Source organism: Nelumbo nucifera, chromosome 7 (genome assembly GCF_055504915.1).
Source record: "Nelumbo nucifera cultivar China Antique chromosome 7, China Antique-T2T, whole genome shotgun sequence".
NCBI classification, from domain to species: Eukaryota; Viridiplantae; Streptophyta; class Magnoliopsida; order Proteales; family Nelumbonaceae; genus Nelumbo; species Nelumbo nucifera.
Window position 1 is genome coordinate 58,144,556 of NC_142655.1, and position 66,911 is coordinate 58,211,466.

Below are 66,911 nucleotides of genomic sequence, written 5' to 3' on the forward strand. Positions count from 1 at the left end.
ACATATTTTTAATATAATAATAAATAATTAATTATTTAAAAATATATAATATTTGTTTATTAATAGAATACTATTTTTGTTTAATGTTCGTTTTTATTATTTATAATATTATCAAATAGTCTATTTCTAAGGGTCAAATAGTAAGCTTCACAATTTCAGATGTTGGAGAATTGCTTCAACTCAAATGATCTTATTTTTTCAGAAGCTCTAAAACACAGAAAATCATTTCTACTTCTTTTCAGACTTCAAATCCAATTAATATCTTTTTAACTTCTCAAATTTCAGATTTATCAAATGTCACCTTAGTCTTCTTTGCTAAACAATCTAATTAGTAATTCTCTTTACTTCCATTTTGCATTTGGTGCATATTCATTGAGATGGGTGGTTTTAATTTTATCACTCATCATTTTTTTTTTCTTCTAATACCCCTAAGTTTACTCCAGGTGGAGTGGAGGGGCAGCCACTTAAAAATTTTATTAATCATTATTAAAAGGGAGGTAAATCAAAATGGGAGAGAGCGTACAACCGCCCTCAAAACCCAACAACAGAATACACAACCTCACCCATTTCACCCCAACCCAATACATGGCTCAAAAATTAACAAGATAGTCATCGAAGATCTATGTTTTTTATTCTTCAATGTTTCTAGTATGCAGTTACATACTTACATGACCACCTTGTACCTTGTAACAAGACCACTATTCTCATGTATTTTGTTTGGGACCCATCTTCCGTATGATAAATTTAGGTTAGGTTTTTATTTGTTCTAAGAGATTATATCACTTCATCTAAAACGAATGGGACTCACACTAGGTATTGAAAGCCTTTGTATATATTTTTTTTCTATTAAAATTGAAAGGTTCCATATTGTGTATATGTGTGTTTAAGTTAAGAAACTATGTTAAGAAAGTAATGTTTAAAAGTATTTTCAACTTATTAGGTAAAATTTCAATTAGTTGAATCCCACACCATTTGAATTTGTGTTTTCAGCTCAGTTTGGAAGGAGTGCAAATACAAATATGTAGACTGCAAAACATTGTATTCTATATTATTTTGTATGTATTTGCACTGTACATATTTGTATTTGTACTTTTTCCAAACTGAGCCTTAATAAAATTTAGGGAAAATTCCACTCTAGTACCCTGAACTTTGGGGGTAGTGTCAAGTTAGTACCCACTGGGAATAAATTTTGGGGTTAATAAAAAAAAATACGTGCAAGATCATGCTACTTGAGAGTTGAGACTATATAGGATTTCCATGCATCTTTTGGTTTCTTATGGAGTTATTATCCAATAGGACCAATACAATATCTGAAAATATATCTTCAAATAAGACAATTACATGGAAGATAAAAGGCCAGTGCATTCTTCTGCAGCTACTTCAGAAATTTTCATCTTTTCTAATCTAAGGGGATCAAAGGGTTCATAAATAACTTCATTCACATAACGCATCATATCATGTGGAGATGTGAACCCATCATTCTTGGAGTAAAATAGGTGCAATACTTTGCTCATCTTCCAAAACAAATCCTTGCAAGCTCTTGGAACCAAACTTCCATTTGTTTGTAATACTAATCCAAGAAGTTCCTTCCTAGTATTTTCAATCAAGCTTCTCATTTCTCTGATAACCTGCTCCTCTTTGACAACACCACTCCCATGAATCATTTGCAATGATACACCGTTCAATTTTCCCTGCTTTCCTTCCCTCTGCAAGATACACAAATTTTAGCAAAATGAGCAAACCACAAACCAACCAGAAAGGCCAATACCCAGTGATGGCCCTGGATATCCCGACTCTTGGAAGAGGTGGACTGGAGATGGACCTAGCCTCCTGCATTTTGAGAATGGAGTGACCATTCTCAGACTTGAACCAACGTTTATGCATTGGTCAACCCAAGATTTTACCACCGTACTAAGTGGCATCCCCTAAAATGAGAAAATTAAATAACTACTGGACTAGTGATATAAGGAACTTCTTTACCTCAAATCCCTGGATATCATTCAGGAGACGGCCACATGTGCTCATGAGCTTGTACAAATTATGGTACTCTGGACTTCTAACAGCCTCCTCTGAAAGCGTGTCTCCGACAAGATAGAGAGCTGGGAGAACGATTGGTCCTAATGCAAATGATACATATCCATTTTCCATATATTCGTCCATAGTTGGCACTGATTTGTTCCTCAACCAGTCTGCCTCTCTCATCATTGAATTAAGCAAATTAAGCCACTGCACATTAAAAAACGAAAAAAGAAGTTATCTTACTGTTTCTCAAACAAAGAGACTAGGAAGGATGATTACTGCTTAACCTTACAATTTCAACTAGGTGGTTTGTGACACAGCGTCTTTGGCATTTGAATGCTTTGTCTCCAATCTCATTAACTGTGCTGTGAATTGCTGAAAATACGATCTCAACTTGTTCAGAGCAGCGACCAATGGCAAAATTTTCATCCCACCTGGAAGGCATGAAACAATCATCTTGTAAAAAGAATAAAAATTTTGAATCCACAAATAAATAAATAAATAAAAGCAAAAACTTACTTCTCAACTAATTTAATAAGGTTTTCTAGTTCTTCTTTAGAACCTCCAATGTCAAAGAAGTCGTCAACTACAGTGGTGAGTAGACTATTTTTGGCCCATGAAATGCGAGCATCAGATAGCTCAGGAGAAAAAAGGGTTGCCGCAGCAGAGAAGTAGCAGTAGGTCAGCTTCTGCCTTGCAAACTTTAACTGATCTAATTTGTTGTCATTGACCCATCTGGTTATTTGGAAATGGTTATCAGGAGTCAGGAGTTAGCTATAAAATTACAGCCAGAATTATCTTTCTATAAACAACAGTCTAAATAAATTGGTACCTAAATGGATTAGTACCTCTCAAGCTCTTTGAGTTCTTTATGATATATCTCTTGACAGTTATTGAAGTCTTCAATTGCCAGTTCCAGGAATTCAATGTTATGAATATTTAAGCACCTGATAAACGGAAAAGAATGAATTGCATAATCAGGTTATGCTTTTCTTTTTACTTGCTTGCCCCTTTTGGATACTAGTAGCAGGCATACCTATATGATGTTTTTAGAATCCTTGGGTGATTTAAATTGTAGTGCTCCATATTTCTCCTGTTCTCTAGGCGTTCCAAATTAGCATAGTGGGGAAACTTAAGGGCATAATCAACCTGAATTGGATCAAAGGGGAACTCCAAGTCGTTAAGTATCAATAGAACAACTTGAGAGAAATCGATCAACATTAAGATAATTCCAATAAGGTAGAGAAGTTTCAGTTATGTCAACATGTCTCAAGAAATTACCTCTTGGGTAATATACCTACTGACTCCATCTCTGTTTTCCAGACATTTAGATATTTCCTGTTTCAGATACCAACTTAACCAGAATTGGTGTTTCTCTAGAACTGGTTCATTAGGGAATATCATGAACTGTGAAGCTTTGTACAACTCCAGAACAACATGGATATCGTTCAAATGTCCTCCAAGTGAATCCAAGAAATGTTTTTCTTCGACAAATTGAGGTAATGCATCTGCATAATAATTTAAATTTATTTAACCTCCAGCATAAGTAGAACTGAACTCATTAACATTTTGATACAATTTCTGAATAGTCCAAACTAAATACCAGCAGCAATGTTGTATCCATTTGTGCGTAAGATCCGAAATGCCATGGCACAAACATCTAGGTCTAAGAATATCCTTTCATCTTTCTGCAACCAGCATCTGTTTATAGGCTAATGAGGCATTCTCCAATGGCTGCGAATTAACTAAAATAGAAAAACAATCCTTGAAATTTTACCTGTATGTTTCATCTAAAACATTTTTAATTTCATTCCTGAAATGCCGATCAATTCCCAACCCAATCAGACTGTCAATCATACAGAGTTGAGCGTGTATATCTAGAGGGTAAGTTGTGGGAACTGAAAATACCAATAGAAGAGAATCACTTTAATATTGTAATACTGTTATGGAAAGACATAACAAACTGTAGGTAAATGTTGGGTCATGGATGAGGTTTACCTGCACCACCAAATTCTTTTAAAACAGTTCTCAAATAACCAAGGCAGTTAGCATCCTGAAGGTGAGTAAAAGCAGCTGCTGTGGTAGATGGAGAATTAAATAAAGATCCATTCTTCCTTTGATATTTCATGACCTCTTTCCAATCCTGTAAATTTTGCAGTCCTTCTGCAATATAAGCTAGATAGGCCTTCTTTCCTTCAGAATTGCTTTCGGAGGTTCTAAATGGACATATGAAGATGATAACACAAAAATTTAGTAATAGTGGTTAATGAATAAGATGGAAATGGATCAAATTTGAATAGATAATTGTCTGGTTGGAACTGTGCAGCTAGACCCAATATAAGGGTGCAAATCAAGTAACCGACTTGAAGAATTTACACTGCATTTGGTTTGGTCTCTTGGGTTCTCATGCCAAGACCATTTAAATTTTAACAAATGGTCAACCAAGGCCAAACCAGGTGGCACCACTAACCCAATGCAAGTAATTATACTAAGGTATTCCAAAGGTTTTCTTATACCTGCATGTCTGGTAGTATACTTTTTTTGGTAAGAGTATAAATTTTAAGTTAACAAAATTGACACCAAAAGGATAAAACACCATTAAAAGTTTTATGCCTCTTAAAACTTTAAGATGTCATTGCAACATTTGTATACCAACTCAAGGTAATAGTGAGTAAATCATCATGTGAATTTTCCTGTTTTCTGTATATGATAAAATAAATATTTGATGCATTTAATCCATTCAACAAAATTAAGAATCAAAAGGAAGATGTAACCCAGAAGCATCAAAGAGATCATGTCAGTCAGTTCCAATCCACTATGTGAGAAAACCTTAACAGTTAATGAAACAAAAAAATATGATTTTCTCCCCACAAAATATGAGCATGAGCCAAACTATAAAACTTTGGGAGAGGATAATTGAGTAATGATTAAGATATGGAACTAGCAGAAAACTAATTTGGATTCAAGAAGGGAGATTATCTATGAAAGCAATGTTCCCACATAGGAGATTAATAGAGAAACTAAGGTTACCACCCATTATATTCCAATTCAAAGCAGTTTTTTTAAGCATGTGCTCTCTTAATCTGTTTCTTTAAGGGGTAAGGTTTATGTCCCACCCCCAGCTTTCATTAATAAAATTATCCTTTTTTCCTCTAAAAAAACAAAAAAAAGGAGTGAGTTCTACTTGGTATTTATTGATTTAGAAAAAGTAGATCTATAGAGAAGTCATCTTATGGGCTTTGGGAAACAAAAGGGCTTCATATAAGTATACAAATATCAACAGGGATATGTATGAAGGAGCAATAATGTGAAGATTTAGTAAGGGTTCCTCGAATCATGCCATTATTCCATCCTGGTGAATGGTACCACAAAAGATTTCTTCACAATAAAAAAGATTTAAGACAAAGCAACCCCTTCCCCCTATTCTTGTTCACTTTGGTGTCTAATCTCCTTAGTTACCTTATTTCAAATTTCAAGAGCCAAAGATAGGGGGTTAATTAGAGGTTTGAGGGTAGGAAGAGAGAAAGGGTTATTATCTCTTACTTGCAATTTGCAGATGATATTATTATCCTTTGAGTGTACTTCCAACCTGAAAGTGGATCTTTGTAGAAGCTATTTCATAGGTATATATTTGGAAGGGTTGGTGATAGGGAACTATGCTTCCATTCCAGGATGCCCAAAGTCTCAATGGCCTTTGAGCTATCATTGACAACTTAGGTGGAAACCCTAGATTAAACAGTTTTGGAACCCTGTAACTTTTTCAAGAAAATATCCACGTAGAAGAGGGACTATATCTCTTTGGGGTTTGAATAATTCTTAGCAAACACATCCTTGCCAACTTACTGGTTTATTACCTCTCAATTTTCATAATGCTTGTGTTGGTAGCAAAAAGATTGTAGAAAATAATGTACGACTTTCTTTTAGGAACCTAGTGGTTCTACAAAGGATCATCTAATAAAATGGAGTAAATGTGAGCAGAAGGAATTATATTTGCTTGACAAATAGTTGTGACATTTCCAATTTGATGCTAACAAACTTTGGCATGCCATGATTACAAGTATCCATGGCCTTTTGAACAGGATGTAATGCAAGTTTAATAGCTAGGTCATCTTTCTTGTCTCCTTATACCTGCCCTTTTGGTACACCACATAAGTTTGATGCTTCTGCTGGGAACAAAATAAAATATACACCTTTGATGAATACATTTCCTGCCTTAAAGAATTAGATTAAGTTTAATATTGACGGTAGTAGCATAGGCAATCCAGGAAGATGGTGTATAGATGGGATCTTTAAAGACCACAATGTCAAGGATTAAAGTTGGGAAAATTGTTAGATTACAGGGACTTACTAATGGAAGGAGACTCTTGGATGGTCCTGAAATGCTTATTGCATAAAAAATCATGGACTCATAAAAAAAATAGGGATTGTTGGGTTTCTGCCCAACACGGACACTGATTCGAGAGTGTAGTGAGAGAGAGAGAGGTTTCTGGGTTGAATCAAGGTATGTTTCTTATTGCTTTGCCCTTTATTTATAGATGTACAAATTGACAGTTGTAACAACTCAAGAATTCAAGAATCAAGATTTCCACTTGTATCTTGCATAACTGGAGATAGCTGGTTTTATTCCATGTGCTCTTTTCCTTGAGTAACTTGTTTGGTAACTGGTTTACTGACTCCCTTTTGTTCTTGGTTTCTAACAGTTCCTTCCCCATCTCTGAAGCAGCCTGGTCCACGAGGATGAGGTGAGGAAACTGTTGTCTTAGTACCGAGCAGGCCTCCCATGTTGCATCCTCTAGAGGAAGTCCTTGCCATTCGACTAAAGCTCACTCCAGTTGCTAATGTTGTTTGATCCAGCGATAACCCCAGATATATCTTGGTTGTAGAATGGCTTTGTCCATCCTCATCAAATTTTGGTAGAGCTGGGGCAATGAGAGTTGAAGTTCCCACATGTTTTTTCAATTTTGATACATGGAAAACAGACTGGAGACGGCAGGATTGGGGAAGAGTTAATTTGTATGCAATTGCTCCAACCCATTCAGTGATGGGAAATGGTCCATGGTACCTTGTAGATAACTTGTGTTAGATTTTTCGTCCCAATGAAACTTGCCAATAGGGAAGAAGCTTCAGATAAACCAAATCAGTCCATTGACAGCCCAACCACCACTTCCCTATTGGCACAAGTTTCTCCCCAATCCGAACTCAGTCCATTGACAGCCCTAGATAACATCTGAAGAAGCTGACTAAAAAGCTTATTGCTTTGTCTTTTACTCAATAAGGTTTTAAGGAAGTTGTGAGCTCATGAATGGTTGAAGCTGAAGTTAGATAGATTACTATACCATTGAATGTTTTATCATTTAATTATTTTATCCACTAAAAGACAAAGCAATAAGTTGTTCAGTTCAGCAACTTCAGCTGTTATCAAACGACCCCTAAGACAAAAAGAGAAGTTTTATAAGATAGTCATAAGACCAACATTATTATATGGAACATGGTACTGGGCAATCAAGAAAGAAAATGGTTAAAAATATGGCTTTAGTTGAGATGATTGAGTTGCAAGACTACAAAGGAAAGAATCAAAAGTGAGCATATAAAAAAAACATTGGAGTAGCTCCAATTGATGACAAGATGAGGGAAAGTTGGTCATCCAGACTGCATCAATGAGTGACCTGGCGCAAGTATAAGGCTCTAAAAAAGCAAGAGGAAGACCAAAGAACGTATCCTTTGAAGTGATAAGATCAAAGGACTGTATTTAGAATCAGTTGAGTTGAGTAGAGAAGAAGATGAACATGGCCTCTTTGCTCGAATTGTACTAAACAGAAGATGAATCTACTTCTAGACTTCAGCCTCAAAATATTTCTCCTTAACACCCTATGAACAAAAAGCAGGTAGAAAGACCAACTTTGCTGCAATGACCATGAACCTAAACTTATGAGCAGAGATGCAAATGAAAACTGCGGCCTGTTGGATAGATGAAAATATGGGCATACGGAACTTTATGAACCTCCAATTATTATATTAAATGAATTAAAAGTTTTGAACATGATAACCAAATATCAATTACAAAAGATGTTTGAGATCACGAAATTGCTTTAAGAGAAAGATGACAAAATGAATAGCAAGGAAACAAAAAAAAATGACCTTCTGAATTCCAAATTTCTCTTGCGAAATAGAGCATCTGCAATTGTAGAGCTTAAAGGAAGAACCAAACCCATCTCTCTAGCATATTCAATCATTCCAGGAAATGTTATATCAAACCCAATTGGAGCATGTTGCTTCTCATCAGTGGATGAGGGAAAATTGGAAACAATAAAATGGATACCTGTCAATTAGAAACCAAATTCAATTTGAATGAACACAAACAAAACATGAATGCAAATCAGTGATGGATAGAACAACTAAGCAGAACAGCAAATACTACCTTTTTCTATGTGGTTGGTGCCAATGTTCCATCGTTTTAGTGCAAGAACACAAGCCAAAGTGGATGACAAAGCATCCTTAATTAGTAAGGGATGGGAATGAGGGAGACACCATGAACCATCAGGCAACTGATTCTCCAACAACCAGTTTACACACTCAGGGAAATAAGGAGATTGAGGGGAATTTGGAGAAGGAACCATTGCTACCCAAGCTGTGTCATATGCAGAAACCGAAAGCTCAATCTTGGTAAACAGTTCCCTGATTCTTTCCTTAGGCTGGTGGGAGCACTGCAGAATGATTCAACTTCTGCTTGATTGATACATTTGATGCACTTGAACATAAAAGAAAAAAAAGGAATGGAACAGAAAAGATGGGTATTCATACCATAGTGGCATTGCTTGCTCTACCACCTGTTTTTGTTCCATATATATCTGGAACTGCAAAAAAAAAAAAGGTCCACCAGAGAATTAAGAGATAGAACATGTCAATCAACATCAGGGCAATATTGCAGAAAAGTAATGAAGTCCAACCTTAAAAAGAAAAAAAAAATGCATAGGACATGTAAATTGCTCTTTTGTTTTGTAGAAAGTAAACTGCTCATTGAAGTGCACCAATCAATGCTTCAATGGCTTAAACACAGTAAAGATTGCGAGGAGGTAGTGCAACAAATGAATACTAAAAGTTGTTTGTAAAGTATCCTAAATTTATACATGAAAAGGAAGAGGAAACAGATATCAAGAATTGCAAATGCTGAAATACAGTAGGACAAGGTTCAAAAACACGAAAGCTAAATTAAAATCAGGATTCATCTAAGCCATATCGCTGAGTTTTAATTGGAACTTGTAAGCCATTTGGGAAATTTTCAACAAAAGCACAGATATGTAGTAATTAATTAAAGGAGTCAGTATAAGTGGGGGAAATTGGGGATAAATGTCTGAATACTCTAGAAAACCGATAATTCCTATACATGAAAACAAACAGGAAAACAGATTCCAACAATTTCAAAGGCTGAAATGCAATAAGAGCAACCTGACTCTAGATAATTCAAACTGAATCATAACCACAAATAGAGAAATTCAATGACGAAGAAACCTTGAATGGATTTTAAATACCTCTAACCTGTTCTGAACTAAGAGTAAAACTAAAATAAAGAAAATAAGACGGTAAGTACTAATTCAAACTAAAAAAACAACCATATCGTGCCTGAACATTTTAACTTAGCTCTGTTAAGAAGAAAACAATGTAAAAGCTGCAGAACGATTAATACATGGTGGTAAAAATTAGGAAATACATACATGCATACATACATTCCAGAGAAAGAGAGGTGATTCCGATGATAAAATCCCAACTGTAAAATGACTACATTTACACAGATGCAACATACAGCTTTATGGCATATTCTATTCTTTGGCACCATATAAACACATTGTAATCCTAACCTAACCGAAGAAGCAAGGGAAACAAGAAAGAGAAAATATACTACTCTAAACCGTCACTAGCATCAAAAAACCGGAGACCAACCTGAAAGGGTCGAATTCTGCCACCTTTGGGGTTTTTTGAGGAGGAGATTGTTGGGGTAAATGAGAGACATGGTAGTAGAGAGAGAGTTGAAATTGCAGAAGACAAGCTTTTACGTGAGGGAGGGAGGGAGACGAGAAGAACAGAGAATCCAGAGTTTCAACTTTCAATTCTGTATTTTTCGTTGAATCAAGCCAGAAACCAAGCCACTAATTTATAGTGGCATTGCTATCATCCTGTCAGTCGCGAAAAAACTTGGGATTTTCGCCCCTGTTAAATACTTAAGATCACCGTGAATCTGACCGTTTCCTCTGTAAATTAGCATTTTTCTTAAACTCGTCATAATAATATCAGATTAGCAGGACGACTGAACGACTGAAATCATCATTAGTAAAGTATCTTCTTCGCCTAAGATTAAGAAGCTAATCATCATTGAAGAAGGTGATTTAGTGGTTCGCCCACCTCTAATAAAATGCAAACTTTTTCATCAGTAACACGAGCCTTTGGGCGGAAGCCGAGTTAGTTTGTTCTTGAAACACGACGGAGATGTGACGAAAGACATCTATCAGATTTATCGCTTTTCCAAGAAAGTATAGGATATGGGTTTTGAGCAAAAACTTGCCACGTGTAATTCATTTTATGGGATGATCAAGCACCTCCCAAGTAACTTTGGTGTAGGACCCACCATTAGTTTGATTGGCTAAGCCCAAGTCTTTATGGTTGTTGGAGGGAAGAAAAAATTAGGTAGTAACTAATATACTTATATTGTGCAGTCGTTCCCGAGGTTCAAAAGTATCGATACGTACGTGTCCATGGCTTTCTGATATGTTCTTTCAAGAATTGTATTGGGTCAGACATTGGTTCTTTCTGATATGTTCTTTCAAGAATTGTATTAGGTCAAACACTGGTTCAGAGTTACTCAGCTTTTAAATTGATACTCTTAATCAGTTTTGAAAAAAATAAATAAAACTTGGTACACTTTTAACTTTGATCGGTCCCACTATATCTCTCAAAAATGGCTCCACCACATTACAGAGGAGCTTTTAATTTTAAGTTTAACAATGGCTTCCAATTCAATGTAGGCATCGGAGCCTAATCAACAAATCTCATAAACTTTTGTAGTTGGCGTCTCTCTCTTGATCAGGCTGCAGTCCCAACTTCCATCCTAATCAAGCTGGTGACATCTCTCATGTCCGCTTTGATGAATGGAGTTGTGGGTACTGGCTCGACCTTCATATCTGATGTTGCGCGATTCGGACACTCTTATCTGGCAGAAACTTGGCTTATATCTGGTGACGGACGGTGCCTGAGATGAAGAGGAAGGTGAAGAATTTCCAGGGAGCTCGTCTGGCGGGAACACTCCGATGCTTAAGTTAGAACTTTGAGAGAACCGAAGAATACAAAGAGAGAGCTAAGAGTGAGATGGCACAAGTTTAGTACTTTGGCTCCTCGAGGGTCGGGGTCATTTTATATTGGGGATCTCTCAAATCAAGAGTAACTGCCTCTACCATAGCCGTTACTGTTAGAGTCGAGGTGGTGGATGCGGGTAGCTATTGCAGGGTGCGGACCTGTCAGGCGTGCCACATCTGGTAGAAGTGGCAGGCACGACGCCGCCTGACAAGAGACGTGGGCGCAACCTCCATATTCGGCAGGTACTATTGTCAAGCAGATCTTTCCTACAGGTTGCGGAGCTACTTTGCACCGAGCTGCCTTGGTCCGATCTACCTTATGCCAGGGTGCTGGGGGTACGCTGAGGTGCTTATGCTTGAGGCGAGCCTTAGGTAAGTATGGGCAGGAGTGTTAATGGGGTTGTCCTGAAGTGCTTCCACTTCGGGATACTTACCCATAGATCGGGGTGTTCCCTTCTCAAGAAGGAAGAGTTCGGGGCCCGCTGGGAGGAGCTCGGAGATCCTCGCTTGGAGGGAGCTCGGGGCGCTCCTCCCTTAGGGAGAATTTGGGGTAAGCTGGATCCTTCTTCTTGGCGAGTTGCCATGCCCACCGAGTTGTATCGCCGGGCTCTGACGAGTTCATTACGCCAAGTTATGGCGAGGCTACCACACTGAGTTGTCACTTATGCCAGGTTGTACCCACGTGTCCCCGTGCTACGAGGTTGGGCTAAAACACCCTCCATCAATTGCCCCCCACTCCCCGTGCTGGGGGTTCTAACCCAACGCGGGGAGTCTGCGGTGTGCTGGGTGGATTTGGCTCGGAGCTCCGTCCTTCTGGTCAGACAGCTTATTGGTCAGCCAATTCACTGTTCGGCTCAATCAAGGGCAACCCGGGTCGCATACAGTCTATGCGCGAACGTCATGCGATTTATGGACTCAACGGACGTCAAAAAACGCGCTAAAACGATTTCGCCTCAGGGGTCGCGTAGCCGATTTTCTTGAGAGCCGTCAAATCGCCTTGATCTTGACCATTGATGCCCAAGTACAGTGGCTATAAATAGTAGGGGTCCTGGTCATTTTTCCCTCGCCACAAGTTCTCAACATTCGTCTTGAGCTCGCATCTAAGGTCTCCAGCTCGGGTCAATTCTCCCCAGTTCGGTTGTTTTTCCTTAGTGAGTCTCCTTAGCTTTTCTTTCAGTTTCCTTTCCTTCCAGTTCGTTTTCATTTTCTCCATTATGTCTAGTTTCGATAGCCAACTAGATGAGCCTGAGGTGGGTACCTCGGCTCAGGGTGACCCCACCGAAGTCCAGTCTCACGAGGAGCGGGAGGCCTCAGGTAATCTGGCGTCCACCTCTCACCGAGGTCGGATGCCGGATAGGTTCGGTCCCTCCACTATGACCCTGGAGAGGCTCCGATACCTCATCCGACAAAACAATCTACTTAGGGAGTATACCTACAGTCTTCCTGCGGGTAACTTCCCATGGGAGCAAGGTCCTGACGAGATCGTGATCTTCTGGAAGCAGCTTATAGCCGGGCTCCGTCTTCCTTTCCACCCTCTTATCATAGAGGTCCTGAACCACTTCAACGTCACAATAGACCAACTTCACCCGAACTCCATTCGTAACGTGGTCGGGACCATATCCCTTTGCTTCAAGTACGTCCTTCCTTTGAACTTAGATATTTTTTGCTCGATCCTCTCAATAAAGAAGAGCACTTCAAGCATTCTCCCTGAGCACAAGCGAGCCTACTACCTGTCCCCTCACCTGGGTTTCAAGTTATTGCACAAGCTTCCTAGCAAAGTCCCGGCCTGGAAGCAGGACTACTTTGTTGTCCGGAACACCGCAGGTGGCCCTTCCCCACTCATTGGTGGGTGGCTATTCAAGACCCCGGTGTTATCTTGGACAAGAAGACAAGGGAGACGCTCCAATCATGGGCTGAGCTCGGGTTTAATTACAAGGATTATATCGCCGAGAGCAAGCTCATACAAGTCGGCTTGAGCCCGGGTAGGTCATCTTACCTAGAGTTAAAACATTTTCCCTTTGTGGTTTGTACCTTTGAGTTACTAACGTCGAGCTTTATTGCAGGACCCATGGAAGAAGAGAAGCTCAAGGGGGAAAGGCTCTTCAGCCATATGAAGGGGAGGAAGAAGCGAGCTGCCAAGAGAGCTCGCGTCGAGTCCCCGTAGGCTCCTACCTCTGAGCTGGAGCTCCCTGATGTTCCTCCGATCATTGACTTGGAGGAGATCTTACGACCTCAGGATCTTGAGACATCAGTAGAGCTTGCTCCAAAGGCAGCTACGAAGCCCGAGGTCGCCACCAAGGCCACTGATGCAGCCTTCGAAAGAGCATCCTGGTCCCTCAGTGCAGCCTTCGAAAGAGCAAGGGGGTTGTCTATGCCGAAGAGGTCTCCGTTTGGGCCGACCTCACTCCTGCTCAGCTTGGAGCCCGAGCTGCCACCCACACAATGGTGGTAAGTTACAAAGACTTCTCCCCCTATCCTCCCCCCTTTTTTATATCTCTTCGGTGCTAACCAATCCTCTCTAGTCAAGTGAACTCCACCGTGCATGCCTTGACCCTTCAGTCCAAAAGGCACCTGAAGCGGGCTCTAGCTACCGAGGACTCGGCTCGCACAACCCACACCGATTAGAGGGCAGCTCGCGACCAAATCTATCGGCTGGAGAGCGATGCTTCAGCTCAGAAGAATGTCATCGAGGCGCTGATGGCGGAGAAGGAGGAGCTGGCACGCGAGAGGGATGAGCTGAAGAACGAGGTAAACGCCCTCAAGGTAGGCAAGGGGGCTTTAGAGCTCGAGGTGAAAGGCCTCAAGGAAGATAAGAGAGTCCTGGAGCACAAGGTGGAGTTCCTCAAGGCTGACATCGAGGAGAAGACCGAGATCTTCACCCAGGCCATAGAGAAGACCAAGGTCAAGGCCGTCATGGACTATGTCAAATCGGACAGGTTTGACACCGTGCTGGGGGAGGCCTATCGTAAGGGCTTCAAGCTCAGTAGGTCGTTGATAAGGCACACATACCCCGAGCTTGACACAAGTGCCATCACCACTTCACGGATCACAAGTGACATAACCCGACAAGCTACAGAAGATCCGGATTCCGAAGAAGAGGGTGGCGACGATGAGGTGGATGTCACCGACCTGCTCGAAGCTCCTAAGGAGGTCCCGAGCAGAAATGAAGAGCCAAAATAGTTATCCTTGTACTATGAGCCTTTGAGCTCAGTTTTTGTTTCTTCTTTCCCTTCTTTTCTTTTTTATCGAGTTCATTGTATAAAATTCTCCATTTAATGGAATTTGTTTTTTTTTTGCCAAGTGTTGTTACTTGCCGAAGTGATTATATTATCCGAGCTATCATAGTTAAGTGCACAAAGTAGGGTTTCTCAACTGTCACCTCCCCGAACTGTCTTTTAATACCTTGTAGGGGCGGTTTTTATAACGTACACCAAGGTGAGTGACATAATAAGGCATATGCCCGAATTGTCTTCCAATACATGACTTGTCGGTTGTCCCTAGCGGGTCCAACCCATTGTATGCCAAGGTGGACTAAGCACCATAGGGTTCATACCCAAGCTGCTTACGTCCCTGGCATACTATGCACTATAGTGCCGAGGCCCTTGGTTAGCTCGGCGTTTTAGCCCTTTGGCTGGGGGTAGTCACTCCCTCCTAGAGTCTGCCCATGGCGAAGAGGTGACTGGGTCTTATAGTGCCGAGGTCATCGTTAGTTCGGCATTTTGGCCCTTAGGCTCTAGGAGCGACTACGGTCCACCCCCTCCTAGAGTTTGCCCATGCCGAAGAGGCGAGTGGGTCTTATAGTGCTGAGGTCATCGTTAGCTTGACATTTTGTCCCTTGGGATTAGAGAGCAACTTGTAGTTCACTCAGCTCGGCGATCATGGGTAATATTGCCTTAAGTTGGCAATGTTACATGCCCGAGGTACTTGTTTCCCTTCTAGGGTTTCGAGTTCATATGTACCTTCCCTGAGCACCCGCTTTACTCAGTAAGGTCCTTCCCAATTAGGGCTGAGCTTACCAACGCCGGACTCAAGCACCATAACTTTACGAAGAACCAGGTCTCTGACGCGGAAGTTACACTTTTTGACCTTGGCGTTATAGTACCGAGCTACTCTTTGCTGGTAGGCCACAATCCAGAGATATGCATGGTCCCGTACCTCATCAAGTAAGTCGAGGTTGGTGTGTAGCTCGTCTTCATTTGCCTTGTCATCATATGCTTCTAGTCATAGAGTGGGGACCTCGATCTCGGCTGGGATGACTGCTTCAGTGCCGTAAGTCAGATTCAAGGGAGTCTCGCCTATTGTGGTCTTTACTGTGGTCCGATAAGCCCATAATACATTGGGCAGCTCGTCTGCCCATAGTCCCTTAGCTCGGTCTAGGCGTGCCTTTAGTCCGCGGAGGATAGCTCTGTTCATGACTTCCGATTCACCGTTTGCTTGAGGGTGTGCCGCCGAGGTGAAGTTCTGTTGAATTCCCATGTCTTGGCACCAGTTCTGAAATTTGATGTCCTCGAACTGCTTACCGTTGTCAGAGATCAGTACCCGAAGTAGTCCGAAACAGTGCACTATGCTCTTCCAAAAGAAGTTCTGTACATTCCGAGCTGTGATTGTAGTGAGGTGTTCAGCCTCAACGCACTTAGTGAAATAATCGACTGCTACCACTAGGAATCTTCTTTGCCCTGTTGCTGGTGGGAATGGCCCGAGTATGTCAATCCCCTACTGTGTGAATGGCCACGAGCTAGTAAGGTACTTTAGGTCGGCGGCAGGCTAGTGGTGGATGTTGGCGTGATTCTGACACTTATCGCATCTTTTGACGAGCTCGGTCGCGTCTGTCTTCATCGTTGGCCAGTAGTACCCCTGTCGCAGTGCTTTCTGGGCGAGGGCCCTGCCCCCCAAGTGTCCGCCGCATAGGCCCTCATGAGTATTGCGGAGGACGAGCTCGGCCTTAGAGGGTCGCAAGCAGCGCAGATAGGGGAGCGTGTAGGATTTTCGATACAGCCGTTCGTCTATCATGACGTATTTGGCTGCCTGACGCTCTACCCGTCTAGCGGCATTACGATCTACAGGGAGGGTTCCATGTAGCAGGAAGCTCGCGAGCGGATCGATCCAGGTCGGCTCTGCTTGAATGACGGGAGCGACCTCCTCCGCTTCCCCCCCCAAGAATGCTAGGCCGAGGTAAGTTCTTTATATACACGGTTCTCATGGTGTTATCACTAGTGCTGGCTAACCGGGATAGGGCATCGACCTCAACATTCTCTGATCTCGGGATCTGCTAGATGAAGTGTGACTGGAAGTTGAGCAAAGCCCCTCTTACTTTGGCTAAGTAAGCTATCATGGTTGGCTCGTGAGCTTCGTACTCACCCGTAACCATGGTTGACCACGAGCTGAGAATCATTGCAGACGACAATGTGCTTGGCTTTCACTTCGTTTGCTAGATCCAGCCCGGCCAGTAACGCCTTGTACTCTGCTTCGTTGTTGGATGCCGCGAACTCGAAGCGTAGTGCATACTCCAGTTTCACACCGCTTGGCCCGTACAGAACGGTCCCAGCTCCGCTGCCCTGCTGGTTTGACGAGCCATCTACGTGAACGATCCAGGGCTCCTCGTCCCAGTTCGCACTTGGTCTAACTAGGAGAGATGCCGCGCTGGTTGCTACTTCACGGTGCTTGAGCTCAACCGACCTGGGAACCTCGGGCTCGCCTAAGCTGGGGGCCTCGTGTTCAACCAACCTGGGGACTTCAGAGCTAAAAGGTGCATTATGCGACAAAATCTGCCAAGGCTTGGGCCTTGATAGCAGTTCGCAGCTTGTATTGGAGCTCGTACTCGCTGAGCTCGATGGCCCACTTCGTCAACCTTTCGAAGACCTCGAGCTTGAGCAGGACTTGCCTTAGAGGTTTGTTGGTAAGGACGATGATGGTGTCATCTTGGAAGTACGGATGGAGCTTCCGAGCAGCAATGACTAGTGCATAGGCTATCTTTTCTATCTCTGGGTACCTCGTCTCTGCTCCCTGCAACACTTTACTAACATAGTAGACGGGTTGTTGGACCTGATCTACTTCTCTTATTAGTACCAACCTGACCACCTCGTCACTTGCCGAGAGGTACAGCTCTAAAACATCACCCTCTTCGGGTCGGGTCAAGACTGGGATGCTGGCGAGGTACTTTTTGAGCTCATCGAATGCAAGCTGGCACTCTTCAGTCCATTCGAAACCTTTGCTTTTTATTGCCTTAAAGAAAGGTAGGCAATGGTCTGCCGACTTGGACATGAAACGACTCAGAGCGGCTAAACAACCATTCAACTTCTGAACCCTTCAACTTCTGGGGTGGTCTCATTTCTAGGATAGCCTTAATTTTGTCCGAGTTAGCCTCAATGTCGCGTCAGTTAACGATGTACCTTAGGAACTTACCCGATGTGACACCGAAGACACACTTATTCGGGATCAATTTCATGTTAAACTTACACAGAATTTCAAAAACTGAATGAAAATCTTGTATTAAATCATGTGAAAATTAGGTTTTGACGACCATGTCATCTACATAACATTCTATCTTCATGCCAATTAATGGTTCAAATAATTTATTTACAAGTCTCTGAAAGGTTGCCCCAGCATTTTTCAACCCAAATGGCATGACTTTGTAATAGTACAGGTTGAGCTCGGTTATGATGGCAGTCTTTCCTTCGTCAGCTGGATCCATCCTGATCTGGTTGTAGCCCGAATAGGCATCTAAGAAGCTCAGCAACTCATGCCTTGAGGTCGCGTCCACCAGACAGTCGATCTTGGGGAGTGGGAAGCAGTCTTTTGGGCAAGCTCGGTTCAGGTCGGTGTAGTCAACGCACATGCGCTATTTACCATTAGCCTTTTTTACCAGAATGGGGTTGGTCACCCAGCTCGGGTAATGGACTTCCCTGATAAAGTCGGCTGCGAGGAGCTTCTCAACCTCCTCGTCGACTGCCGTCTATCGCTCTGGGCTAAGTTGCGTTTCTTTTGTCTAACGGGCCTAACTACAGGATCAGTATTCAACTTGTGAATTATATTGCTAGGGTCTATGCCGGGCATCTCTGCCATAGACAATGCAAAAACATCTTAATTTTTAAATAAAAAACTTACCAGTTGGGATCCCAGAGGCTCCTCAATAGAAACGTCGATCTGAAGTGTCCGAGCTGGGTCCTCTGTCGATGCTGGAATGGAGACATTCTCTTTTGTGTGTGCAGCTCGCTCCTCGCATTGCTCCTTAGGTCGCTCTAGCTCGAGGTCATCGGCCACCTTGGCTTTCCCTTTGAGGGCGGCGATATAGCACTTGCGAGACTCAAGCTGGTCACCCCACGCTATCCCGATTCCGAAGTCCGTGGGGAATTTCATTGCCAAGTAGTAAGTGAAGACCACAGCACGTAGGCCATGGGTGATCGGCCGACCAACTATGCCATTGTATGGGGAGGGGGTTGCGACCACTAAGAAGTCGTGGTTGAGCCTTACTATGCTAGGCTAGGTACCGACTTCCACAGGTACTATAATCCTTCCTAGGGGCCTGACTTCCTCTCCACTGAAGCCTACCAGGGGAGTATTCGTGGGCTTCAGGTCACTTTCTTGGAGCTGGAGCTGGTCAAATGCTGCTTTGAAGAGGATATCCATCGAGCTGCCCGAGTCGACGAGGACGCTCTTGACTTCAAAATCATTAATCTTTATCTTTATGACGAGCGTGCCGTCAAGGGGGTAGTGGACCTCGCGTGCGTCATCCTCTGTGAAGAAGATCGGGTCTTCCGTCCTTGGCCGCTTCAGAGGATTCTGCTCTTCCCAAGCAGCCTTGCGAGCTGATGCCCGAGCTGCTGCCGAAATGTAGCCCACGACAATTGAACCTTCGACGATCACGTGGATAGTCCCCCAAACTGGTCTCTCTTCCGGGGGCTGCCTCTGCGATTGCTCTATCTGCCTGCTGGGTTTGGGAGCATCTCTACTCTGTTCCCCCTGCCGACCTGCTTTATTATTATTATTATTTTGTACAAAATTTCTTAAGTATCCATGACGAATGAGCTTCTCTATCTCATCGTGGAGGTTTTTATAGTTTTCAGTACTATGACCGTGGTCTTATGGAAATTACAATACAAATTTTTATTCCTTACATTTGGATCTGCCTTCAACCGAGGTGGCCACTTCACATACGGGGCGTCCTTGATGGCCATAAGGATCTCGGCCCGCTTCGCGTTCATGGGCGTGTAGTCTGTCCTTTCTGCTGCTGGAGCTCGGAAAGGCTGTCCTGGCCTTGCCCCCTGAGCTTGGTCCATCTTCTTCTTATTATCGCCTTGAGTTGAGGGCTTTGTCTCCCTTTTTCTTTTCTCAAGGGCTTGTTCACTTTTCTGGTTGATCTCCTCCTCAGTCCCTATAAACTGATCCGCGAGCTTGAGGAACTCGGTCACAGCCTTGGACTGATTAACAACCACATGCCACTTGAATTCTTTATGGGTGATGCCTCGCTTGGCCGCAGTGAGCCGAACTGCGGGGTCCAGATCGAGTATTTGCAAACAAACGTCATTGAACCGCTTGATATAGCTTTGGATGGACTCCCCTTCCTTCTGGACTATGCCAAGGAGGCTCTCTTGATTTCTTGAGCATCTCTTGCTGGTGACAAAGTGGGAAACAAAGACTTGCATGAATTGCATCCAACTTCTTATCGATCCGGGCGCAAGGTTTCGGTATCATGTGCGGGCTACCCCTTTGAAGGTGGTGGAGAAAGCCCCACACATACAGGATTCATTGGCCCTTGCCAAGTGCATCTGTGACTGGAAGGCATCCACATGGTTGTTCGGGTCGAAGTATTTGTCATACTTATCCAATGGATGAAGCTTGAAGTCCTTCGGCATAGGAACAACAAGAAGTTCTAGCAACAGAGGAGAAGGAACTGAAAGGAGTGGAGTAGCTTTTACTTCACCCAAGCTTACCTCTTCCTTACCCCGGAGCTCGGGTAGATCGTGAGTTGGAGCTCGGCAAGCTCAGCGGCGCCTCCGCTCCTTCTTTGCTGGCTCGGCGTTAGTGCTGCTGGCCTCGGTATTACCGAGCTCGATGGGCCTAGGGAGGGGCTCGGACTGCTGTTGGTAGCTGCGAACTGACGGATCTTGCCACAAATCTGCAGCCAGCACCTTGAACTGGTTTTCAGTGAGTGGGAGCCTGAACTGCGAATGCTGAGGCAACGCGAGCCTAACTGGTTGGGAGGCCCCCGACCTGACTGCAGGCTGCGATGCAGGGGTAGCTGGTCTCTCTTTCCCGCTGTGAGACAATGCCGAGTCTCTCCCCGACGAGAAGGAAGTTCATTCCGGCGGCCGGGCTTAGCTTGTTGCATGGCCGGATGCCGAGGAGGGAGCGGTTGCTGGGCCTGAGGCAGTGGAGGAAATTGTTGTTGATACTGATACTGGGAAACTTGGTGCAGCACTTGCTGCTGATAAAGTTGGATCTTTTGGAACTGTTGCATTTGAGCTTGCATACCTCATATGCATTGCATCAGGTCCTCAAGCTGGCTTTGGCTGGCCGCCGGAGGGATGATGGAGGGTTCAGTGAAGGTTGTTCTTATTGTGGAAGGAAGTGGAATGTTCACGGGCGCCACTGTCTGAGGCACATTCACACTGGGAACTCCGTCCGCAGAAAGGGAGACGGTGAACTATCCAATGCAGACAGTGGGAAGCTGGAGTTGTTCCTCAGAGGAATTTCAGTTTGCTCCTCGTCCGACATTGCTGGAAGAAGCCATGGATGCTGACTTCTGAGAGTTGCAGAGATTAGATGAAGGCTTTTTGAAGCGCTTCCCACAGACGGCGCCAAATGATGCTGCGTGATCCGGACACTCCTAGCTGGCGGAAACCTGGCTCCTAGCTGGTGACGGATCGTGCCTGAGACGAAGAGGAAGGTGAAGAATTCCCGGGGAGATCACCCGACGGGTACACTCCGATGCTTAAGTTAGAACTCTGAGAGAACTGAAGAATATAAAGAGAGAGCTAAGAGTGAGATGGCACAAGTTCAGTACCTTGGCTCCTCGAGGGTCGGGGTCTTTTTATATTGGGGATCTCTCAAATCAGGCGTAACCGCCTCTGCCACAACCGTTATTGCCAGAGCCAAGGTGGCAGATGCGGGTAGCCGTTGCAGGGTACGGACCTGTCAGGCGTGCCACATCTGGTAGAAGTGGCAGGCACGATGCCGCCTGACAAGAGGCGTGGGCACAGCCTCCAGATTCGGCAGTACTTTTGTCAGACAGATCTTTTCTGCAGGTTGCCGAGCTACTTTGCACCGAGCTGCCTTATGCCGGGGTGCTGGGGGTACGCCGAGGTGCTTTTGCTTGAAGCGAGCCTTAGGTAAGTATGGGCAAGAGTGTTAATGGGGTTCTCCCGAAGTGCTTCCACTTCGGGATACTTACCCATAGATCGGGGTGTTCCCTTCTCAGGAAGGAAGAGTTCAGGACCCGTTGGAAGGAGCTCGGGGGTCCTCGCTTGGAGGGAGCTTGGGGCGCTCCTCCCTTAGGGAGAATTCAGGGTAAGCTAGATGCTTCTTCTTGGCGAGTTGCCATGCCCACCGAGTTGTATCGCCGGGCTCCGGCGAGTTCATTACGCCGAGTTATGGCCAGGCTGCCACGCTAAGTTGTCACTTATTCCAGGTTGTACCCACGTATCCCCGTACTACGAGGTTGGGCCAAATCACCTTCCATCAATATCCTTGCTGATAGTGGATAGGTTGGGCCAACGGGTGTTGTTTGCAATTGATAGAGTTTAGATGTTTGTCTCACAATTGAAGGTTGGAGGAGTAATGGCTGCCAAACTCAGAGATCATGGTAGGTTGAGCAAGGAAGACGCTTATCTAGTATTGATTTTGATTCATAGTCCATTGGGGTGGTTGGTTCGAAGTGAGATTTTTCCACTAGAGATAGATTAGCAGGATAGAGTATTTTGTACAACTGAACGGCCTCAACTGCCTTGGAAGCCTGGAGGACAAGCTAAGGAGATTGAAAGGCTGGCTTGCCATTAGTGAGTGAGAGAGCAAGCGTATGGGAGAACAAAGAGGGAAGAACACAACCTGAAAGGCTGACTTGCCATTTAGGGGCAGTTTGGATATGAAAATTGTTTTTATGCTGACGTAGACAATTTCTGTCAATGAACATTAAATGTGCTTTAACAGATGGTGAGTTTTGAAAACAAAAACTCACAGACATTGGGTTCCTTGGACATGTTGAAAAGTCATGATGAGTTTTAGACAAATTCCTTATAAATTATAATTGGAGCGAAAGTCAACTCATCGATGACCTGTTCATGGGCCTGGCCCCAACCCCGAATCTGACACAGTGTAAAATCAAACCAAAAGCCCAGCCCGTGTAGTTGCTGGTTTGTTTGGGTACTGATGTAGGCATACTTGGCAGGCCTCAGATCGTGCCATGTGGCGTTAGCTAGATACAATCTTGACTGCACATCTCCAACTGCCTCTAACCACTCCAAGGCAAGTTCAGCTATAAAAAGGGGTTCCCATCCCAAGGTAAAGGCACCTTTGCTCTCTTGCATTCAGAATCCCAAAAGATCTCTCCTTAGCTATTAGGCTGCATTTGGAAGCGATATAAATCAAGAACCGATGTAAAATTTACATCGGTTCGGTTTTGTAGGCGTTTAGAAGGAGCGTGTAATTATGATCGACGTAAAACTTCACTTCGGTTCAGTTTTGCATGTGTTTGGATGGAGTGGAGTTTTACGTCGATAATCGATGTAAACCTCATCAAGCATAAAGTTTTACGTCGATAATCGATGTAAAAACTACATCGATTTTATTGATGTAAAACTTTGCACTCTTCCGCCTATCGCGTTTTTTCAAAAAGTAGCGGTCACTTTTACGGTTCATTGTAAAACGATATCAATGTATTTTTACATTGATTTCAAATGCAGCCTTGAGGACTAAGTTCAGAGCCCTCGTCTCAAACCTAGTCTGATTCCTCCTTGGCAGTTGGCTAACATAACCGTTGGAGTCTCTGCCCCTGGGATAACACCTGGGGCCTCTGACGTGTATTCTTCTCCTACCTAGAGGTTGGACCCATCGGCCTCAGACATCAATGAAATTCCCTTTTTTCCCTTGGCCCCAACTTTAGCAACAACAAGTACAAAGTAGTGACATTTAGACATGTTCCTGGGTCGGGCCGGGCCGGGCTTTCACTTGTCATTAAGGGAAATATGTTAGGCCCGAGCCCGGCCCGACCAACGGGCCTATAACTTGGGCCTGAGCCCAGCCCTAATAAAAAGCCCGAAGCCCGACCTAATTAAAAAAAAAAAACAATTTTCCCTATTCAAATTAGAATTAAAAATTCAGATAGTTTTTTTTCCTATTTAAATGAACAATGGGCCTACAAGATGGTTTTTTCCCCTTTCTTTTATATTTTAAAACACAGTTTTATATTCTTAAATAAAAAAATTTATTCAAATGGACATAATCACATTACTCATTTTAAGTCTAATATTAGGTCAGACCAGGCTATTTTGACAAAACCCGAGCCTTGCTCGAATTTATTGCGGGTCGGGCTTTGTGGCCCGAATTTAAGCCCGCAGGCCTATAACCGTGTTCAAGCCCGTCCGGAGGCCGGGCCGGCCCATCGGGCCACCCAGCACATGAACAGGTCTAGTGACATTAGCCCCCTCTCAATTTTGTTTTCACAACAAACAAAACCCCTCAACTTTTTACATTGTAGCACTTTGGTCGTCAATCCCACAAATAGATTTCTCCACTCCAAAACTCCCTCTACCCCAACTGGTCTACCATTTGGTTAAAGATTTTAAGGTCCGTTTGGTTTGCAATTGGAATAAAAATCAAAATGATATATTCCCTGTTTGGTTCAGATAGAAATCAGAATAGGAATTGGAATAAAAGTAAAATACTAATATACATTTATACTTACACTAATGTGACTTCCACTAACTTTCATAAAGTTAGATTTTTAATCGGTCCACTACGGATGATGTGCATCCACCCATGATGAGGGTCACATAATTTCTTTGTATGGCTAATTGTTTATGGCCATATGGCAAATTCAACAAATTAGTATGTTCAACAATTTAAAACCATAAAATAACATGGGTTCACCCCAATTAACATTCTAACAGAATGAGCCCAAAACGAAAATTATGTCAACTATTTTATAGTTGTCATAATATAATATAAAATAGGGTAAATTGCCAAAACTTCCCTTGAAGTTTTTGACTATTGTTGAAACCTCCTCTGAAGCTTGCTAATTATAATCACCTTCCCTGAACTTTATAACTCAATTGCAAGTAGACCCTTTCTATTAGAATCCTCTAATGAGAGGCATGAAAATGTCCAAATTACCCATGAAGTTACTATTGAGGCTAGTTTCTAAAGGAAAGAGTGATTGGTATAAAGGGAAAATTTGAAAAATAAATCAATTTCAAAAAGTATATGATTTGGGCCAGTGATTCATACGAAGAGAAAATTTGGAAAATAAACATTATGGTCAAAAGTAATTGCATGGGTGTAATAGACATTTCCATGCCTCTTTTAGATGATTATAACATAGAGGGTCTATTTGCAACTTTGTCAGAAATTTCAGGGGAGGTGATTGAAATTACCAAATTTCACAGCAGGTTTCAGTAACAACTAGAAACTTCAAAGGAGGTTTCAGCAATTTACAACATACATATATTTGTATAAATAATAGCTACATAAATATGTGTGGCCCGGACTGAAGTATTGGGCCAAGGGCCCAAAAATTTGCAGCCCTGAACCCAAGTCAAGCTTGAACACAAAACCTAAGCCCAAGCTGGGAATTTTCCAGACTAGATTGAAAATGATCACCCTAATTTGAGACACATGATGCAAGCCTAAACCTTGTATAATTTGATCTATTTTGTTCAGGCCTACTGGACTCAAAGACAACCCTATTCATCCATATGAGAACTAGGATTTCCAAATCGAGCTTGAACTCTATAATTACTCTGCAAAGAAACCCGTATCCATGGCATTACTATCAGGTTAAGCCGGTTGAGTTGACGAGGACAACCATTACTACAGTCGGATGGCTGGCCCTGGTTAACCCCCATTCCAACCTTTTTCTTTAACAACCCTCAAAGGTGTAGCAGGCTATATAACCGAGTTTATGCATGCCTATCTACCCATTTGAATATATGAGCTATTCAAATTGCTACCTAACTCCCAAAGAAACTACACACACTAGTCGTCGATCCCATTATAATTTAGAGTCAACCTAACATTCCTTCTAAAACCCAGATGGATATTAGCACCTAACAGTCAGGTAGTGTGTGTGTGTGTGACTGAGAGAATGTGTATAAATAGGAAATCGAGATAGAGAAGGGCAAAAATTTGCTCAAGAAAAGAGACGAGATGGTGGGTTCTTCTATAATGAGCGGTGCAATAAAGATAGCTCCACATGCAACCATGATCGTTGTTCAGGCTATCACTGCAGGTTATTTTGTACTCACCAATACCATACTCGTTACAGGGATTAGCTCTACTGTTCTACTTGTGTATCAATACATATTAGCAACAATTTTCGCGGGTGCTCTGTCATTCATTTTTGAAAGGTAATTAATTCCAACCCCAATTGATCAAGATTCTCTCTTATGCCTTTTGTTTTGCCTGTAATGCATTTATTAATATACTACCTTCTTTCTTCTATTATTTCTCTGTTGCAGAAGGAACAGGCCCCCTCTCACATTACCCATTTTCTTCTGGATATTTTTTCTAGCTTTTGTTGGGTAATTTCTCTCTTTATAGATATTTTATGTGTTTGTTTGTGGATTTTCAATCTTGAGGATTCCCTGCAGGATAACATTGGCTCAGAACTTACTAGCAGCCTGTCTCTATTTCATCTCAAGTACAATAGAGACTGCGGTTCTCAACATGGTCCCCATTTTTACTTATATATTATCTGTTATCTCAAGAGAAGAAATGCTTGAATTAAACACATTATGGGGCAAAGGGAAGCTGTTTGGTTGTCTTTTATGTGTTTCGGGTGCTCTCACCCTAATGTCATGGCGTGGTTCTGCTATTATTCTCAAAACAAGCCTGGGAGAATGGATTCTTGGATTGGTTATGGCTGTCATAGGAATTCTTGCATTTAGTACATGGATTCTGATGCTGGTAAGTTTAATAGTCAGAGGGTCACCACGTCTCTTTCCAATTTTATCATCATCATCTAAATTTTTTCTTACTACTTCTACCTCTGAAGGAACCATTCAATCTAAAAGTTTAAGCTATAAATGAGCTGTTAGGTGAGGTCTATGAATAGGTTTTTATTTTCTAACACGCTCACCCATGCAAAAGCCACAAAAACACCCGTCCCTTGGTATATATATATATATATTCAAACCATCTTAATATACTTTTTCTTCTTATTTTATAGGCTATTGGAACTATTCCCAACTTTTCAATTTTATGACCATTACTTCATTCAAAGGTTGAATATCATTTTCTAACAAATGTGCTACATACTTAATATTCCATTGTCTAAATGACCAATATTATTTGCCAATAAACAAGATGGGAATGGTAGAGTAAAATGGATATAAGCTAATGGAGTCAAAATTAGATAAAATCATAGAAGTTGGGGCTAAGGTGGTGTTTGATAAATTTGAAATCTGAAAATAAGAATAGGTGCTTTCCTACTTTTTAGAGGCTCTGAATTGATAAGTTTGTTAGTATTGGATCAACTCTTTACTATCTAAAATTCACTGATTTTACTATTTTATCCCTAGAACATACTATTTGGAAATGTTGAGTTCAATTCGCACTATCTCATAACAAATAATTTTCATCTTCAAAATAATGTTGTAACAATACGAATAAAATTAATAAATTAATAAATAAAAATTACTAATTAATAAATGAAACGATTAAAATTAAAAAATAATTAATGACTATACAAATATTAAAATAATTAATAATTATTATTAATTATTGATCCCTCACCCTCTTGATAGCAAGTGTCGCTGCTGAGAGTTGCAGCGGCAGTGGCGGGAAGACTAGAGAGAGATCGAATAGGGTAGGGATATTTTCAACTTTATGCCACGTCTAAAACGTATCTAATGTGTTAAGTAACGGGACTGGGTCTTACAATTTTAGATTTAAAAAAACTTTTCAAATCATATTTCAGATGCAACACCAAATAAGCATTGCATCTGAAAAACAGATATTTCAAACTTCAAATGTCTGAAAAGTGTTATCAAACGTCAATAAGACAATAAAACCAAAAGTTATTGTAAAAATAAAATGTTTAAATGGGCGGATGTATTCAGCCTAATCTATTAAAAATAATAAAACCTAACGTAGGCCAAAATAGGTGAAGGATGATGCTAATAATGGTTTGAAGTCTAAAATATAATTTCTATTGTTGGATATATTGGCAAGAATTAAGATGTTTGTATTTGTGTATAACTATGGATTTTACGACCATGATTGTGCAGAGACCAATGATGAGAAAATACCCAGCTGAGTTTTCACTGTCCGCTATCATGTTCTTCTGCACAACATTACAAACAGGTGCATTAGCCGCAATTGTAAGTCATAAAGCATCGGAATGGCGCCTTAAATGGGGTCTAGAACTCATACTGGTATTATTTGGTGTAAGTATCAAGACATTATCAATCTTAATTAATGCATTACTCAAAAATACATATCAATATCAATGAATCCACAAAATAATGTAATGGTGTTTGGGTAGTGGCCGTTTATTTGAAACAATGCTAGTTAATCATTATATAGTTAATCATTTTTAGTGTTTCTTCCGTCATTCAGGTGTCCAATGACACCTAATAAAGTCTAATGTAGGAACGGCAATGGGGTCAGATTTTGAAATGCCACATCCCTGGCCCTGAACTCAATTACCTTGTTTCGTTCCTGCTCCAAACCCTATTGGGGTTTGAAATCCCAATCCCATCCCCTTCCCATGGGGAATGGGGATCCCTGAACTTGCCCTGCCCCACCTCGGTCATTCTTATTTGTAATTTATTTTTTGAAATCCATCTAGAAATAGTCGGGGTGGATTCGGGGGTAGGGCTGGGCCAGAGTGGACAAATACCATCTTTGTCCTGTCGCTGATCCCGAAAGTTTCAAGTTTCTCCAAAACCCACCCCAAACCTCAACCAATGGTAAAAAAACCCACCCCAACAGGGGTAGAGAGGGTGTATGTAGAGCCCTACAGGAATATGCCAAATTGCCATCTCTATTCTAATGGCACCTAGTCATCAAACAATAGCAATAAACATTTATACTCATTTTTCAAAATAAATCTTGTACAAAATGTTTCTTCAATAAAACAACCTCTATATTTTTTAGGTTGACTGAAATCAATTCCCGATCAGACTGAGTTATAGATCTTTATCCTCATGCATTCAATGTATTCGGGGTGTAACTTAAGCGGGCCAGGTTGGGCTTTTGTCAAAACTTGAATGAATAGACTTGAAAGACTAACCCCGAAGTAGTGTAAAGTGTTAATTAGACCAACCCTAGTTGCACCCTTATTACATATTTACATGTAGGGTGGTCTTGGAGTAAGAAATAATTTTGCCCACTATTTTAAACCAACCCAATTAAATTGCACTCTTTTAGATGCCCTATATAGGATGAACTTTGTGGCTAGAGGTGTAAATTGCACTCTTTTAGCTAGCCGTGCCATGCCAGCCTATGGGCCGAGTCAGGCCATGCTTCTCTTGGGATACTTCGAGGGGTCAACCCGGCATGGTCCACAGCCCATGTCATGTTGTACCACGAGCCAGGCCGAGTCGTGGACCAAGCCAAGCCATGAAAGGTATATTTAAAAAAATAAAAAATTTTAAAGTAAATTAGCAAAATAGACAAAAAAAATTCTTAAAATTTTATTTTATATGAATTTTGATGTATACAATTATTTACATATGCAATAATAAAATGAAATAATATAATAAAATTTTAAGTATATTAATATATTTATATTTTATATTATAATATATATATGGGTCATGTTGGATCATGCTGCATGTTGGGCCTTATCGGCATGTAGGCCACAAGCGGCACAACCTGCTCAATCATGCCGTGCCATGTCGGTGCATGGACCTAGAAACCCAAGCCTAGCACAACTGAACCCATCATGCCGAGCCATGCCAGACTAGCCCAATTTTATGTCAGGTCATGGGCAGCATTGCCCGATTTACACCTCTATTTATAGCATGTTCAAGAAAGAAAAAAATATGGTGCAATTGTGATCGCATGCAGTGGCAAAGCCAGAAATTTTTTCTTGAAGGGGCCAAGTTAAACAAGAAAATACGATGAGTAGAAGAGGTATGGTGTGTAGGGAAATGGGGTGAGAAGGTTTGGGTCTATTATAAATTTTTTTAAAGAAAAATAAACAAAAAAAAAACTTTAATTTTGAGATCTAGTTAGAGGAGCATTAGAGTGATCCTACATTTTTAGTTCAAAATTGGGGCAAGTACCCATTTTATTACATTTTTAACCTTGGGGGGAGGGGGGGAACATCCCCACCAATATACTTGGATCCGCCCCTAGTCGCATGTGAACCCATATTTTAATTTATTTCAAATTCTGGTGTACTTCCACTTCATGATGGATGACAGTATGCTGGATGTATGTGCAATATTCTTTCTTCTATTTGATAATTTGATCAAAAACGCATTATTGTAGGGTTTATTGAATAGTGGCTTATCAAATATCTTGTATACATGGTGTGCATCGGTCAAGGGGCCAATCTTTGTGGCCACATTTTCACCTCTAACATATGTGTTTACTATACTCATGGAAACAGTATTTCTGGGTAGCAGCTTATACACTGGAAGGTATACTACTATTTATTGTGTTTTACATTTTAATTTCATTTATTACTTGGACTGTTTCAGTTTTAATAAGGATTAGACTATTTCAGTTAATTTATTTTTGGCTAGTATAAATACAAATATATAAAGTGTAAAACCTTATATTTTATATTTGTATTGTGTATATTCGTATTTATACTTTTTTTCAAATTGAGCCTTAAACTCAGTTTGGAAGGAATACAAATACAATAATGCAAAACCTTGTATTTTGTAATATTTGAATTTATATTCTTTCCAAAATGAGCCTAAATTATGAGAACCAATGCTAGCTCCAATCAATGAAGTGTTAACAGGACAATACAGCTGTACATCAGAAACAATACTTTCACATGAAAGATCATATGCAGAAACCAGATTCAGTCAGTGCAAAGTTCGTCCGAAATAAAGCATAAAAATACAGAGATGTTCCCGATGCAAGGCTGTAAAGACTGTTCATATGGTGTTCGAAGTGCAGATGCAACTTGAGACCTAATTAATAGAATATACATCTGCGTCCCACAGCACATCCTGATCTTGTATTGGTAACATCTCTCCCAATGATGTTTTATTATTTCATGGGATGTCATTGGGAGATGTTTCCAATACAAGTTCAGAATGTGCTATGGGGCATTGTGGGGCGCCCCCCTGTGGGGTGCAGATGTGAACTCTAATTAATCCAGCTTAGAATATTACATGGGTTTGGTTTGGATTTTTGGTCTTCAAACTGGATTCAGGTCCAAAAATTGGGATGCTTTAATTTTTCATGCTGGACTGAGGCCTAGCCTTTAAGTAGCCCAAATCCAATCTGACTATACATATACATACAGATAGATATGTATTATAAGTGCATATATACATGTTTGGGCCCAGGCCAGGCATAACATTAATGCATCAAATTACAATGTGGGTTGGACTCAGATCGAGAAGATAGGGCTTAACCTTGGGCTTGAGCCTTATAGTCTTAGGATTGGGCCTGGATTGACCATAAACCCACTCCAACCTGCCTGACTTGCATCCCTATCTCTACCCCACCATCGATTCCTCAGTGGACAAGGAAAAAAAAAACACACAGCAGATCCAGGCAGGCCAGCCCGAATTGTTTTGTCCACGTACAATTCGCAAGTGGAGAAACAATTGGGCCCTTTTGCGTCCCCCAGGTCAGCCCAAAGCCCAAATCCAATGGGTTGGAGCAACTGAGCAAGATCATTAAAGTGAAAATTGAGCTTGCTTTGATCCAACTGTTTCTGCTAAAAGACCATCCTTTCCCTGTAATCCAATCCAGGCCAACCTATATATTCCGAACAGGCCGAAACTCATACACCCCTTCCGACCTGATTGATTACATTTAGGGGTGTCAATTGAACTGGGTTTAATCCAAACAGATCCAGTCCAATGTGAATCCATTATAATTGGACCAGGTTCAGTCGAATTGAATGAATGTTTTGGATTAATTTGGATCACCCCAATTTAATGTCTGGACCGTTTAATCTGTTCAAATTCATTTTGATTTAGATTGATTTTAACTCAAACCCAGTCCATTGACATATATATTCTTATCTTATATGAATGGATCAGATATTGGCTTAATCCAAGCCAATTCAATATGAATTTATTACAGATGGACCACGTTCAATCCAATCTAATAAATATTTTGGATCAAATTAGTCCAATCCAATATGTCTTGTTGGTCCGTCCAATTCATCCAAATTGATTTTGGACTGGACGGGGTCCAACCCAAATCCGGTCCATTGACACCCTTAGTTACATATCTTGTGCACACCCTATTCTAATCATTTTTCATCCCACGAAAATTTTCAAAAAATAATAAAATCTAGTGCACTGCAAGTCTGCAACACATTTAAAGAGAAAACTCGTCTCTATGGTTTCAGCTGATTTGTTTGAACTTTGAAGGAATTTCGTATTTCTCAAATTGCAGTGTTATTGGATCCATTGTTATAATCGCGGGGCTTTACATCTATCTATGGTCAAAGGCTAAGGAAGAAGCTTACACATCAATGAATGGAGATGACTCTATCACTTCTTCACTTATATTAGATGCAGCTCCATCACAGGTTCCTTAAAAGCTTATGGGCTTCACTTATATGCAAATTATTTCTCTCTTGTTATTATAAAGGGAACTCGTTATTTTAGTAAAACTAGTTTCAGGTAAATTATTTTCTCTTGCCACACAGACCTGGGATCAAATCCCACTACTTTCAGGTTGGGGGATGGGCTACTTCCATTGTGTAGCCCATTAAACTAAAAACAAAAGAAAAAGAAAAGTTATAAAACAACTAGACACATTATCGTTCTGTGCCACCTTACACATGAGAGAATGATTTTTTGCCTTTTATTTTTTTTAAGTTTTCTGCGTTCTTTTTTTTTTCTTGAAAAATAGGCTTTATGCTATTCAGTTCACTCACTATTTAATAGGGAGTAAGGTTCAAAGTATCAATATGTATCGGCTGATACGTATCGTTCCGGGACCCCTCTGATACACCCCTACAGTGGGTGTATCGGGAGTCTGACCAGTTCAGGGTGTGGAGGAGGCCTAAACCGGCTCCCCTGAACCATTTGTGAAAAAAAAAAGCACCAAAAGCTGTATCAATTCGCCCAATATGTACGCCTATACCGGCGTATTCGACATATCGATATTTCGAACCTTGATAGAGAGTTATAGGAATAAATGTCCTCCAATAGCAAATTTTTAATACTCTTCCCAAAGGACAGTTCAACCAGCTCATAGTCTCAATTAGACAAAGAACTTTTAGCAAGAGAGTATGAGAAATTTGGTTACCATCCCTACTTTAAATGAACTAGTGGGGAGACCCATTATGCACAGGCTTTGTATGTGAAATTGAAGAGGAAGGAGCCTATGACATATTTCCAATTGAATTATTTTTTGGGTTATGTATAGTCAGTCCAAGTATAGTTTTACTCATATATCATACCCAGTTGAAGTTTTTATTGTTTAAATACAAACTTTCTTGGATTCTAAAGAAAACTTATATGTGGATTTCCTCTCTTCTTTTCATCTATTTTGATTTCCTATAAATAAGAAAATTGTATGCCATTTGCTTGTCCTAAAATAATAAAATTATTCTTATTTATTTTTTGAAATGGAATTTATGAGTTTTAAAAATTAAATTTCGATGACTTCTATAGGGATAATTTAGCTTCACCCATTTAATGATGAAATGCATGGTGCCATGTATCATAAACACAAAGGAGTCTTATCCCTTGTATAATTGTATTATCTCAATGGTCAAGACCAAATCTGATTAGGTCACTTTTTGGGGGCGTTCTTTTTTCAGATTTTGAGAGGGGGAAGTTGACTCCATAACCTTACCCACATCTACCCACAACACACTACCTCTGTGCATTAGGAACATCTCCTCGTGCATAATACTATGTAGGAGTATGAGATATTTTCCACGTGTGATTGCGATGTTATGAGTGTAGACGTGGGTAGAGTTCTTATGGGTAGGAAATCCGGGCTCATCACATAGTTAATATAGATAATGAAAATTAACAAAAGTAACAATATGATTAAAAATAAACTTAAACACTTATACTAAATGTGCATGTGCATTGCATGTGGAAATTTTAAATTATGATAACAATTATTATTATTATTATATTTTTTATACCATTTCTGTCATAAATAAAAATAATTTTTATTTTAACAATTATTTTTATTTAATATGATAAGTATATAAAATTAGAAATGTTCCCAAATGTTTTCAACACAATTCTCTACTTTATCATTTTGTGTTCAATTTTTTTAAAAATATTTATTATTCAATTATGGCATCATGAATTTCTTTGAAAAGTTGGATTATTTACCCACCATCTAGATAAGAAAATTTTTTGCTTTCGGATCAGTTTTCAGTAATATATTCCATCTACATTATATATATTATTACTTGTATTATCACATTCTCAAGATTTATTATTTAACTATTATAGATTATTCCATTTAACTCAAACCACTAACCCACCACCCAAAAAGAAAAATTTTGTAGGGTGCCATTAAATTTTGTATTACATTTTCGTCAATGATAAAATTATTTCTTATGTATAATATTTATTTTTGTTTAATAAAATGAATGAATAATATTAGAGATGTACCCAATATTTTATTTTTATAAATATATAACAGTAGATGTGTGCCCAAATTTTTTTTATTTTTTACTTTTTGTGGTTATTTGTATTTTCTATTTTTACATAACAATAGATATGTACCCAATATTTCATTTATAGGTTATTTTAAATTTAGCATTCCATTTTCATCCTTAATAATAATACTTCTTACGTTCCATATTTATTTTTGTTTTATATAATGAATATACAATATTAGAGATATGCCAAATTCTTTTTTTGTATTATATATTTTATGTATTTTAATTTTTATTATTAATTATGGCATTATTCATTAACCCATTTGACCCCAAATGGTTGAACTGCTTACCCATCACCGGAAGGGAAGAAAATGGTTTTGTTTTCAAATTACTTTTCAAAATCTTTATTTTTATACTATTAAAATTAATGTTGTAGATTTAATTAATAGAATTTAATGATGAGATAAATACATCTTAAAAATAGGATTTAATGAGAGAATATACCTTAGATATGAGACTTAATCAGAGAGAATATGAAAATAATTTTATTTCCAATTGGTTCTAAATTTTACATTCCATTTCCATTATTAATAAAAACATTTATTATTTATTATACTTATTATTGTTTAATATTCTAAATAAATGATATTAAAAATGTTTCATTTTTTTTAATTTCTATACATTTTTATATTTTATCTATTCTTGAATTTTATTATTTAATTGTAGCAACATGGATTGGCCCATTTGACCCAAAATGGTTTGATTTCTTACCTCCACCTAAATGAAAACACTATTTTAGGTAGATTTTAAAAGTATAATTTATTTATGTTATTAGAATTATTAATTTATTATGTATGAATTTAATTAATAGAATTTAATAATGAGTAAAAATGGCTTAAATATATGATTGAATGAAGGTGAATGCAAATTAATATCTTAAATATTGGATTTAATAAGAAGGAATTGAATGCATTGAATATCTTAAAACAACCTATTTTCAACTCATTTAATATCAATAACCAATTATCCTCGTTTTTATCAATAAATTTAAATATAGAAGAGCAAATTTTGTCCTTAGTAAATTCCAGAAATATTCTTTACCCTATTTGTGCTTTTTAAAGTAGTATAAATGTTGTTCACCCATCAACTTTAGCTTGCTCGTCTTCATCTTATCTTGGATCTTACCATGTGCCAAATGCTACTATTTGGGCTTCAGATTCGAAAGTGATCTATTCTCACCCCTCATCTCAGCCTCAAAACTAGAATGATCGCAAGCCATCAAATTATGGTAAAAATCCTTGTCGTTTCTATAGAAGCAAAACCCACATCATGTCAAATATTGCCATAAGTTACAATCTGCCATCAATTATATGAAGAACCAAAAAGTTTACTTGTCTGCATATGTGGCCACTTCTAATGGGTTCTAGATTCTGGTGCAACAGATCATCACTAGGTATAGGATCATAAATAAATGTCATTGTCTTTCTGAATACCTTTTAAAAACAATGTTGAAATTAGTCCAAAATCATCATTTTCTATGCAATATTATTTTATGGGAAAATCTATGATGCCATAAAGGCATGATACATGAAGAACTTTACCAAACAAAATCCATCCATGAATTTTAATAAATACCACTTAATTGGTTAATACGTTTGTGATATCAAGTAAGGGTGTCAATAAACCGGTTTTGGATTGGACTCCATCCAGTCCAAAATCAATTTGGACGGATTGGACGGACCAATAAGACATATTGGATTGGACCAATTCGGTCCAAAATATTTATTAGATTGGATTGAACCTGATATGTACGTAATAAATTTGTTTTGGATTGGGTTGGATTAAGCCAATATCTGGTCCATTAATATAGGATAAGAATATAGGTGTCAATGGACCAGGTTTGGGTTGAATCCAATCTAAATCAAAATGAATTTCAATAGATTGGATGGTCCAGGCACTGAATTGGACTGGTCCAAAATATTCATCGGATTGGATTGGACTTGGTCCATGTATAATGGATTCACATTGGGCTGGATCGGATTTGACCAAATCCAATCCAATTGACACCCCTAAGATCAATTGATTGGTTATAAGTTTTTCAGATATGTTGTCTTTTTAGTATCATAGCCAAACCCTTATAAAAATAAGAAAGCTTATATATATTTTGGGACAAATTGTTCATAGAAAAAAAAGGATGTTTACACTAAAAAATATGCCTTTAAAAGTGATGCTGAAAATTGGTTGCTTAGGCTCAGTGTGGAAGGAGTACAAATACAAATATGTGCAGTACAAAATAATACAAAATGTAAGATTTTGCACTCTACATATTTGTATTTCTACTCCTTCCAAACTGAGCCTTAGTGAAATATCATGACTTTTGCGAATGATGTTGAAAATAATTGTTTAATAAAAGGGTAAAATACAAAAACCTCCCTTGAAGTTTCTAACAATAATAAAAACCTCCCCTATAGTTTCATTTTAACAAATACCTCCCCTGAACTTTTGAGAAGCTCAACAAAAACCTCCCTTCCATCACTGTTCCAGACGAAAAACGTTAGATATAAATTATTTCACATACAAAATTACTACAATAACCCCATTTTAACTCAACAAAAACCTCTTTTAACGATCATTTCAATAATTTTACATACAAAATTACTGAAATATGTTTTTTTATTGAGTTAAAGTGAGATTTATTTCAATAATTTTGTATGTAAAAGCATTTATAAAAGGGTAGAATGGATATTTGGAAAAAAAATGGTGCATCAATCTAACATTTTCCGTCTGGGACAATGACGGAAGAGAGGTTTTTGTTGAGTTTCTCAAAAGTTCTAAAAAAATATTTGTTAAAATGAAACTATAAGGGAGGTTTTTATGATTGTCAGAAACTTCAGGAGAGGTTTTTGTATTTTACCCTTAATAAAATACTGAAATGTTGTTGAGATTACATTTGTTTTTCTAATGAAAAAAGTTGAGATATTATGTATCATTTGAAAATAATACTAAAATCAAATGACTCCTTGAGATAATGCTAAACCCATGTGTGTGTGCTTTTAAAAAACAGGCAGAAATCACTTTAGAAAAATGATTATTAACCCAAAAAAGGCATGATAAAAAGTTGAAACTGTGGGATTAATTAATGCTTCCATTTCAATTAAGACCGACAAATTTACATCCATAGCTCCAGAAACAAATTATTGTGAAATGCAACACATCAAAATTTTGATTAACCATCACAAACATTGGTGCGAATAATTATACAATATGCAACATAGTTGTAAATATAGCACAATATATTGTATAAACTATTTGGCCCTAGTTATTGTCATATCAGCACCTGTTTTTAGTTGGGTTAATTGCTTATATATACCCTATAAGAAACTTTTTTTGTGCAATATTCATTTAAGAGACTTGAACTTTGCAAAAACAAAGAAAGCCAATTTAGATCTTAAGGCTTAGTTTAGAAGGAGTACAAATACAAAATAATATAAGGTTTTGCACTCTACATATATGTATTTGTACTCCTTCCAAATGGAGACTAAAGAATTAAAATGGCCATTTTTGCCCTCGAAGAGACTTAAGCCGGCGGTTCAGACTGCCTCCTAAAAATAGAAACAACATTTTGACCAACCTAAGGCGGTGGTCTAAAGAGTTCTAAGCCGGCGGTCCAGACCACCACCTAAAAACAGAAATAACATTTTGACTGACCTAAGGCAGCGGTTCAAAGAGATATAAGACGGCGGTTCAGATTGCCACCTTTATTAACTCTGAGTCGGTGGTTCTGACATACCACTGCTTTAGAAATGATTGAATCACATCGGACCAGTCTTCAAAGGCGGCAGTCTTTTCTGTCTAAACGGAAGGTCTTGACCTAGGCTGGCATGGTTTAGGGGGCAGGCTCATGACCATCGCCTTACCTCTGAGGCGACAGTCAAAAGGGCTAAGCCGGCGGTCCTACGACTGCTGCCTTTGACTGTTTTTCTTATAGTGAATGTTAGAAACTTCGCTAATAGATCCTTAGACAATGATAATAAAATAATAAAAATATGCTCATGTGCCAATGCTCAATTTTGAAAAGGTCACTTTTAACTTAATTTCTTTAAGATCTATGATAGTATAGATTTAATTAAATAACGTACACTAATTAAGATAATTAAGTAAATTAATCAACTATGTAAATTTAGCCATTGAATAAGTAAACTAAACTAATTTAAGAAAATAAGTTAATTAAGTAGAATCTAAATAAGTAAATTAAGTTAATTAAGCAATATTTAAAAAAAATGGCTCAAAAAGCGGCGACTAGTTTCAAGACAATGATTTTATCTTTTGGTTTGAACCGATCAGCTTATGACAAATTAAAAAAAAAATAAAAGATAAAATAATAATTGAAATAAAAAATAACAATTCAACCACCTAGGTCCATGTCACTAACCAATTCAATCATTTTTTGGCCAAATAGTAGTTTAGGGTAGAAACGAAATTGGTCTCTTAACCGATTTTCAGGCTAAATGGTCTGACCGTCTAGGTCAACGAAAACCAAAAGTCGTTCAACTATTCGAATCAGCAATTTGCTGACCAAGTGAACGTTTTTTTAGGCCATGTATAAAATAGAACTAGATAGTCGACTAGATCTTGAGTCAAATGGTTCAACTGCCAAGACCAATGATAGTTTTAAAACTATACAATTAAGGAATGGATTAAGTAAATTAAGCTAAGTAAATAGAGCAGTTAAAGAAATTATGGTAACTAAACTAATAAGTAAATTAAGTCAACTAAGTGAATTAGCTATTTAATTAATTCAATTAAGTAAACTAAGCTAAGTAAATAGAGTAATTAAATTAAATAAATTACACTAATTAAGAAAATTAAGCTAATTATGTAAGTTAACTAATTGATTAAGTCAATTAAGTAAAAATTAAGATAAGTAAATAAAATAATTAAAAAATTTTAAGTAATTTAGTTTAACTAAGCAAATTGAGTTACTAAGTTAATAAATTAAATGATTCTTAACTTATTATTAATTAAGCAAATTAACTTAATGTTTAAGTAACAATTTACTCTTAATTGTTGTTAAATTAGTTATTGTTAATGTAACAACTCTAATTTACTAAGTCCATTGCTCCAAGGTTAATACAATTTATTTTTTAATTAAAAGAATTTTTAATATCTAAAGAGTTTTTTTTATTTTAGGATAGGAATTCGGATTAGCAACGCTTTAGCTATTCAGCGGGCTGTGGAACAAATGATGAGGTTCCATGCCAGTAATAAATTCATGGGCCCACTGTGAAAAATGTAGACCCCATGTATTTAAATAATGGCGTGAAACCTTATCATTGGTTCCACAGCCTGCTGAACAAATAAAGCTTCAACTAAACCTTGCTCTAAAAAATGGCTTTTTCAAACTTAATCAGTGCCTCATAAACATACTTTTTATTATTTTATTTATTGTCTAAAGATTTATCAACTTCTTTATGTCATTTTTTTCCTTAAAATGACCTTTCCATCATAGCTTGAGGGTGAAAATGATCATTTTAAATCTTTAGAGTCTAAAGTAGTCTTTTTACAAAGTTCAAGGGTTTCACTTTCAAAACCTACTTCTAATGGACTGTTTAGAGTCGTTAATACATTATTTTAAATGTTTTTATAATACCAATATTGCCTTACAAGTTATATGACAAAACCAAAATCAATTAATTTTATGTATTAATAAAGAGAAGGGCGGTTCTAAAAAAAACAGAACTGAGAGCCAACCTTTTTAACCTTACCTAATCAACTCAATGAAATATTCACACACATTTTAGTGTACCTGTTATGTATTTTCTTCGTTCTTTAATGAATTTTTGCCTTAAAAGAAACCCTTAACTGGGTAGTGTTGGGGACATGGCTGAGCTGGCCCAAAGGCCCCTGGGCATCTGTCACAGCTCGGCTATGTTGGCACAGTCCAGTCGGGCTACGGCATTGCCATGATCCTACCGACCATGTCAGTTATGCCCCTTATGGATAAGTCCGCCTAGCGGATAGGGATGGGAAGACAACTCCGCCGAGGAGTAGGACTCTACTCCCTGTAACCTCGGAGGGGAACTCTGCCCCAATTTCCTTGGAAACATACTCCGATCAAGATATGGACCCTCTGGCTATAAAAAGGTACTCAATGCTCGAGATAAGGGACTCGCCTGACTTCTAATACCCACACCACTAATTAGCCCGGACTAGCATCCCTATAACTCAGCCCGGCCATCCACCACCTCGTATTGACTTGAGCGTCGGAGTACTTACCCGGGGGTAATTCCTCGGGCCTTTGACTTCTTCCTTGACCACAGGTCTTGAAGCGCGGCCTCATCCTTGAAGCTCGGCCCCGACCTGCCAACAAGGACTATCTGATTGCCATCATCGGTTCGTGCACTACCTCGGATTGAGCAGCATCAAATTGGTGTCGTCTGTGGGAACGACACAAAAAGCCTCCCCTAAAAATCTTTCATTCCTCACCGCGCAATCAAGAAAGCGATTAAGATGCCTAAAAACCAGTCTGAACGATCACTTGGCCATTCCCCGTCTCGAGAGAACCGACACTGTGACTCCCCACACCAAGAAGTCCTGCAACCTTCAACCGCAGTAGATCCAGCGCAATTCCGATCCATACAGGAAAATGTTGATAAGATCTTCGAATTCATGCAAACACTAGGGTCTGCTGCGCCACCCAACCTGGTTGTTCCACCTCATGCCCCGATGCACATGAAGGACGATCTGAGGACTGAGGACCCCAAAGCGCACTGGTCAGACGTAAGGGGAGACGGGACTGCTGCCACTGCCCGTTCCCATAAATGGGACTACCATATCCAGACACACCAGTCAGCGCGCATCCCCACCAAAGAAAGGCTCGACAAAAGGACACTGCCCCAGTGTAGTCTTTGTCGTCGAGTCAAGTTCGGTCAAGGATCACCCCACACGACCCAAGAGGGAGGCCATACACACTGCAGCCCCAAACAATAGAGGTGTCGAAATTAAAGAGCTCCGGCAACGTCTAGAAGAATTAGAACGCACTTCCACCCATAAGAGCGCGATTCTCACCATAGACCAACCTGTTCAGGTCACCGTGCATATCACCAAGGAGCCACCCTTCGTCTAGGACATCGTGGACGAGATACCCCCTGTCAGATGGTGAGCCCCCCAATTCGACAAGTACGATGGGAACTCCGACTCTTTCGACCATGTCGTGGCGCTCAAAGCCCAAATGATGCTACATGGTGCGTCGGAGGGACTGATGTGCAAAGCCCTTGTAACCACGCTACAAGGCCCAACCTTGGCATAGTACTCCTTACCACCAAGGTCTATAGCATCATGGGCCCAACTGGAGACCCAAGTCCTAGCACAGTTCACAGCTAGTCAAAAGCACTGGAAAACATCGACCAACCTTATGCAAGTTCGACAGAGGAAGACGGAGTCCCTTAGAGATTACCTGGCGAGGTTCAACAAAGAAGCACTCCAAGTCAAGGACTTGATCAATTAGTTGTGGTGACGGCCATACAACATGGACTCCGCCCATCCCCATTCAACTTCTCCATCTCCAAGAATCCTCCTCAGACGTTGGCCGCACTAATGAGCCATGCGCAGAAGTATATCAGCGCTGAAGAGGCCCATGCACAACTCAAAGGCGAAGATGAGAAGCCTGACAGAAAAAGAAGAGAGAACGATGAGCGGAAGTCCAAGAGGTCGGACAAAGACCACAAGAGACAAGATCGCTGAATCGATCATAGACCTCACACCCCTCTACCGACCTATCGGAATTTCATGCCACTTAATATTCTGCGGTCTGAAATTCTAATGCAAATCCGCGACTGAAACTATGTCAGGTGGTTCGAGAAGATGAAGATGCAAAGTAACAAGAGGATACGAGACAAATATTGTGAGTTCCACAGGGACCTCGGCCACGGTACAGAGAACTGCTTCAACCTACGCAACCATATCGAAGATCTAATTAGGCGTAGTTATCATAGTGGCTTCATAGACAGAAAGGAGAAGTCAACCCAAGAGGAACGAAGAGTGGATGAAACTTGACAACCCCTGCCCTGACGTCCCCCAGTCGGCGTCATCCACATGATATCGGGAGGAACCGCCGCCGGAGGGGAAAGCAGCTCGAGACGGAAAAGATATGCTCGACTATGTGAGATCGACGATCGAGATCACAAAAGGAGGCGTGACACAACTATCATCTTCACTGACGACGACCTCCAAGGGATCCAAACACCGCACGACGATGCCTTGGTCATCACAGCCAAAGTGGCCAACTTTGAGCTGTGGCGGATCCTAGTTGACACTGGGAGTTCTGCCAATGTATTGTTTGAAGATGCATTCGAAAAGCTCGGCATTGACAGAAAACGACTTAAACCAGTTAGCACTCCCTTGATGGGATTTTCGGGAGAGTTCCTCCAGCCTCTTCCCCTCTTGATCGAAGACGGCGATGTGGTTGTGACGGCCATGGTAGACTTCATCGTGGTGCGCTGCCCCTCCTCTTACATCATGATCCTCGACAGGCCGACCCTCAATGCCCTGTAGGTCGTAGTCTCAGTGTACCACCTCGCCATTAAATTTCCAACAAAGTATGGCATAGTGGTAGCGTGCGGAGACCAGAAAACAGCGCGACATTGCTATCAATTATCCTGTCGAGGACCACGTTCAACAACCGAAACATTGATGGCGAAAGCATATGACCTGCGTGACGAAGTAAAGGCACAGTGCGGCCGACCCATGGAAGACCTCGTCCAGGTCCCCCTATTTGAGGAAGATCCTGAAAAGACAGTCCAAGTTGGCTCCCTGCTAGGCAACCACCTTTGAGAGGAACTTGTTCGAGTACTGACGTATAATGTCGATGTATTTGCTTGGTCGGCTGAGGACATGCCTGGGATCAATCCTGAAGTTATCAAACATTGGCTGAACGTCGATCCCCATTACCGACCTGTGAAGCAGAAGAAGAGAAACTTTGCCACAGGGCGGTGGCAAGTAATAGCTGATGGAGTTCAAAAGTTGCTCGATGCTAGCTTCATTAGGGAAGTCAAATACCCCGATTGGTTGGCCAACGTAGTGATGGTGAAGAAGGCCAATGAAAAGTGGAGAATCTGCTTCGACTTCACTGACCTAAATAAGGCCTTTCCCAAAGACATCTTTCCCCTGCCAATGATCGATCAGCTCGTCGATGCAACGACAGGACATGAGCTCCTAAGCTTCATGGATGCCTTCTCAGGCTACAACCAGATTTGGATGGACCCGGACGACCAGGAGTGAACGACCTTTATCACTGACCACGGCTTGTACTGCTACAAGGTATGCCCTTTGGCCTCAAAAACGCTGGCACCACCTATCAGTGGCTGGTGAATGAGGTATTCAAAGAACAGCTTGTTAGGAACGTGAGGGCATATGTCAACGACATGCTCGTGAAGAGCAAAAAGGCTGAACACCACCTGGCCGATCTCCGCGAAGTCTTCGACACATTGAAAAAGTACAAGATAAGGTTAAACCCAACCAAGTACGCCTTCGGGGTTGGCTCCGACAAGTTTCTGGGGTTTATGGTCACATAGAGAGGAATCAAAGCAAATCCAGAGAAGATAAAAGCCATTCTTGATATGCCATCCCCCTACCCACAAAGAAGTGCAACGGCTCCTTGGGAGAATAGCCGCCCTTGGCAGGTTTATGTCCAAGTCCGTGGATCGGTGCCTTCCCTTTTTCAAAGCCCTCAGACGGCCAAAGGACTTCCACTGAACAAAAAAGTGTGAGCAGTCTTTCCAAGAGCTGAAGTAGTACCTGAGCTCGTAGCCCCTCCTGACTAAGCCAAGCCCAAGGGACAAGCTATTGCTCTACTTTTCTGCCGGGGATGAGGTCATCAGCTCAGTACTGGTCAAAGAAAAGGATTGGGTATAAAGGCCGATCTACTACACCAACAAGGTCCTCAGTGGCGCAGAGACCTGGTACTCCAATCTTGAAAAGTATGCTCTGGCTCTCGTCATTGCAACCAGAAAACTCATACCCTACTTCTAGGCCCACAGCAATCGAGTACTCACCAACCAGCCCCTTAAGCAGGTGCTACAAAGACCAGAAGTGTCAGGTCGCCTAGTCAAGTGGAGCGTGGAGCTAAGTGAATTCGATATCGAGTACGCACCCCGGCCGGTGATCAAAGCCCAGGCCTTGGCAGATTTCATCGCAGAATGTACATTTTCTATTGAGGAACCAACCCCACTGCCCCCAGCATGGACCCTCCATGTAGATGGCTCGTCAAACCAGCAGGGCAGCGATGCCAGCCTTATCCTCCTCGGCCCGGACGACGTAGTGTTGGAACACGCCCTCAGGCTTGAGTTCAAAGCATCCAACAATGAGGCCAAATATGAGGCCATGATTACTGGGCTCCGACTTGCTTTGGACCTTGGGGCACGATGAATCGAGGCCTTTAGTGACTCTCAGCTCGTGGTCAACCAAATCCATGGCCAGTTTGAGGCTCAAACTCCCTCTATGGTGAGCTACTTACAGAAGGTGTAGGATCTCATTTAGTAGCTCGATCATTTCGACATCTAGCAAATCCCTCGAGCTGAGAACACCCGAGCCAACACCCTTTCAAAACTCACCAGCTTGCCGCAGATCGACCTTGACTCAACTGTCTGGTTAGACATGCTGGCCCAACCGAGCATCGCACCATCAACCATCCTCATCCTTCCAGTGCAACATGGCTCATCTTGGATGGACCCCATAATTGAGTATCTTCGAGAGGGCACTTCCCCGGAGGATCGAGTAGAAGCAAAAAGACTCCAACACAGAGCAGCCAGGTATTGCCTAATACAGGGTCAACTCTACCACCGTTCCCATACGTTTCCGTACTTGAAGTGCCTTCCGCAGCCAAAGCAGACTATGTCCTTAGGGAAATACATGAGGGCATTTGCAGAGATCACCCCAGCATGCACACACTAGCCCATAAGGTGCTCCAACAGGGGTATTTCTGGCCGATGATGAAGCAGGATGCCGCCTAGTTAGTCCGGAAGTGCGATAGTTGCCAACGTCACTCTAATCTCCATCACTAGCCTGCGGCCCCTTTGAAGCCGATCGCTAGCATATGGTCGTTTACCCAATGAGGAATAGGCATCCTTGGCCCCTTCCCCACCACGATTGTGCAGAAGAAGTTCCTTCTCGTAGCATTGGACTACTTCACGAAGTGGGTAGAAGACGAAGCTCTGGCATGCATCACCGCCCACAATGCCCGAAAATTCCTTTGGCAAGGAATCATCTGTCGCTTCGGTATCCCGTGTGTGCTCATCACAGACAACAGAACACAGTTCACCGACAAGAAGTTTGAGGCCCTTTGTGCCGACCTAAGGATCGATCACCAGATCAGGCCAAGGCAAACCGAGGTAACCAACCTTATCCTGCTACACGGCCTGAAAACACGCCTAGATCAGGCCAAGGGAAAGGTCGGTAGAGGAGCTGTCGAGCATTCTCTGAGCCTACAGGACGACCCCGCGAATTGCCACTAGAGAGACCCCTTTCAGTTTGACCTACGGGGCCGAAGCCATGATCCCCGTGGAAATAGGTTCCCCAACCCTTCGGACCAAGCTCTTCGACGAGGGGCAGAATGATGAATATCTACGCATAGAGTTGGACTTAGTAGAAGAAGCTCAAGACCGAGCACATGTAAAGATGGTTGCACAACAGCAGAAGATGACACGACATTACGATTCTAAGGTAAGAAGACGCGAATTCAAGACAGACAGCTTCATTCTATGCAAAGTCATAGTCCCCACACCAGGAGAAGGAAAGCTCGGACTAAACTAGGAAGGGTCATACATGGTCACCAGAGTCCTCGGACCGAGTACTTAAAGACTTGAAAACCTCGAATATCGACCAATACCGAGGAGTTTGAACTCGAAAAACCTCAGGATGTACTACTAGTAGACCTACAAGCAATAAAAGTCTCCTTTTAAGCTACTTCCTCGACATAGAGGCACGCCCACGCCCACTGCACACACCACATATGCACATGCTAAGTCGTATTGCCAACTGAGCTGACTCCGTCGATCCCCAAATGGCTGAGCCCATTATGCCCAGCTCGACAGCACATTGTCGAGCAAGCTACCCGACTTAGCTGCCAATGGTTAAGCCTAAACGTGGAGGAAGAACACCCCTGCCCGCCAAGGCCTAAGGGCGGTCAAGGAACTCCGCACAACCGCCGGCTTAACGACTAAGCTAGCTAGGAAACGGCTAGCCCTAGAAGGGCCCCAAAGGCTCCCGAGACCAAAAACTGAGCGTCCCATGGCTAAGACCTCGAGAACCGAAAGATCTCAGACAACGACACCTCGGTCAACACAGGACTGGGGACACTGAGGCATAGCCCGACCAGCTACACCTCAGTCAGCACAAGACTGGGGGCGCTGAGGCATAGCCTGGTCGGCTACACCTCGGTCAGCACAAGACTGGGGGTGCTGAGGCATAGCTCGGCCGGATATACCTAGGCCAACGACACCCCGATTAGCACAGGACTGGGGACACCGAGGCATAGCCCGGCTGACTACACCTCGGCTGGCATAGGACTAGGGATGCCGATGCATAGCCCAGCTGGCTATGCCTCGTCCAACCATACCTTGGTTGACTATACCTCGGCTAACAAACTAAAACCACAAAGTACAAAGAGGCCACCCAAGGCACAACCGACCCAGGCCCACGCAATAGCGCGACCGGCCACACTCCGACCAATAGAGTCGCACAAGATAGAGGCATAGCCCAGCCCGATACACACAACAACCCGACCAGATGGGCTTCGGCTGGAAAAAGAGGCACAAGTGTAGCAACACGTGATTAGATAAAGAAACATTAACATTTAACTAAACTGTTCACACCGCCAACGGCTTCGACCTCATCTCCCTCAACAATTTCGGAGAATTTGGATCAAAGCATCCCAACGTTGCAACTCAACGGCCAACTCCGGATGGCGGCGAAGGATCCTTCGAAAAAGATTGAACCCGGCCGTGAAGGAAATCTCAACGTGTTCGTCCATATTCAACTACATCTCCTCCGATGCCTTGTACTCACTGACGCGTTACTCATAACCTCCTGCCTCAACTGTGTCACTCAGCCTTAAGCTCGGCGATCTCTCCTTCACTCCCGGAGTGACTTTTATTAGGAATATCTAGCCATTTCTTTCCTCCCCCTCCCAACCTTCCCATAAAATAGCATCAAGTAGAGGGCCTAGAGGCTGCCACTACTAGAAAGTTTACTATTAGAGGCGAAAGTAGGGGCATTTGATAAAAATTGCCTTGTAAAATAGCAATTACGACTGTTCGAATGATATTGTGTAGAGGCACTTTAGCCCCTCTATTGTAATTTATGCTATTAAAGGTATTTTTGGTATTCAATACTTCAATTTTTTCTTCCTTATAACACCCAAATGCAAATTACGACACTCATGACTTGCTTTCTACCTTTCTCCTCCATTCACAGTATCGAATGAATCAAAGAACCATCGATTTCTCCAGGGTTTTAGTTTTTTATTTCTAATCTCTTCTCTTCTTTCTCCAAATAATCATCTTCACCTCCTCCATCTATATCTAGAGCAGATCAGAAGAACGACAGTAGCTAAGAACAGACTTCACATCTTGGATCCACAGACTACACACATCTCTTTCGATGCACAATTCCGAGAATCTTCGTGAGTTCCTATGATTCTCCTTCCTCCCTGTTCCTTTAGTTTCCTTCTTCTCTATTATCAAAATTTCCAAAGTGGCCATGCCGGCGCTGGGTATGGAGAACCGACCTTCTATAGGACTTCGGTAAGTCTCCAGCGGCAATTTGATCATCAGTTCTCTATGCTGAGCATTTTTGTTTACTTATGCATTGTTCTGTAAGTTGCATTGGATCTGCATTTGTTCGTTTTCCCTTTTCTTGTTTAATTTCTATTGTCTTTTCAACTCTATAATGTTTCTTTTGTGGATTAGTTGTTGGCGTAGAATTTATAGTTATATGAGGATTTTCAGCTCTACGATGTTTCTTTGGTTTATGGATTTCACTACTCTCCATTATTTTTAGAAGTGTCAAATGATTGTCTTTTCAAGGTTTTGTTTTTAAATTCACGTAAAGCAATCATGATGTCTACTATGAGGAAAGTTATCCCATTGTTTATTGTGAGGTTTATAGGAGGTTCAATTGGTGCAAGGTTGTTAATACACTATAGGTGTAGAATTGCACAAAGAGTTTCAAAAGAGAAATATGTCAATAGACCTTCAGAACAAAAAATTACATAAAAGGGGTGAAGAAAAAAACTAACGGTTATAGGTGTTGAAATATGCAATGTTAACTAAAAGACTTACTTTTCTTTTTTTCTTTTTAATAAATATAATTATATTAGTAAGAGGGAAAATATAGCACAAATAGAAACCTCATTATAGCAAACCAAGTTCTGAGAGATTATAAGTGAAATTAGTGCCTAGAGTAAAAATTTCGTTCTACAAGTCACATGCTAGATGAAGGCAACTTTATAAGCTATAACAAAAACACTACAAGTATGAATGAGAAAGGGAATGTTAGCATAAAAGAAAAAATACTTAAATTATTCTAGAAAATAAAAATTGCTTAGGTCACAAAAGCCAATCCTCTAGGTAGTATTAAAAGCAGATAAAATGCTAATGTTAAGGATTGTGATTAAAGGGAGAGAGGAGAAACATTTGTCACTAACTGGATCAACACATATCTATGCCCTTTTAAGCATGAGTTGAATTGATTGTGATTTATGCAATGAATTTGAGGGTTAGTTTAAGAACCTAGTTAGTTTACTGTTTATCCTAGAAGATGCCATAAGCCTCACCCTGGTAATAATAATATGGTGGCTAGAGTTTGAAGAAACCTATACCCTCCCCAATAAAAAGAAGGAATGATACATACCAATAGATGAATAGAAAACACAAGGAAAAAATTTCTAATTAAGTAATATTAAGTAATGAATATTCTTCTTCAAGAGAATGTTGAATGAAATGATACAGCACATGACAGACAAAACACAATGTAAGCAACTAAAATGAAAAGAAGCCATGGATGGGTGTCTATGAGAGATAAGAGGCTAGGAAAAATCTAAACAGATAATTCAGGGCTATTGTTTTTAAATTGTACATATCAAAATAGTGAAGTAAGAAGAGAAAAATGTTGAATAAAGCATACACGGTGCTCAGAATAATCTTGCCAAATACTAGTGCTGGTAGTAAAATAAGAAAGATGGGTATGGTTCCTAATAATAGTGATGACTTGTTCTAACATATGGATGTCTTAGCAAGCTACAAAAAATATACAACTGTTGGATAAAAGAACATAAATCAAAATAGCATAGAAAAGTAACATTTTTAAGGAACATAACCCAAAATAAGTACCAGGATTTTACATCCCAACAGACAGACTACATCTCTAGCCATCCAATCAAAACAACCCAAAATCATGTAACCATGGGTACATGATAGCTAGATATGGGGCAGACTTCAATGTACTAGTGCAGATCCTCATCAACAACACAAATCAAATGCGGGAAATAGAAAAGAGGAACACCACATTAGTGAGCTAACATCCATCTTGCTAGTGGCAAACATGCAAAGGGTACCTATAGTTGTGACGTCCCCAATCTATTATATCCATTACATCTTCACCCAAGAAGCTAAAATTTAGGAAACTCCCCCTAGAAGTACAATAATTTCATTATCCCCATGGAATAAAGTAGTTGTTCAAAGGCTAGGTTAAGGACAAATGTAGAAGTCCCAGGTAGGATTTAGAGGAGGAGCAACCTAGCATGATGAGATGGTAATTCATAAAGTGTAATGCTTTGCTTTGATTTCTAGAGTTCTAGTCAATACCCTCTCTGTAGCTTTATACCTATTGATAAAAGTTGACGAGGAATATTTCGGAAGTGTATCTAGGGAGTGGAGGGGTTCTCTCATGACAATCACAAGTGAAGTCCATCCTGGTTGCCCTGGCCTTGGGGCCTAGGAGGGTGGGAGGATACTGGGTTTGCTTGAAGTTCTATTCCTGCATGTCCTTTGGGTTTTTCTTTTTCAAAAAAAATAGGCTAGTGCTTTTAAAATTAAAATCTATTTGGAATGTATAATTTGTTCTTACAGATCAAGATAGAGAATATAAAAATAAAGAAAATTAAGATAGTATCAAAGTGGCTCCTGACCTACCCAAATCATGCCCATCCCTAATCCCCCCCCCCCCACACACACACAAACAGAGTTACTGATACACAGAGAAAAGAAGTGTTGAGAACTCACCGAAAAGCCAAGCATGGCTACAACTTTGTCACCAGTTTTGAGATCCTTGACTCTAGATCCAACATTTACCACTTCTCCAGCTACATTTGTAGCTGTTCCACACATATGTTAATCACAAATAATACTTAGGCACATGGCAAGCTGAGTTCATAGTGAAGCTCTTAAATCACAAGACAGAAAATTGAGCCAGAGCTACACCTGTACTCTTGCCTTTTTGCACCAAATCCCATGTTTTAATTTGCCTTGCTTTGATTTAAAGTTCCATGTTCCTACTCATGATGCCATTAAAGCACCAAATCGGAATTGATCATTCCGATTCCATCCATTTGGTTGGGCAGAATCGGAACCATATTTCTGTTCCTGGTGGAATAGCATTCCCCCATTTGATAGAATCAACATTCTGTTCCTCTCCCTTAGGAATGAGATCCTGTTCCAATTTATTCCAATCCCATCTGAACCAAATACACTATGGAAACAGACCATTAGGATTCCAATTCCGACTGCAAATTTTGCCTTTGAAACTTTTTCTCAGCCAACCCATAATGCAAGATGTTATTGGCACATTTTCCAGAAAAACTTTGCCTACATAGAAAACCCAAAAAAGAAAAACAGGAAAAGCACTAAAAAAAGAACAATTAGTGACCAGATTATAAAAAAAAAATATCATCATTATGCAAAAATGATCCTTATAAAGCTTTTGACTGTCAAACTTTAAACCCCATAAACAACAATAGTTACAGCATGCACACTTGAAATGAAGTTGATCGCAGTTTTGTTCCTATTGAACCTTACTGGTTTGTACATTCACAGCTTTAATTTTCTCCTACCATGGTCATAGGTATGCCATGTTTTTTCATGGATGATGTCCATATCATCCAACATGCAAAATTTTAGAAACAAAGAGGTAAGGCCTTATCCTCCACCATGACTCGGACTGTTCCTCTCTTTTATAATAGGAGCAAAAGTTTTTTCGTATGATTTTATTCATCAAGAAGTGATCATTTCTTCAACTTGGGGCAACCTAATTTGCACCACGACCCTCACTAGCTCAGTCCAAACAGGTTTACAAAATTCCAGGCTTGGGTATAAGTTTTGTGTCTAAACCTAGCCCAGGTCTATTTAGTATAATATTACACAGCATACAACACAAGGATCAAATGAGGCCTAAGCCTCTCTGCTAGTGTAGATATGTGTCCTTGACTTCTTGTATGCATTATGTGTAATAAAATTTTCAAATTGCTTGTGAATTGTGGTACTTCCCTGCTGGCTGCTGCTATTTTGGGGGGAAGAAAGCAAAATTAAATATTTGGACACAAATATTGTGTCTTCCTTCGAAAATTCAAATTGCTTGTGAATTGTGAATTGCGTCTTCCTTGGAAAATTCCTAAGCGATTTTAGAATCTTTCTCAACTTCCAACCATCCAATAACTATTATTCAAATGAAACCAAAACCTCAAAGGCTGCTCATGTTAGAGAAAGAAAGAAGGATGAAGACGCACAAAATGAGAAGACATAGAAGCAGAAATAAGATACATTTTGTTCCAATCTGATCACAAGCAATTGTACCATCTGAGACACTATAAAAAGCAAGCATCCCTTCCTTCATGTTTCTACAGATATTTGGACACTACAAAAATAATGTTTCTGCACATTTTTTGAGTCATAAACAGGATGTCCTGGCTGCATGATGGGTGAGTGCCCGTTTGTGGTAAGTCATCCGGAGCTTCTTGTATTTTTGTATGAAAGTTGGCAGGTCAATCTCCCTATCTAGCAGTTGCCTGTAAAGAATTTTAAATTCTTCTTCTGCCTTGTTCATTGCCTCTACACAAATCAAACCAGATTTATCATCTCAAAACAACTTTTCTACCAGTCATAATGAAGGTATCTCTCACTGGGTTATTAATTATAGATAATTAACCAAAACCTATTTTTGTTTACCTTGAAGCTTCTAGAGCAAGCTAGAAGCATAAAAGAACTACTGTGTCTTCCTTCTATCTCTCAAGATCATTTAGTTTCTCCTAGGCAACATCCAACTCTCTTGTTTGGATGATTCTGCACTGTTATTCCATACACAAGAAACAAAATTCAAAACCAGCTCACAAGCTATGAAAAAAAGAATTGAGTTTTCAAATGCTCACCTGGTTTCTAAGCTCCAAGATGTGTGGTTCTTTCTCCAAGTTCTCTCCTATTTTAAAATATGTATTAGTATTCCCATCTATATATGATCCGACTACCTAGAAAATTAGTACATGCAAATCTGCAAAAACTTGCTTGCAAGCTGCAGAGTTTCCTTCCAAAGTTCATCCCGTACCTGACAAGAGACAAATAATAATAATAACCAAGGAAACTGCAGCATGTTATTTCAAAGATAATAATTAGCAATTATAGAAGAAAAACCAAATTAGAAATAAAAACTTCAAATTTCCATTAACCACAGAGAAAATTTTGAGCAAAGTGCATCCACACAACCCCTTGGGCCTCAAAATAGAAGCTTATTTCAGCACATCCTTAGTGAAGGCAAGGCTACTGATTTGTCCATTCATCATAACCATACTTGCAAATCTCCCATTATATGCTAGCTTCATTGAGAAGCATGAACTTGCAGATATTTTCTAAGAATTAAATTGTCATAAAACTATATGGTATATTTTGCAACATGGGCTACAATATAGGAGAGAAGCACCAATTCTTCCATGCTTAAGCACATCAGCTAAAATTAAATAAGAGACACCAAATGCTAAAATGCACAATTTTAGGCCTTATTGCTCTCTACTCTCCATGATTCTAGGCATCCTGTCCTCACTCCTCAAAAACCAGGTCAAAGCCATCTATAGTTTCCCCCAGTGAAAATTTATGCATTAAAGTGAAAAAAACAAGAGCTTTCAAGGGAAATATCGAGAAGACTTCCATTGCAGGGGCTGAAGGTGACTGCATTGTAGTGATTGATTGGATTTCTTGGTGGAGGTTAGCCCTTGGCACCAAAATATAGAATAATTACACCCATGCTGTCCCTAAAAAAACCACAAATACACTTCCCAAAAAAATCCACCTCCTAAAAGCACAAAGGCTTCCTCTTCCCAAAAAGCATTCCATCAAAATTAAGCATACTAACAAACTGATGAGGAAAGAGCCACCCACCCTATGTCAATGTTAATCCAAGGAAATCATGCTTCAAAAATACCACTCTCAATAGCAAGTCAACTAAGACGTCTCTAAACATGTCATTCTTAAATTCAATAAATAGTTGTTTACATGCATCAACTCATAAGTGGGGATTGAGTATGAAATGCTCTAAAATTTCACACATCTCATACAGCCTAGAAGATTACGTGCACCAGGGCTTCCTCTTCCCAAAGAGAATTCCATCAAAATTAAGCCTAATAACATGCTAATGAGGAAGGATCCACCTGCCCCATGTCAATGTTAATCCAAGTAGGAAATCTTGCTTCAATAAAATTACTCTCAACAGCAACTCAACTAAGATGTCACTAAAAATGTCAAATTCTTAAATCCAATAGATGACCCTTAATTTACATGCATCAAACTCATATGAGGGGGCTTGAATATGAAATACTACAAATTTCAGTCCTTCCACACAGCCTAGAAGATTACAAGTATAAGGCATCTCCATTTGATCTTCCTCTTGATATTGGATATCCAGACAAACAAGCCAAATGTTGACATCCCTATTCCCTAAATAGTTTGAGGGCATCATTATTCTAATAGTGTCTCAAGCCTCTACTAGAACCCACATTTCATGAAGTACTAGTTGCATCAAAGTGGGCATAAGAAGTAATAGGGTAACCAAAAAGGTTGTAGATAAGTAGAGTTTAGGAAGAACTCAGTCAAGGACAGAATACATTTTTTATGAGACAGAGGTCAATATGCAGAAACATCCCATGGATATGTAGAATTTGTAGAGAAGAGATGCAAATGCATTTTGGTAAAATATTAATCAACATGTAAAATAATAAAATAGAGTATGTTGGTGGGGGTTTGGACTAGATGATGTCAAAATTAAACTATTTTAGCATCAAAATTTCAGAAAGAAAACATAATAGTCTATAGCAGGTTTTCTTGTTTCACATAACACCCCTGAACTGTGATGAATATTCTCTTATTGCTATTTGCTCTAAGTCAATATTGTTGCACTCGAAGATCTTATATACTGTGATGAATATTCTCTTATTACTATTCATTTTTTGATGCATATTTGGTCTCTGTATTGGGACTTGATCCAATACCGTTGTCTTGTTCCTACTGCACGATTGCAAAGGCTATTGGGACTCTGTCTTGGAACCTGATCCAAACTCGGTGTCAACCAAAGCAGAACTACAAAATTGGTCAACTAACTTAAATAAGCCCCATGTCTAATTTTCATACTTAATTAGGATTTGGTTGAGTTAGGCTAAGTTTTTCTACCTTTAGATTATGATGATTTCATATGCATTTCCCTTTGGTGGGATAAAAGCAAATAAGTTTTTCTACAAATATCTATTTTATGCAGGAGTAACAGTGAATGTCTATCAGAAGGTCTCTTGCCTAAGCATTGTGCCTTGTCACTTGTTGGTGAACCAATCATCTACCCAGAGATAAACATTCTTGGAGATGAACTTCACAGGAGATGGATTTCTACCTTGTAACAAATGCTCAGTTTCTTGAGAGGATTAGGATGTTGAAGCCTGTCACCCAGGTTTACAAATTAGTTTTCATTCTTTAGTGTAGTTAGATTAAGTGATCTTATCTGAAAATTGTAAATCACGACTTTCTTTGACATAATTGTAGCTATATGTAAGTGCAGATGTTGCCACAAAGGACATTATGAAGGCAATTGATAGGCCACTCTTTGGGGACTTCTGGGAGCATTTCACTGTAAGTGCTTACAGAATTAATACAATAATACTTGGTAGAAGAATCGTTTTAACCTTTTCTCTGTGATCTTACTATCTACATTTATGACATCCACTAGGATACATTTGATTTCCTCCTTCTAGTGTCTCCTTTAAACTTCTTAAAACTAAACTACCAACCAGGTGTTTGAGTTCAATGATAGCTTGACTCATTTGTGGTTATATAAAAATGTTTTTAGGTTTCACTGAAAGCTCTCCAAGAGAAAGAATAGAGAATTATTTGATTACTTTCAACACTAGAAACTATTTGACAGGTCTACCACATCAAAGTTAGCAATGGACAATGTTCCTTGGCATACTGATGTAAAAGGCTTCTTAGAGGCCTTAGCTTAAAAGAGTAATGGGGAGTATGAAGTCATCTGTGAACATGTCAACTCCTGTTATGTTCTTTTGGCAAAGGTTGAAAAGTTTAAGATCAATGGCCAATGGTTCACATGGATAGATTATGAGAAGCTCCATGATTTAGTGAGTAGTAATTCACATTTCTCAATTCTTGGGTTTGTTCTCTAGACAATTGAGTTGATGAATTTTATTAACTTTGGAAATGTAGGTAGTAATTCACATATGGAAAGGCCATTTAGAAACAAGGACTATTTTGCGGAAACACCATCCTAGGCCCTTTATGGTGTAGAGGAAAGGGTTTTAATCTGGATCAATCTCGACATAAGAAGGAGCTACACCATAGACCAAGCCACTGACATTCAGATTGTTCCTTTTTGTATTTTTTATGCCATATTTTTTGTAGATGGATTGTTCTTTTTTCTTTGAATTTCTATCAATTAATATGTAATAATATTCAGAAACAATGGTTATCTTTTAATAGATATGTGAATGAATTGTTTTAGATATCAAATTAAGTGTTTGTATATAGGTTTACATAAGATTTGCATATGATAAGACAACTTTTCAAAACACAAATAAATGATCTTTAGAGATAGTCACAAGTGCCTCTAAATAAGGCCAAATAATACTTTAGAAGCAGTTTTGAAGTGTTGCTATAAAGCTTAAATAGGGTTCTTAAAATTACTTTTAGAGGCAAATAAATTTGCCTCAAATTTAATTAAAATGCCCCTAAAAATGTATATTTGGTGGCATTTATACATGCCTTTGTAAAATGCTATTAACGTCAGTGTTTTAGAGGCAAGATTATGTACCTCAATATCTCATTTTTGGAGGCACTTATCAGATGTGCCTCTAATTGTAAGTCAAGTGCCTCTATAACATTTAGAGGCTAGACATTTAGAGGCAATCACCTGAGTGCCTCTAATTCTTTTTAGAGGCAATTTATCGGTCTTTAGAGGCATTTTTTGTTACCTCTGTAGGTAATTTTTCTAATAGTGTGGCATAATATTTCCCATAGCTCTAAAGGGGCAGTCATGTCATATCCTAAGCAAGTCAAGGGTTTCCTATATGACCTAACTGGATGAATTGTTCCTAAAAGAGCTTTAATTTTTTTATTTTTTAATAATTAACTAGTAACTTTATTGATTGTAAAAAATAATGAATTATTTACAAGCTTCCAAGCAGTTCCATAAGTGGGAGGGAGCTTCTTGAAAGAGCCAAAGAAACTGGGGTAATAGCTTGCTATCTAACAACACCATTAACATATATACTTGTTGATGTTGAGAAAAAAAAAAAAAGAAAAACTCCCGGTTGGAATATCTCTCTAATGGCCTAAAGCTTCTCTTCCAAGACTGCATTACATTTGTTGCAAAATGTGGCAAGTGTTGTAGAGCTTCTCTTCCATGTTCCCTAGCTATACATTAATCTGCATTCTGAAATATCTAGTATTAATGGTTTTGTTTGTTTGTTGTTGCTGGTTAATTATTAGGATCAAAGCAGAGTTATATCCCTTCACTTCCTCCTCTTATTAGATGTAGTCAAAGCTCTACATTTCATAAATTTTTTATGAATGCAGCCTCTTGCAAATATGGAGCAGAGTTTTCATATCCAAGTGTCATATAAATGTTATTTATTCTTCACTCTAATGATTTGGTGATTAGCTGATTCTTTGGTAGGGGAGGTTGGAATTGTGGCAAGCACTAGGCTTGTAAAACCAAATGAAAGGCCATTTTTGTAGCTATGTTTATTTGTAATTTGTCATCTATAAGATATGGATTACATCCCTACACAAAAATTACCACAGGCTGTATAGGTTGGCATACAATCAAGTATTGCAATCAGTTAGGCCTGGTCAACGGATTTACTTGGTCACTTATACCTGATTTCACTAAATGATATTAGTGACTGATTTATCTGAATGTTGTTTTCCCGGATTCAGTAGCTTGGCATGGGCCTACTTTTTTTTAATATGTAGCTATTTTTAGCAAAGAAAGGTATTTATGATGTTGGACACTATGGGGCTTCTACCAAAACCACAACACCCTAAGATTATATGCATTTCTTTTCTCTTGTCTTGAAGTTATTATCTATAAAATTATAATAATCTAATGTTCTTTGTGTTAATTTCAGGATGTCCAATTCCCCTTCAAGATGATCCTGATGCAATAGTTATCCCAAAGAGAAGAATGTCTGTAAATAATGATTCTCAGTCACTCCCACTATTTGGAGGGCATCAAAGCTGGTCGCAAAGAGAACAAAGTTATAAGCTGAATTCGACCATGAAGGTAAGCTAAACTCTTAATGCACAAACTATGCTTTGTTTGCTTATAAATTTTCTTCTTGTGCTTGTTATTCACATGATTTACTACTAAATTAGTAAGAATGCTTATTGATAGGGGGCTGAGAGTGGGTAGAGAAGGGAAGGTGGTCTCTCATTTGCAATCTGCATATGACACCATCATTATGGGAGAGTTTAGAGGCTCTCAGGATTTCACAGTTGTGAAGGAAATCCAAGATATTGTTGAGAGAGAGAGAGAGAGTTAAGGCTAAGGATTAATTGCTCTTAATGTGATTTAATGTCAGGTAGAGTTGGAAGAGTACGCCACTTTACTATAGTGTAACATTAAGAATTGGCCTATTAAATATTTAGGATTACCCCTAAGAGGCTCTTCTCAAGAGTTGATCTCTTGGGAAGAGATCATTGAAAGGTTCACAAAAAAATAAAAAATAAATAAAAAAACTGGTGAGTTGGAAGACATCTCCATTGGAGGTAGGTTGACCCTCATCAAATCTACTTTCTCTAATCTTCCAGTGTACTTTTTACCGTTTATAGCCCCAACCAAAGTTGCAAAGAAATTTGAAAAAATCATTAGGGACTTCCTTTGGGACCTGGCAACCTGGGGAATGGCAAGAAGGCAGACATATTGAATTGAATGAAAGTAACAAATAGTAAGGAAAAGGGGGGTTTAGGGATTGGACAGCTGAGGGATAGAATTACTACTTTATTAGGGAAGTGGTTATGGAGGTTTCCCATTGAGAACATTTTTTTTGTAGTATTTGGTAATTAAAAAGCATGCATGGCTTGTACTCGAATGGGTGGGATTCTAAAACTTCTAGGAATCTCACCTTTAGGAGTCCTTGGAAAGCAATCATAAACATCTTACCCACTATTTCTCAACATATTTACTGACTAGAAAAGTTATCAACACTATGAAAAGCTACAGTGCAACATCACTAAAAGTTTTGGTGTCCAATCCCTTTGAAAGGATTTGTAGATAGAACGCAGTTCTAAAGTTTGATTTGATTCTTTCTGGAACAAGTGGATGAAGCTACCATCCATTTTAGAACAACTCAGTTACTAGTAGCAAAGAAAGTTCCAGATTAGCAGAATAACTAGAGAATGGATGAAACAACTAACAAACATCTTCTTTATTGACACTTCATTGGTCTTCTAGGTTATGGTGTTTGTTAAAAAGTTAGGGCAAAATTGGATCATAAAGACATGAGCACTTTTCAACCAACTAGTAGTTCCATCTAAGGGTGGCACATTGAATGAGTGGTCTAATATTTCTATTCATTATTTTTAAGTCATCATTTTTATCTGATCATGATTTTTGCATTAACCTGGATTGGTTCTGCTTGTTGATCTTGTGTTGTGGCCTTCAGGTGCACTGTGGTTTTATGCACAATGGAGGTGCAGAGATGGATCCTGTAGACGTTGAGTATGTCAAGAAATGTAGGTTTTGTTGTTGCATCAAGCATTTTTGATGGATATGACGCGCCCCACCAGCCTTCAAATATAAGCCATCGATCCCAAAACCTCTTCTACTTTCTTTTGGTTGTTGATGAGAAGTCTTTCAACTTCATTAAGAAAAATGTCACAATTAGAGATGATCATCAAGGGGGAAGTGGGTTGGTATTTGATGCCTTGTTCCGCTACACCATCCACCCTATGATGAGCCCCGAAGAAATGGGAAAGTTCCTAAGATACTAACCCATCGGCTGTTCCCTCAAGCACAATACAGTATCTGGATTGATGGAAAAATGAAGCTGATAGTTGATCCTTTGCTTATGCTAAAAAGGTGGGTCCTATTGATTTGGGTGTGGATGTTGCTCATTTTGAGTCTAATTGGCCAAGTTGCACTTTCTCTCCCCATTTCTATACTGAGATAACACAAAATAAAATAGGTGAGACCATAAAGGTGATTAATATGGGATATCGAGTAGGAGATTTTCTAGGGAAAAACACTTTCTACGGTGTTGACCATCAATCTTGAGTTTTTTTGCCATAAGGCCCACAATATTTTCAAAGAATGCATTGACTAATAGTTTTTTATAGGAATACTATTGGAAAATAGTATTGTGAGGATTGGGATTGTAGGGTTCTAGTTTGTTCTTTTTATGATTTTGTTTTCTGGTTTGCAAGTCTGAAACCATGTTTTCCATGGTGTCAGAGCAGGGGGAGTAATCAATCAAGCTTCCCTTCTACTCTTTTCTTCCTGGACATTCCTTTTTTGGACATGTAACTGGAAAAGAGGATTGAACTAATCTAAAAAACAAGAGTCTTAGTTCCAAGTCAACTAGGATTTGCTTTATTCCTAGTTAGTATCTTAGTTTGGTTTTGGTGTAAAGTAGAAAAACAAGGGGAAAAGGCTGGTCAAATTTCTCATCATTGTAGCTATTGAATTGAAATACGTACCACCATTTCAGCTGCCTTCTCGTTCACAATGCTTCCATCTTTCCGTGTACGAGTGTCTGTATATTTGTGCACGTGAAGGTCGCACTCCGTTGGCCGCCTCAGTCTACAATCATACATATTACATTTAACTAATAACACCAAAATACCTTTAAAACTTATTAAGCAAGACATTACTTCTAGAGATAATATAAAAATCACCTTTTCATGAATTAATCTAGAAAAAGATTTTGTTCCCGTACAATGAGGCTCTTCCAATTTCACACGATTTTCTTTGTTTATTAAACCGATTCTCTATAACAAAAAGAAGATAAAAATTAGAATGTAATAATATAAATTATAATAATTAATCACTGTTATCAACCTCTAATCATACCTTTCCTTTCTTAGAGCACCAATGATTAATAATGTCACGTCATTAATCTTTATCTACTCGAATCACACCACTACTAAGCAAACTAGGTACTATATTTAATAAAAAAGAAAGCATGCAGAATTTAAAAAATGTATGACATAGCAGCTTTGTCACACACACAATTTCTAAGTTTTTAATTTGGTTCCCTGTTTGTGTTTCTTTGTATTATCCTTTCAGGTTATCTCATAACACATCCATAGATTATCTTATATCAAATTTTATTGTTACTTGGTGACAAAACCTAGTAATCACTATTGATGGTTCAATTAGCTGCTTGAAAGAGTACTTATTTGAAAGCATATTTATAAAGGTGACACATTGGGTGAAGACTACAAAGTTGTTTTGTGACTTTACTGTTGATGACATTACAAGAAATTGGGGAGTTATCACAGCTTCTTCTTTAGCAAAGAAGAAATAAGTGAGAAAGTGGGAGCCCCTAGGGAATGATTTCTTCAAGCTAAATTTTGATGGGTAGTTGTCTTGGCAACCCAGGTTCTGCTGGAATGGGAGGGGTAATAAGAAATGACAAAGGAAAATGGGTTTTCTTGTACTTTGGACCTTCAGGCTATGTTTGGTTTGAAGGAAAGGAAGGGAAAGGGAAGGAAACCCATCACTGTATCCACAAATAATCTCACAGGATGTTATCATAAATGTATGTAGATTATCGTTTTATAACTTCTTAGGATAATGTCATGTTGCATGAAGCAACGATTCTATGATTTATCTGGTGGATTCGCAATAAGCAAATTTCTAAACAGTAGGATTTCAACCCAATTTCTGTTTCTATGAGGGCCATGGTGTTTGCTGATTCCGTGGTCCATCAAGAGGAACAAAATAGTGTTGCCAACAGGAAGCTGCAGCAGGTGAACTATACCCCTACCCACTGGTCAAAACTGTAGCATAATATGGTGAAATAAATGTTGATGGAGTGGTCAGTTCTCGTGCAGTAGGAGATGGGATTGTGGTCCATGATCACCATGACCTCTTCTCTCAAGGACTATTCCTCTGCCTTCATTAATTAGGGAAGGCAATGGGGCGGGACAAGGTTGGGTTTTGCATGTCCCATTTCGACATAAAACTGAGAAAACCCGCCCAGTCCCTGCCTCGTACATTAACAGTGTTAGAAATCCTAATCCCATTCCTGTCCCTATGAGGAGTGGGGATCCTGAATTTGCCTCACCCCACCTTTGTTCTATTTGTGAATTGAATTTTATTTTATTTTATTTTTTTGAAACCTGTTTAGAACTCTATAATATAATAAAGTATAATATAGACATTTTTAGTTGGGATGGATACAGGCCCAAGGTCGGGGCAAGGTGGACATACAAATACCATCTCTGCTTCATTCCTAGTCACCAAAGTTTTAGGTTTCCCCAACACTAGGGTTGGCAATCTTGACCCCACCCATTTGACTCACCCAACTCCCAATCTGATTCGAACTCAGAGATAATGCAGGTTGCACCATTATATTGCAAGAAGACACTTTCAATTCATTATCTTTTAGAAACATGGCTTACAAAACATATATACACATAAGCAACAACACTCCAATTACTATTCACCCAAATTAAAGAATTTCCATAGAAAGTTTATCCAAAGAAAACATCACAATGTTTAATCTACTTATCACATAACCATGGAAATTTAAACACAACTAAAATAAGAAACAAATAACAAAACCAGTTGAACGGGTTGATGGTTCGATAGCCCAGGTCAATGGGTTGTTGACCAATTCAACAGATTTTGGCCAATGACCGGGTTTGGGGTAAAACAGAACCAGTTGCCTAGATGGTTCCCGAGCCGAACGGTCCAACCATCTGAGTCAACGACGGTTCGAAAACCATGACTTTTTGTGTGTTTACATCAGAGATCCACGGAGGGTGCCCCCCAATGCCCCACATCATATCCCAACCGTGTATTGGGAACATCTCCCACTCACAATTTCGGGAGATGTTCCCAATGCACACTGAGGTGTGCATGTGGGGCAATTTAGAGGTGTAAATTAGGTTGTGTTGGGCCTACATGGCATGACCTACATGTGGGCCGAGTCAGGCGGTGCTTCTCTCCCTTGGGATATTTTCGGGGATCGGTATGGCACAGCCCATGCAGCGGGCTAAGCCTTGGGCCAGGCCAAGTTGCAAATTGGGTTAAGCCATGTTTTTAATTTTTTTAAAATAATAAAAATTTTAACATAAATTAAAATATATATACAAAAAACCGAAAAGGATCTTAAAATTTTATTTTATATGAATTTTGATGTATATAATTGTTTATATATGCAATAATATAATAAAATTGAAAATAAAATGATATATTAATATAAATAATATAATATATACATATTATATTATATATATATATATTAATATGGGTTGTGCCGGCACACGAGTCGTGGGAGGCATGGCCCACTCGGTCGTGTTGTGTCGTGTCGGCCCATGGACCTAAAATCCCAGGCCTAGCACAGCCCATACGATAGTGTCGTGCTGGGCACGACACATTGATATTCAGTAAAATTACCAAGATACGCATGTAACGGAAAATATTAAAAATTAGAAAAGTTTCAATAAAAAAATTTGGCCGTTTTATATTTTTATTTTTTTTGTCGGAATGGGCCATCCATTCAAACCAAACGATCGAACCATCGACCCAGAAACTGGTGGCCAGAACGGTTCCGTTTTTGGATCACTTTTTTAAAACCGATCGAGTCGAAAATGGAACCGTTCTGCCACTGGTTTTTGGGTCAACGGTTCAATCGTCTAATTCAAATGGATGGTTCGTTCTGACAACAAAAATTAAAAAAATAAATAAATAAAAATAAAAAAATGACCAAAAACCGTTGAACGGGTTGATGGTTCGATAGCCCAGGTCAACAGGTTGTTGACCAATTCAACAGCTTTTGGCCAATGACCGGGTTGGGGTAAAATAGAACCAGTTGCCTGGATGGTTCCCGGGCCGAACGGTCCAACCATATGAGTCAATGACGGTTCGAAAACCATGACTTTTTGTCCGTTTACATCAGAGATCCACGGAGGGTGCCCCGCAAATGCCCCACATCATATCCCAACCATGTATTGGGAACATCTCCCACTCACAACTTCGGGAGATGTTCCCAATGCACATTGAGGTGTGCATGTGGGGCAATTTAGAGGTGTAAATTAGGTCGTGTTGGGCCTACATGGCATGACCTACATGTGGGCCGAATCAGGCGATGCTTCTCTACCTTGGGATATTTTTTGGGGATCGGCACGGCACAGCCCGTGCAGCAGGCTAAGCCTTGGGCCAGGCCCAGTTGCAGACTGGGTTAAGCCATGTTTTTAATTTTTTTAAAATAATAAAAATTTTAACATAAATTAAAATATATATACAATAAACTGAAAAAGATCTTAAAATTTTATTTTATATGAATTTTGATGTATATAATTGTTTATATATGCAATAATAAAATGAAATAATATAATAATATTGAAAATAAAATGATATATTAATATAAATAATATAATATATACATATTATATATATATATATTAATATGGGTCGTGTTGGGTCGTGCCGACCCATGGACCTGAAATCCCATGCCTAACACAACCCATACGATAGGTTGTAATGATGGCAAACATTAGGTTTAGCGACGGACTAATTCACCGTCGATATATTATATAAATTATAGCGGCGAATGACATATTTTGTTGGTAGAGTGGGAACCTATAGCCACAGATTAATATCCATTGGTAGACTATAGGAAATCTAGCAACGGATTCAATTATGTACATTACATTAATGACAGATACAAATATCCGTAAGTAAAAAAGTATGTATACCAATGAATTTTGACTATCAGTAGAGGATGTCGTTGGTATACATTGGATTTCAATGACAAATTAATCGGTCCATTGGTATAGGATAAGATATATAGTGACAAATGCACATATCCGTCAGTAAAAAACATTTATACCAACAGATTGAGGTCGTCAGTACAAATATCCGTTGGTATATGTACATTTTGTTGTAGTGAATTTGTCATTCCACAAGCCGGAAAATAAGATTACTTGGAATAAAGGTGAAGTGACAAGTCGATAACAAAGTTTACTGGAATTAAGATTTAAAGTGTTAAACATAAGGAGTTTTGTTTAAATTAGTTTATGTGGAAGTGGCAGATAAAAAAAAATAGATGAGAACTGATGGATATGGATTTTTAACGGCAATGACATATTAGACACATTCTGAATGTTCGGGGTATGCATATACAAGTTTTGAAGTTTAGGGACTAACTTGACACAACCTCTAAAGTTTAGGGTACTGATAAGGAATTCCCCCCGCCCCCCAAAAAAACCATAAAATAAGAAGCACAACAAGAAAATGATAAAAATAGATTTTAGACTAGACATTGGACATGTGGACTTCCAAAGTTATTGCATTTCTCCTTCTCAACTTTCAAAGGTTGCTCATCAAATCAATGAAACCGACCAATCCTGACCTAGCTTGACCTTGAGTTGTTTGATTTTTTAATATTTTTGATCGGCTTTGGTTCATTAAATTTTCAACCTAACTAGGTTGGGTTGATTTTGGTTTAGTCATTTGTAAACTAATCAAAACCAAAATGACCTGATCATAGATATATATTAGTATTTTATATTTTAAATATACATTTTTAATACAAAAGAGTGAAAAAATTCCCATATTTCCTAGTTTAGAATATTTTATATTGTAAACATAAAAAATTTTAATTTATTTTTAATAATATTTCTATAATTTTTAAAAATTAAATTAAATTTTTAAATTTGAATCTTTTGAACCGGTTGATCAAATTGACAATTGATACAACCGAAGTTGGCCAATTTTCACTAATAGTCAGTCGGTTTCAGGTGACCAACTCCTCAACCCAACCGGGTTGGTTTGGTTGGCCAAACACCCTATAGCCAAACTGAACCATCCTATGAACACCCCTACTTTTAATCGAAAGAAAAGAAAATGATATATTTTAAAAAAATAATAAATATTTAAGAAGATTTTTGTCATTTACATTTTATCCATTAAAATTTTGAATGTTTTTATTTTCATCAACCTTGAGAGCCCGAAATATAGGGGATATATAAGTAATTAAACCTTTTTAGTTATATAATGATTTCAGCCGAAAGGCTTAGGATGGTTTTCCCTATTCTATTTCTCCACTCTCTCGTATAATCGTATTGAGCGGCTAAATCTTTATTTTATTTTTATCTTATTAAAAAAAAACAGATAACGATACGTTAACGGCTAAATCTTAGTGCACCCTGTCTCATAGCAAAGCCATTGCAGGAAACCTGGCCTATCCCAAACTAAAAACACTTCTCCGTCGTCGCCGAAATCCTCTGCCATTCGAGCTCGCATTTTGGATTTAGGGGTCTCTTAACCTGATTTTTCAATATAAATCTATTCTCATTGCACTGGAGTGAATTCAAATGAAAGTGTTGTGAACTGTACAAGCTTCTTAGAACTTTCTCTCTTCGTTTCTATTTCTGCTGAAGTGATCAGAAACAGAAGAAAATATTCAAGAACAAGATCAAAGCAAACACAGATGCAAGGGAGCACCAAAGAAGAAATGAAATTGCATCTGTGTGTGTTGATTAATTAGATCCACAGTGCAGCTATAAATAGATGCAGGATAACCGACTAACTAACAAGAAAGTGCCGACTAGGACTAACCACCGTAACTACCTCTAATATCTGACTGGCACTGCACAAACTGAAACAACAACTAACTGATTATTACAACTGTACATAATATTCTTCATCCCCCCCTCAAGTTGGAGGCTGATGAGGATCAAAAAGCCCCAACTTGGACAGTAAAAGAGCAAACTGTGGAGCTGCTAAACACTTTGTAAAAAAGTCAGCAAGTTGCAACTTGGATGGAATATACGAAGGAAGCACAAAACCATCCTTATACTGCTCACGGATGAGATACAATCAATCTCCAAATGCTTCGTCCGTTC

General features: G+C 39.6%; 3 protein-coding genes and 1 long non-coding RNA gene across 5 annotated transcripts; 3 read left to right on the top strand and 1 right to left on the bottom strand.

The window, feature by feature from the left end:
* Positions 1-1,252: 1,252 nt before the first annotated feature.
* GA2 (Terpenoid cyclases/Protein prenyltransferases superfamily protein) lies at positions 1,253-10,201 on the bottom strand. Of its 2 annotated transcripts, XM_010262420.3 has the most exons (14): positions 9,958-10,201; positions 8,821-8,873; positions 8,438-8,723; positions 8,158-8,338; positions 4,018-4,235; positions 3,797-3,917; positions 3,623-3,720; positions 3,301-3,527; positions 3,056-3,168; positions 2,868-2,966; positions 2,539-2,754; positions 2,312-2,453; positions 1,981-2,226; positions 1,253-1,706 (listed from the first exon to the last, which is right to left on the bottom strand). In XM_010262420.3, exons 1-14 carry the CDS (start codon positions 10,025-10,027, stop codon positions 1,338-1,340), a joined length of 2,439 nt encoding a protein of 812 aa, XP_010260722.1. In that variant the 5' UTR covers positions 10,028-10,201; the 3' UTR covers positions 1,253-1,337. The 2 variants fall into 2 exon arrangements, with proteins under 2 accessions (XP_010260722.1, XP_010260723.1); XM_010262421.3 differs by lacking the exon at positions 9,958-10,201 and having other exon boundaries at positions 8,438-8,742; positions 8,821-8,872.
* A 15,477-nt stretch (positions 10,202-25,678) lies between these two features.
* LOC104599749 (WAT1-related protein At4g15540-like) lies at positions 25,679-32,352 on the top strand. Its single transcript, XM_010262422.3, has 6 exons — positions 25,679-25,921; positions 26,033-26,095; positions 26,165-26,480; positions 27,803-27,961; positions 30,015-30,166; positions 32,118-32,352. Exons 1-6 carry the CDS (start codon positions 25,722-25,724, stop codon positions 32,260-32,262), a joined length of 1,035 nt encoding a protein of 344 aa, XP_010260724.1. The 5' UTR covers positions 25,679-25,721; the 3' UTR covers positions 32,263-32,352.
* Positions 32,353-42,396: 10,044 nt separating this feature from the next.
* On the top strand, positions 42,397-42,855 carry LOC148790525 (uncharacterized). Its single transcript, XM_088892332.1, has one exon. The coding sequence runs from the start codon at positions 42,397-42,399 to the stop codon at positions 42,853-42,855; it is 459 nt and encodes a 152-aa protein (XP_088748458.1).
* A 4,466-nt stretch (positions 42,856-47,321) lies between these two features.
* LOC104599750 (uncharacterized) lies at positions 47,322-60,009 on the top strand. The gene is made up of 5 exons (XR_735561.3): positions 47,322-48,101; positions 55,087-55,272; positions 55,381-55,451; positions 57,962-58,116; positions 59,498-60,009. It is a non-coding gene; the product is annotated as an uncharacterized LOC104599750 (long non-coding RNA).
* The last annotated feature ends 6,902 nt before the right edge of the window (positions 60,010-66,911 follow it).

What these genes read in the sequence shown, in the direction of transcription:
- LOC148790525 (XM_088892332.1), top strand. Translation starts at nt 42,397, where the DNA reads ATGATATCGGGAGGAACCGCCGCCGGAGGGGAAAGCAGCTCGAGACGG.
- GA2 (XM_010262420.3), bottom strand. Translation starts at nt 10,027, where the DNA reads ATGTCTCTCATTTACCCCAACAATCTCCTCCTCAAAAAACCCCAAAGG. An exon ending in GAGCAAGCAATGCCACTATG is followed by an intron (nt 8,724 to 8,820) that starts GTATGAATACCC and finishes ATCATTCTGCAG; the next exon opens with TGCTCCCACCAGCCTAAGGA. An exon ending in AGAAATTTGGAATTCAGAAG is followed by an intron (nt 4,236 to 8,157) that starts GTCATTTTTTTT and finishes ATGTCCATTTAG; the next exon opens with AACCTCCGAAAGCAATTCTG.
- LOC104599749 (XM_010262422.3), top strand. Translation starts at nt 25,722, where the DNA reads ATGGTGGGTTCTTCTATAATGAGCGGTGCAATAAAGATAGCTCCACAT. An exon ending in CTGTCATTCATTTTTGAAAG is followed by an intron (nt 25,922 to 26,032) that starts GTAATTAATTCC and finishes TCTCTGTTGCAG; the next exon opens with AAGGAACAGGCCCCCTCTCA. An exon ending in AGCAGCTTATACACTGGAAG is followed by an intron (nt 30,167 to 32,117) that starts GTATACTACTAT and finishes CTCAAATTGCAG; the next exon opens with TGTTATTGGATCCATTGTTA.